The following is a 72,089-nucleotide window of genomic DNA, read 5'->3' on the forward strand; positions in this document are numbered from 1 at the left end:
CACATGGAGATAGTTTCAACTTGCAAAGGACTCATCATTTGGCTGCCCAAATACATTAGATGTGGCGCCTACAAAGAGCTTAAGCAAATAAGGAGCTTTCCTAGCTAGGAAGGAAAGCTTGTGATTGGCTCCTTTGTTGCAAGTGGTTTTAAGCTCCTTCATGAGTGAGCTAGAAGCTTGCTGCATCACTTGTTGCACGTCCCTCATACAACCTAAACTAAGCAAAACAATACTACAACTTGTTTACAACAAACGTTACAAGCAAACTGATTTTGGAGCTAAGTAATTAACTAATACAATTAGTGAAAGTAAAGCGTTTAGGACAAACTAACACTAATTAAACATAAGCACCTCAAGCACACACCTCACCAACACCCTTGGGCAGCTACTTGCTTCTTTACTTAGCTTCTCCTCCTTTGTGCTTAGCATGATCACATTAGCACTAATCTTTAAACCATGAGTTTCTCCTTTGTTGTAATTGAGATTAGTACTTTAACCAAACTTGTAACACTTGATCCTAAACCAAGATATAACCCATATCCAACGGATCTTCTTAGGTAGAATAGGTGATACTACATCTAGAATAAGAATGATCATGTTAGCCATCTTTAATAATCTTGATACTCTCCCATTTCGTTTCAAAAGCAAATGATGTGTCCGTGGATATCCATAACAAGTCTCAAAACACCTGAATCCGCTTGTACTTGGTGAAAGATTCGATCTTTATATGAATTAGGGCATAAAGATTGAATCTTTATATTGAATAGGCTTTGTTGTTAGCTCAGCAACTAGAGGATCTTTTAATTAGGATCCACAGAACCCTCAATTTGTAAATTCAATGCAATGCACTCGAATATTTAAATTAAAACACACACACCTGATTTGAGGGAATTAGACTCACAAACATAATGGGACCCCTATATCATTCAACAACTAAAAAAAGAATTATAAAGCAAATGATATTGTTCGTGGATAGTAAATCCATAACAAGTCTCAAAACACCCGAATCCCCTTGTACTTGTTGAAAGATTCGATCTTTATATGAAATAAGGGCATAAAGATTGAATCTTTATATTGAATTGTTGAAAGATTCAATCTTTATATGAAATAGGGCATAAAGATTGAATCTTTATATTGAATAGGCTTTGTTGTTAGCTCGAGAACTAGAGGATCTTTTATTAACCTCTATTAGGATCGCACAACCCTCAATTTGTAATTCAATGCAATGCACTCGAATTGTTAAATTAAAACACATACACACCTAATTTGAGGGAATTAGACTCACAAACATAATAGGAACCCTATATCATTCAACAACTAAAAAAAGAATTATAAAGCAAATGAAGTGTTCGTGGTTAGTAAGATCAATAACAAGTCTCAAAACACCCGAATCCCTTGTACTTGTTGAAAGATTCGATCTTTATATGAAATAGGGCATAAAGATTGAATCTTTATATTGAATTGTTGAAAAATTGATCTTTATTATGAAATGGGCATAAAGATTAATCTTTATATTGAATTGTTGAAAGATTCGATCTTTATATGAAATAGGGCATAAAGATTAATCTTTATATTGAATAGGCTTTGTTGTTAGCTAGAACTAGAGGATCTTTTCATTAACCTCTATTAGGATCCACACAACCCTCAATTTGTAAATTCAATGCAATGCACTCGAATTGTTGAATTAAAACACACACACCTGATTTGAGGGAATTAGACTCACAAACATAATGGCCCCTATATCATTCAACAACTAAAAAAGAATTATAAAGCAAATGATGTGTTCGTGGATAGTAAATCATAACAAGTCTCAAAACACCCGAATCCCCTTGTACTTGTTGAAAGATTCGATCTTTATATGAAATAGGGCATAAAGATGAATCTTTATATTGAATTGTTGAAAGATTCAATTTTATATGAAATAGGGCATAAAGATTGAATCTTTATATTGAATAGGCTTTGTTGTTAGCTCGAGAACTAGAGGATCTTTTATTAACCTCTATTGGATCGACACAACCCTCAATTTGTAAATTCAATGCAATGCTCTCGAATTGTTAAATTAAAACACATACACACCTAATTTGAGGGAATTAGACTCACAAACATAATAGGAACCCTATATCATTCAACAACTAAAAAAAGAATTATAAGCAAATGAAGTGTTCGTGGTTAGTAAGATCAATAACAAGTCTCAAAACACCCGAATCTCTTGTACTTGTTGAAAGATTCGATCTTTATATGAAATAGGGCATAAAGATTGAATCTTTATATTGAATTGATGAAAGATTCGATCTTTATATGAAATAGGGCATAAAGATTTAATCTATATTGAATTGTTGAAAGATTCGATCTTTATATGAAATAGGGCAAAAGATTGAATCTTTATATTGAATAGGCTTTGTTGTTAGCTCGATACTAGAGGATCTTTCATTAACCTCTATTAGGATCCACACAACCCTCAATTTGTAAATTCAATGCAATGCACTCGAACTGTTGAATTAAACACACACACCTGATTTGAGGGAATTAGACTCACAAACATAATAGGGCCCCTGATGGCGTGGCATCTACACTTATCATAGAGAAAGATTCCAAGCTCATTTGTTTTGTGGGCGAGCTCATTCATAGCACTATTCATCATCCGATTATTACTAGCATTGATTCATCACAAGAGTCCCTTGTTAGTATAGTTAATTAAGTTATTTCACTAAGCTTATGTACCTTAGTTTATTTCCAGTTTATTTAGCTTACTTAGCTGCTTAGTATGTGTATTTTTTTTGTGTGTTTATGTCCGAAATTATGAGTGCAAGTAGTGGCTATTCAACTTAAGAAGAACGTGAAGAAGAGAAGGTTGGACGTGTGCTTTGAACAAGTCCATCATGCATCCATAACTACCTCCCAAAGACGTGCAACAATCATGAAGATAGGCGCATGAATATAGGAGTTAGTTACTAGGAAACCCGGTTTTCCTAGGTGGTTGTATTAGCCAAGTAAAACGTGTGTTAGTGTGTTTATTTTCTTTATTTAGTTTTCTATTTTATTAAATGTAAGAAAACTTTCAGTTGTAATTGATACATTGCTATATAAATGATGTGATTATTGAACTTTTAAAGCTAATAATCAAAATATGAACTCCAATCACTCGAACCAAGATATGAATTTATCCAAGATCACTCCTGAAACTTGAATAAAGACTCTAAACACTCTTAAAAACACTCCTGAATTTAAGATGTTTAACACTAAGTATTCAACACTCCTGAAGAATAATTAATGGTTTCAATTGTAAGCAACTAAGCACACAATCAAGAAGAAAGAAATAACTCTAAAAATACTCTAAGTTTATTGAAAGATTTCGGCCCCTATATATAGGGTACAAGCTATTCTACTTCAACTAGGAAAACATAAAGAAGTTATCCTACTCCTACTCTATAGACTCCTAATTAGACTCCTAAAGATAACATGTACAAGTCACATGTTTATCTTTTTAACAACTTTACTACTTAATTATAAAACAATAAAGATAAACATAGCAATCCTATTTCTACTAGGATTCTATGTAGCAAGCAAGGAGTAATCCTAATTAGAGTAGGACTCCTCTTCACTTCCCTTCCACACGCCAATGCTAATCCTAATTAGATTAGGATTCTTCTTTCCTCCTTTCCACACGCCTATGCTAATCCTAATTAGATTAGGATTCCTCTTCTAGCTTCCATGTTAGCACAAAGCTAGACTTGGTTTTGTTCTTGATTGGAACCCTAAAGTCTCCATGGTCAAGTCAATAGGCTCATGGTTAACCAATGCCTTTGCATCCACATCATTCTCCCCCTCCACAAAAGAATTTGCCCTAAATTCTCATCATCATAGTAAGGAGATAGATCACCCACATTGAAAGTAGCACTTACACTTCCATATTCATCTGGTAAATCAATCTTGTAAGCACTATCTCCAATGACTCCAACCACCTCAAATGGTCCATCAGCTCGAGGCATAAGCTTGTTTTTCCTTTTGCTAGGAAACCTTTCTTTCCTTAAGTGTATCCATACAAGATCACCAACCTTGAAGCTAGGTTGTTTGCGCCCCTTGTTTGCTCTAGTCTTGTATTGGATGTTCATTTTTTCAATCCTTGTTTTAACTTGCTCACAAGTTTTGTTGAATGCTTCCAATCTCTTCTTTGCATCCATATGTATCTCATGTTTAGGTAATGCAACAAAATCAATAGGAAGTAAAGGATTAATACCATACACTACCTCAAATGGTGAATGAGAAGTAGTAGAAGAATGTGCCCTATTATAAGCAAATTCAGCATGAGCAAGCTTGATATCCCAATCCTTTTGAGTCTTACTCACCAACCCCCTTAGCAAAGTCCCCAAAGTTCGATTAGTTACCTCAGTTTGGCCATCTGTTTGAGGATGATGACTTGTACTAAAGAGTAACTTAGTCCCTAGCATGCGCCATAAGCACCTCCAAAATGACTTAGGAATTTAGAATCCCTATCAGAAACAATACTCCTTGGAATGCCATGCAGTTTGATGATCTCTCTAAAGTATAAATCAGCTACATGTGATGCATCATCAGTTTTATGCATAGGAACAAAGTGAGCCATCTTAGAGAAACGATCTACTACCACCATAATAGCATCTTTCCCTCTTTGAGTTCTAGGCAATCCCACTATAAAATCCATGCTCACACTATCCCATGGTTGATTAGGCACAGGTAAAAGGTGTATAGAGACCTTTATGGAATGTACTCTTAGACTTATGACAAGTAGCACAATGAGTAACTACTAAGTGAACATCTTTAACCATATGTGGCCAATAGAAGTTTTCTTGGAGTGTATCAAGGGTCTTTTGAACTCCAAAATGTCCAGCAACTTTGAACTTTGAAAGCTAATAATCAAAATATGAACTCCAATCACTCGAACCAAGATATGAATTTATCCAAGATCACTCCTGAAACTTGAATAAAGACTCTAAACACTCTTAAAAACACTCCTGAATTTAAGATGTTTAACACTAAGTATTCAACACTCCTGAAGAATAATTAATGGTTTCAATTGTAAGCAACTAAGCACACAATCAAGAAGAAAGAAATAACTCTAAAAATACTCTAAGTTTATTGAAAGATTTCGGCCCCTATATATAGGGTACAAGCTATTCTACTTCAACTAGGAAAACATAAAGAAGTTATCCTACTCCTACTCTTATTTAGACTCCTAATTAGACTCCTAAAGATAACATGTACAAGTCATATGTTTATCTTTTTAACAACTTTACTACTTAATTATAAAACAATAAAGATAAACATAGCAATCCTATTTCTACTAGGATTCTATGTAGCAAGCAAGGAGTAATCCTAATTAGAGTAGGACTCCTCTTCACTTCCCTTCCACACGCCAATGCTAATCCTAATTAGATTAGGATTCTTCTTTACCTCCTTTCCACACGCCTATGCTAATCCTAATTAGATTAGGATTCCTCTTCTAGCTTCCATGTTAGCACACAAGCCAAGACTTGGTTCTTGTTCTTGATTTGAAACCCTAAAGTCTCCATGGTCAAGTCAATAGGTTCATGGTTAACCAATGCCTTTGCATCCACATCAATAAAGCAATGAAGATGAATGAAAGAGGACATATTTTATGACTGAAAAACCGTGAACCTATACTTATGTTTTCTTTCGTTTCTTGGATTGGAAACTATTGAAATCTTCCTATGCTAGCTTAATTTGGCACATTAAGTGGTGATCTTAGGATCTTTAATTGATTCAAAGTGGCGTGACTTATCTTTGGATTGGTTAAAGTGCTCAAGTGTCGAATTGAACTTCATTGCAATTCGAGGCTTGTCTATGATTTTATGTGAATGAACATTGTATGCCTTGTTTGATAACCACGCATACAACATCTTGGTATCAGAGCTACAGCAATTCCGGACCTATATACTACCCATACACACCCCCCCAAACACTAACCAACCACCCTAACCATGACTACTTCCAATGAGGGCCCTGAGAATTGGCGTGAGTTCCTTCAAAGAGTGGAGGCTGAGAAGCGCGAGTCTACAGCGCGCATGGCACTATTACAAGACCAAGTGAGGCAACTCTCCTTGAGGTTGAGGCTCAATAGAGGAGATCAAGAAATGCCAGAAGACGAGAACGATCCCCACCCCTTTAACTTTGAGCAACCTGGCGCCTTCCAAAGAAGGAACCATAATCAAAACCACTCGAGTGATATTAAAGTGGATATCCCAGATTATGATGGGAGGCTTGATGCTGATGGTTTTATTGAGTGGCTACGAACAGTGGAGCGAGTTTTTGACTATAAGCAAGTACCTGAAGAGAAGAGAGTCAAGTTGGTGGCTTTGAAGTTGCGCAAGTATGCTTCTACTTGGTGGGCGAGTGTGTGCACTAAGAGAGAACGGATGGGTAAGGAGAAGGTGAGGACTTGGGAGAAGATGAGAAAGCTTCTCAAGCAGAAGTTCCTACCTACGTATTATGTTCAAGAAAACTTTGCTAAGTTTCACCATTTACACCAAGGGAGTAGTAGTGTGGAAGATTATGCTCGAGAGTTTGAATCATACTTAATGAAGTGTGATGTGCGAGAGGATGAGCCACAAACTTTGGTGCGGTTCCTTGGAGGCTTGGAGCCTCAAGTTGCTAATGTTGTGGAGCTTCATACCTACTCTACCCTAGAAGAATTAGTGTTGTTGGCTCACAAGGTGGAACGCCAACAAAAGACTAAAGGCAAAGGAAAATGGGAGCCCTCACGCTCTTTTACTAAACCTACACCCTACACTAAACCAAACTCTACTATTCAAAAGCCTACCCCACCTACTACATCTACCCCTAAGACTAATCAAAAAACCGACACCCCTTTATCCCTAAACAAAGCACCAAGAAGATGTTATAGATGTCAAGGGTTGGGTCATATAGCCAGCGAGTGTCCCAACAAGAAGGTTGTGAGTCTTGCGGAGTATGAAGCTTTGGAGGTTGAGTATGAAGAACAAGGAGATGAGGAGGAGTCTGGAGAGGAGTATGAAGAAGGAAGGATTGTTGGACCAGATGAAGGAGAGTGTTTGGTGGTTAGGCGAAGCCTTAGTAGTCTCCCCATCCATGAGGATCAACTACAACGAGAGGCTATATTCCATACACGCTGCACCATTGAAGGGAAGGTATGTTCTTTGATTATTGATGGTGGTAGTTGCACAAATGTTGCCTCTCAAACCCTTGTAACCAAACTGAACCTAACAACTAAACCTCACCCCTCACCCTACATTTTTCAATGGCTTAATCAAGGCAAAGGCCTACATGTAACCTCTCGTGTCCTTCTTTCCTTTAGCATTGGTCGAACTTATGAAGAGGAATTATGGTGTGATGTTATTCCCATGGATGCTTGCCATGTACTTCTAGGTAGACCATGGATGTTTGATAGAAGAGTGAGTCATGATGGCTACAAGAACACCTACTCCTTCACAAAGAATCACAAACGAATCACCCTCACCCCCCTCATTCCTAAATCATCCGACAACCTAAGTTCCCCAACCAAGAAAACACTATCTCTCACTACCTTGATGAAATCTGCTCATCAAGAATATGACTCTTTCAAGGAGTTGATATTGAGTGGCTTTGATGATCCACCAACACCACAAGAACCCAAACACCCTCTCCTCATTCCCCTACTTGACCAATATGCTCAAGTTTTCCCTTCACAAATACCTCCTGGCCTTCCACCAAAACGTGACATACAACATAAAATTGACCTCATCCCAGGTGCTAGTCTTCCTAACAAGCCAGCCTATAGAACTAATCCTAAAGAAACTGAGGAGATTAGGAGGCAAGTAGAAGAGTTGTTGTCTAAAGGGATGATCCGAGAATCCTTGAGTCCTTGTGCTGTTCCCACTTTACTTGTACCAAAGAAGAATGGAGAGTGGCGTATGTGTGTGGATAGTAGGGCTATCAACAAGATTACAATCAAATATCGTTTCCCTATACCTAGGTTAAATGATTTATTGGATGACCTACATGGTGCTAAGATCTTTTCGAAGATAGACCTAAGGAGTGGATACCATCAAATTCGTATACATGAAGGGGATGAATGGAAAACAGCCTTCAAGACAAAGGAGGGCTTATATGAATGGCTAGTCATGCCATTTGGACTATCAAATGCCCCTAGCACTTTCATGCGCCTAATGAATCAAACATTGAAGCCCTTCTTGGGGCGCTTTGTAGTTGTATACTTTGATGATATCTTGGTTTATAGCCACACTGAAATGGAGCATGTGGAGCATCTAAAACAAGTCTTCGAAGTATTGGAGGGAGAGAAACTTTATGGCAACCTGGAGAAGTGCCAATTCTTTTCTAACCAAGTAACTTTCCTTGGATTTGTAGTTTCTCATGCAGGTATTGAGGTAGATGAAAAGAAGGTGCAAGCAATACGAGATTAGGCAGTTCCTAGTTCCATCTATCAAGTGAGAAGCTTCCATGGTTTGGCTTCCTTTTATAGGAGGTTTGTTCGAGACTTTAGCTCACTCATTGCACCAATTACCGAGCTAACCAAGCTAAAACAATTTCAATGGAATGATCAAGCCCAAGAGGCCTTTGAGGAGGTCAAGAGAAGGCTCACTACGGCTCCTGTCTTAGCCCTTCCTAACTTTGAAGAAGTTTTTGAGATTGAATGTGATGCCTCCGGAGTAGGCATTGGGGCTGTGTTATCACAAAATGGGCGCCCTATAGCCTATTTTAGTGAGAAACTCAATGAAGCAAAGCGCAAATACTCTACCTATGACAAGGAATTCTATGCCCTTGTGAGATCTCTTGAACATTGGCGCCATTATCTAATAGCCAAAGAGTTTATCCTTCATTCTGACCATGAAGCTCTCAAGTACTTACAAAGCCAACAAAAGCTCCAGCCAAGGCACGCCAAGTGGGTTGAAACTATGCAAGCTTTCCACTTTGTAATCAAACATAAATCTGGAAAAATGAACAAAGGAGCTGACGCCCTATCAAGGAAGTATGCTTTGCTAGGCTCTCTAAAGGGACGTGTCATTGGCCTTGAAGTTTTGAAGGAAGGCTATAAAGATGATCCTGATTTTGGTGAGTTATGGGAGAAGTGTCAAGTCCATGCTCAAGGAGACTACCATATCTTTGATGAGTTCCTTTTCAAGAAGAACCGCTTGTGTGTGCCAAGACATAGTGTGCGTGAAACACTCATTAAGGAGTTTCATGAAGGAGGGTTAGCAGGCCATTTTGGTATTGAGAAGACCACAACATTGGTGAGTGACTATTTCTATTGGCCCAAGCTCATGCGTGATGTGGAGTATATTGTGAAGAGATGCCTCGTGTGTCAAAGGGCTAAGGGACACACTCTACCCCAAGGCCTTTATATGCCCCTACCAACACCTCAAGCCCCTTGGGAAGACATAAGCCTCGACTTCATTACGGGACTACCAAGAACTCAACATCACAAGGATGCCATCATAGTGGTAGACCGTTTTTCTAAGATGGCACATTTCATCCCTAGTCACACTACTCATGATGCGGTGCAAACGGCTCTATTGTACTTCAAAGAAGTGGTGCGCCTCCATGGAATCCCTCGAAGTATGGTGAGTGATAGGGACACAAAATTCTTGAGCCACTTTTGGTTAACATTGTGGAAGAAAATGGGAACTAAGCTCAAATTCAGCACCTCAAGCCACCCTCAAACAGACGGCCAAACCAAAGTAACCAACCGCACTTTAGGCACCTTACTTCGAGCATTAGCCACCAAGAGTCCTCGCCAATGGGAAGATATGTTGCCCCATGCTGAATTTGCCTATAATAGGGTCCCTCACAAAGTCACGGGTATGAGCCCTTTTGAAATTGTCTATGGCATAAATCCTTGTACCCCTCTTGATCTATCTCCTATACCTATCCACAATAAATTTAGTCAAGTAGCCCATGAACGCGCACAAGAGATTAAGAAGTTGCATGAAATGGTTCGAGCAAGGATCATTAAAGCTAATGAGACACTCAAGCTTCGAATGGATAAGAAGAAGAAAGATGTCCAGTTTAATCCAGGGGATTTGGTGTGGATTCATTTGCGCAAGGAACGCTTTCCTTCCAAGAGACGTTCTAAGATCAGCCCTAGAAGTGATGGTCCATTCAAGGTCCTTGAGAAGATCAATAATAATGCCTACAAGGTCGAGCTTCCAGGTGAATATGGTGTCTCCGCAACCTTTAATGTAAGTGATCTAAGTCCTTTCTACGAATATGAAGCATCTATTCCAAGTTTGAGGTCAAACTCTTTTCAAGAAGGGGAGGATGATGGCGTGGCTTCTACACTTATCATAGAGAAAGATTCCAAGCTCATTTGTTTAGTGGGCGAGCTCATTCATAGCACTATTCATCATCCGATTATTACTAGCATTGATTCATCACAAGAGTCCCTTGTTAGTATAGTTACTTAAGTTATTTCACTAAGCTTATGTACCTTAGTTTATTTCCAGTATATTTAGCTTACTTTGCTGCTTAGTATGTGTGTTTTCTTTTGTGTGTTTATGTCCGAAATTATGAGTGCAAGTAGTGGCTATTCAACTTAAGAAGAACGTGAAGAAGAGAAGGTTGGACGTGTGCTTTGAACAAGTCCATCACGCATCCATAACTACCTCCCAAAGACGTGCAACAATCATGAAGATAGGCGCCATGAATATAGGAGTTAGTTACTAGGAAACCCGGTTTTCCTAGGTGGTTGTATTAGCCAAGTAAAACGTGTGTTAGTGTGTTTATTTTCTTTATTTAGTTTTCTATTTTATTAAATGTAAGAAAACTTTCAGTTGTAATTGATACATTGCTATATAAAGCAATGAAGATGAATGAAAGAGGACAGATTTTATGACTGAAAAACCGTGAACCTAGACTTATGTTTTCTTTCGTTTCTTGGATTGGAAACTATTGAAATCTTCCTATGCTAGCTTAATTTGGCACATTAAGTGGTGATCTTAGGATCTTTAATTGATTCAAAGTGGTGTGACTTATCTTTGGATTGGTTAAAGTGCTCAATTGTCAAATTGAACTTCATTGCAATTCGAGGCTTGTCTATGATTTTATGTGAATGAACATTGTATGCCTTGTTTGATAACCACGCATACAACAGCCCCTATATCATTCAACAACTAAAAAAAGAATTATAAAGCAAATGATGTGTTCGTGGATAGTAAAATCAATAACAAGTCTCAAAACACCCGAATCCCCTTGTACTTGTTGAAAGATTCGATCTTTATATAAAATAGGGCATAAAGATTGAATCTTTATATTGAATTGTTGAAAGATTCAATTTTTATATGAAATAGGGCATAAAGATTGAATCTTTATATTGAATAGGCTTTGTTGTTAGCTCGACAACTAGAGGATCTCTTATTAACCTCTATTAGGATCGACACAACCCTCAATTTGTAAATTCAATACAATGCACTCGAATTGTTAAATTAAAACACATACACACCTAATTTGAGGGAATTAGACTCACAAACATAATAGGAACCCTATATAATTCAACAACTAAAAAAAGAATTATAAAGCAAATGAACTGTTCGTGGTTAGTAAGATCAATAACAAGTCTCAAAACACCCGAATCCCCTTGTACTTGTTGAAACATTCGATCTTTATATGAAATAGGGCATAAAGAGTGAATCTTTATATTGAATTGCTGAAAGATTCGATCTTTATATGAAATAGGGCATAAAGATCGAATCTTTATATTGAATTGTTGAAAAATTCGATCTTTATATGAAGTAGGGCATAAATATTTAATCTTTATATTGAATAGGCTTTGTTGTTAGCTCGAGAACTAGAGGATCTTTCATTAACCTCTATCAGGATCCACACAACCCTCAATTTGTAAATTCAATGCAATGCACTCGAATTGTTGAATTAAAACACACACACCTGATTTGAGGGAATTAGACTCACAAACATAATAGGACCTCTATATCATTCAACAACTAAAAAAAGAATTATAAAGCAAATGATGTGTTCGTGGTTAGTAAAATCAATAACAAGTCCCAAAACACCCGAATCCCCTTGTACTTGTTGAAAGATTCGATCTTTATATGAAATAAGGCATAAAGATTGAATCTTTATATTGAATTGTTGAAAGATTCAATCTTTATATGAAATAGGGCATAAAGATTGAATCTTTATATTGAATAGGCTTTGTTGTTAGCTCGAGAACTAGAGGATCTTTTATTAACCTCTATTAGGATCGTCACAACCCTCAATTTGTAAGTTCAATGCAATGCACTCGAATTGTTAAATTAAAACACATACACACCTAATTTGAGAGAATTAGACTCACAAACATAATAGGAACCCTATATCATTCAACAACTAAAAAAAGAATTATAAAGCAAATGAAGTGTTCGTGGTTAGTAAGATCAATAACAAGTCTCAAAACACCCGAATCCCCTTGTACTTGTTGAAAGATTCGATCTTTATATGAAATAGGGCATAAAGATTGAATCTTTATATTGAATTGCTGAAAGATTCGATCTTTATATGAAATAGGGCATAAAGATTGAATCTTATAATTGAATTGTTGAAAGATTCGATCTTTATATGAAATAGGGCATAAAGATTGAATCTTTATATGAATAGGCTTTGTTGTTAGCTCGAGAACTAGAGGATCTTTTATTAACCTCTATTAGGATCCACACAACCCGCAATTTGCAAATTCAACGCAATGCACTCGAATTGTTAAATTAAAACGCATACTCACTTAATTTGAGAGAATTAGACTCACAAACATAATAGGACCCCTATATCATTCAACAACTAAAAAAAGAATTATAAAGCAAATGATGTGTTCGTGGTTAGTAAAATCAATAACAAGTTTGAAAACACCTGAATCCCCTTGTACTTGTTGAAAGATTCGATCTTTATATGAAATAGGGCATAAAGATTGAATCTTTATATTGAATTGTTGAAAAATTAGATCTTTATTTGAGATAGGGCATAAAGATTAAATCTTTATATTGGATTGTTGAAAGATTCGATCTTTATATGAAATAGGGCATAAAGATTTAATCTATATATTGAATAGGCTTTGTTGTTAGCTCGAGAACTAGAGGATCTTTCATTAACCTCTATTAGGATCCACACAACCCTCAATTTGCAAATTCAATGCAATGCACTCGAATTGTTGAATTAAAACACACACACCTGATTTGAGGGAACTAGACTCACAAACATAATAGAGCCCCTATATCATTCAACAACCAAAAAAAGAATTATAAAGCAAATGATGTGTTCGTGGATAGTAAAATCCATAACAAGTCTCAAAACACCCGAATCCCGTTGTACTCGGTGAAAGATTCGATCTTTATATGAAATAGGGCATAATGATTGAATCTTTATATTGAATTGTTGAAAGATTCAATTTTTATATGAAATAGGGCATAAAGATTGAATCTTTATATTGAATAGGCTTTGTTGTTAGCTCGAGAACTAGAGGATCTTTTATTAACCTCTATTAGGATCGACACAACCCTCAATTTGTAAATTCAATGCAATGCTCTCGAATTGTTTAATTAAAACACATACACACCTAATTTGAGGGAATTAGACTAAAAAACATAATAGGAAACCTATATCATTCAACAACTAAAAAAAGAATTGTAAAGCAAATGAAGTGTTCGTGGTTAGTAAGATCAATAACAAGTCTCAAAACACCCGAATCCCCTTGTACTTGTTGAAAGATTCGATCTTTATATGAAATAGGGCATAAAGATTGAATCTTTATATTGAATTGATGAAAGATTCGATCTTTATATGAAATAGGGCATAAAGATTTAATCTTTATATTGAATTGTTGAAAGATTCGATCTTTATATGAAATAGGGCATAAAGATTGAATCTTTATATTGAATAGGCTTTGTTGTTAACTCGAGAACTAGAGGATCTTTCATTAACCTCTATTAGGATCCACACAACCCTCAATTTGTAAATTCAATGCAATGCTCTCGAATTGTTGAATTAAAACACACACACCTGATTTGAGGGAATTAGACTCACAAACATAATAGGGCCCCTATATCATTCAACAACTAAAAAAAGAATTATAAAGCAAATGATGTGTTCGTGGATAGTAAAATCAATAACAAGTCTCAAAACACCCGAATCCCCTTGTACTTGTTGAAAGATTCGATCTTTATATAAAATAGGGCATAAAGATTGAATCTTTATATTGAATTGTTGAAAGATTCAATTTTTATATGAAATAGGGCATAAAGATTGAATCTTTATATTGAATAGGCTTTGTTGTTAGCTCGACAACTAGAGGATCTTTTATTAACCTCTATTAGGATCGACACAACCCTCAATTTGTAAATTCAATGCAATGCACTCGAATTGTTAAATTAAAACACATACACACGTAATTTGAGGGAATTAGACTCACAAGCATAATAGGAACCCTATATCATTCAACAACTAAAAAAAGAATTATAAAGCAAATGAAGTGTTCCTGGTTAGTAAGATCAATAAAAAGTCTCAAAACACCCGAATCCCCTTGTACTTGTTGAAAGATTCGATCTTTATATGAAATAGGGCATAAAGTTTGAATTTTTATATTGAATTGCTGAAAGATTCGACCTTTATATGAAATAGGGCATAAAGATTGAATCTTTATATTGAATTGTTGAAAGATTCGATCTTTATATGAAATAGGGCATAAAGATTGAATCTTTATATTGAATAGGCTTTGTTGTTAGCTTGAGAACTAGAGGATCTTTTATTAACCTCTATTAGGATCCACACAACCCTCAATTTGTAAATTCAATGCAATGCACTCGAATTGTTAAATTAAAACGCATACTCACCTAATTTGAGGGAATTAGACTCACAAACATAATAGGACCCCTATATCATTCAACAACTAAAAAACGAAATATAAAGCAAATGATGTGTTCGTGGATAGTAAAATCCATAACAAGTCTCAAAACACCCGAATCCCCTTGTACATGTTGAAAGATTTGATTGTTATATGAAATAAGGCATAAAGATTGAATCTTTATATTGAATTGTTGAAAGATTCAATCTTTATATGAAATAGGGCATAAAGATTGAATCTTTATATTGAATAGGCTTTGTTGTTAGCTCGAGAACTAGAGGATCTTTTATTAACCTCTTTTAGGATCGACACAACCCTCAATTTGTAGATTCAATGCAATGCACTCGAATTGTTAAATTAAAACACATACACACCTAATTTGAGGGAATTAGACTCACAAACATAATAGGAATCCTATATCATTCAACAACTAAAAAAAGAATTATAAAGCAAATGAAGTGTTCGTGGTTAGTAAGATCAATAACAAGTCTCAAAACACCTGAATCCCATTGTACTTGTTGAAAGATTCGATCTTTATATGAAATATGGCATAAAGATTGTATCTTTATATTGAATTGTTGAAAGATTCGATCTTTATATGAAATAGGGCATAAAGATTGAATCTTTATATTGAATAGGCATTGTAGTTAGCTTGAGAACTAGAGGATCTTTTATTAACCTCTATTAGGATCCACACAACCCTCAATTTGCAAATTCAATGCAATGCACTCGAATTGTTAAATTAAAACGCATACTCACCTAATTTGAGGGGATTAGACTCACAAACATAATAGGACCCCTATATCATTCAACAACTAAAAAAAGAAATATAAAGCAAATGATGTGTTCGTGGATAGTAAAATCCATAACAAGTCTCAAAACACCCGAATCCCCTTGTACATGTTGAAAGATTTGATCGTTATATGAAATAAGGCATAAAGATTGAATCTTTATATTGAATTGTTGAAAGATTCAATCTTTATATGAAATAGGGCATAAAGATTGAATCTTTATATTGAATAGGCTTTGTTGTTAGCTCGAGAACTAGAGGATCTTTTATTAACCTCTATTAGGATCGACACAACCCTCAATTTGTAGATTCAATGCAATGCACTCGAATTGTTAAATTAAAACACATACACACCTAATTTGAGGGAATTAGACTCACAAACATAATAGGAATCCTATATCATTCAACAACTAAAAAAAGAATTATAAAGCAAATGAAGTGTTCGTGGTTAGTAAGATCAATAACAAGTCTCAAAACACCTGAATCCCATTGTACTTGTTGAAAGATTCGATCTTTATATGAAATATGGCATAAAGATATCTTTATATTGAATTGTTGAAAGATTCGATCTTTATATGAAATAGGGCATAAAGATTGAATCTTTATATTGAATTGTTGAAAGATTCATCTTTATATGAAATAGGGCATAAAGATTGAATCTTTATATTGAATAGGCTTTGTTGTTAGCTCGAGAACTAAAGGATCTTTTATTAACCTCTATTAGGATCCACACAACCCTCAATTTGTAAATTCAATGCAATGCACTCGAATGGTTGAATTAAAAAACACACACCTGATTTGAGGGAATTAGACTCACAAACATACTACGACCCCTATATCATTCAACAACTAAAAAAATAATTATAAAGCAAATGATGTGTTCGTCGATAGTAAAATCAATAACAAGTCTCGAAACACCCGAATCCCCTTGTACTTGTTGAAAGATTCAATGTTTATATGAAATAGGGCATAAAGATTGAATCTTTATATTGAATTGTTGAAAGATTCAATCTTTATATGAAAATAGGACATAAAGATTGAATCTTTATATTGAATAGGCTTTGTTGTTAGCTCGAGAACTAGAGGATCTTTTATTAACCTCTATTAGGATCGACACAACCCTCAATTTGTAAATTCAATGCAATGCTCTCGAATTGTTAAATTAAAACACATACACACCTAATTTGAGGGAATTAGACTCACAAACATAATAGGAACCCTATGTCATTCAACAACTAAAAAAAGAATTATAAAGCAAATGAAGTGTTCGTGGTTAGTAAGATCAATAACAAGTCTCAAAACACCCGAATCCCCTTGTACTTGTTGAAAGATTCGATCTTTATATGAAATAGGGCATAAAGATTGAATCTTTATATTGAATTGACGAAAGATTCGATCTTTATATGAAATAGGGCATAAAGATTTAATCTTTATATTGAATTGTTAAAAGATTCGATCTTTATATGAAATAGGGCATAAAGATTGAATCTTTATATTGAATAGGCTTAGTTGTTAGCTCGATAACTAGAGGATCTTTCATTAACCTCTATTAGGATCCACACAACCCTCAATTTGTAAATTCAATGCAATGCACTCGAATTGTTGAATTAAAACACACACACCTGATTTGAGGGAATTAGACTCACAAACATAATAGGGCCCCTATATCATTCAACAACTAAAAAAAGAATTATAAAGCAAATGATGTGTTCGTGGATAGTAAATGATACATATTGATTAAGATAACAAGAGCATTCAAAGAAAGAAACAAGAACAAAGAAAGAGAACATAAGACTTGTTAACAAACCGGTTCAATTGGATTGAACAACCACCACTTTCACTAACCAAATACCACCAATCTAAGATCAAGTTATAACAATAAGCTTCTAACTTGCATCTACTTTGAGTTTCATTCACTGAAGGAATTAAGCAAAGATTTGAGAATGGTCTAAACTGACCGGAAATACAATAAGCACACAGCTTAGTGTTTTGAGCATAAAACTCTCAATTTTCATTCAAATGATCTAATTCCAAAAGGATAGCAAAGCTAACATATTTGTTTACATTGTGTCCAAATTTCGGCTGATTTGGACTTCCCTAGCTATGCCAACTAAGCTAATAAAATACAAGATACAAATATTACAATCTTTCCAGCACACTTCCTACAAACAAGCTTAGTCACCCTATTGGAAGTACAAAACAGAAGAACTACCAATGGAATACTAAAGTAAACATATTAAACTATAAACCTTCAAAAGCTTGTACCATTTGCAGCACAAATCATTGCTGCCCAAAAGCTTCAAAGGGAAGCTATGCTGGACGCTGGAAAATGAGGCAGCAGCATACCCTTGCTTGAAGTCTCCTCCTTTCATTGGTTTTGCTTCCCTTGCCCATGTGGTCTTCATATGGGTTCATACACTTCCCCATGGCTTCAATTCAGTAGGAGGTGGCACCAAAAAGCAGCAAAAACAACTCCTAAAACTAGCTTATACAACCGGATTACATGAGCTTATACTAGCTTAACTCTTAAAGCATGATTAACATAACTTAAGCATGTACTTAGGCTACTAATCACTTACTAAACTTGATTACAAACATAATGATGTTTAAGGTGTCATTAAGTATTACTAATCTTGCTTAAGTAGAGATTAACATAGGATTAGATAAATCGAGCTAGTTAGGCTTAGAAATTGAACCTCCTTTACCATGTTCTCCTTTTGATCATGTAGAAGAAGACCTTGGTTGCTTAATAGATGCTCCTGCATCATTCTCCTCAGGTTCAAAAGGTCTTCTTGTAACTCTGAATCATCTGCAAGATATGGAGCTAAATCACCAACATTGAATGTAGCTGAGATGTTTCCCATTTCATCTGGCAATTCTATCTTGTATGCATTGTTGTTGATCTTTTCTAGCACTTTGAAAGGACCATCACTTCGTGGCATTAGCTTGTTCTTCCTCCTTGTAGGAAATCTTTCTTCCTTAGATGTAACCACACTAGATCACCTGGCTTGTTAAAGAACTTCCTTCCTGTGCTTGTTTGCTCGAACCTTGTATGCTTCATTCACCTTCTCTATTCTGGTTCGAATTTGCTGATGAAGTTGCTTCATTTCTTTTGCTTTCACTTCAGCTTCTTTGCTACTATGTGCTTCAATAGGAAATGGAAGTAAATCAATAGGACTTAAAGGATTAATCCCATAATTTACCTTAAATGGATAGTGTTTAGTAGCATAAGTTGGTGATCTATTGTAAGCAAACTCAGCATGAGCTAGCTTTAGATCCCAATCCCTTTGAGACTTGTTCACAAGTGTCCTTAGCAGCATAGTTAATGTCCTGTTGGTCACCTCAGTCTGGCCATCAGTTTGAGGATGAGCAGTAGTACTAAACAGCAACTTAGTACCTAAAAGCTTCCACAAGTTCTTCCAGAAATAGCTAAGAAACTTTACATCTTTATCAGAAACAATAGACTTAGGAACTCCATGAAGTCTAATTATTTCTTTAAAGAACAAATCAGCAACATGAATAGCATCATCAGTTTTATTACAAGGAATGAAATGAGCCATTTTAGAGAATCTATCTACCACCACCATGATTGCATCTTTCTGCCTTTGAGTTCTAGGTAGAGCAACAATGAAATCCATGCTCACATCTTCCCATGGTTGAACTGGAACAGGTAGAGTGGTGTAAAGCCTTGATGAAAGGAACTTTTAGCCTTCTGACATATAGAACATCGAGCTAGAATAGCATGAACATCTCCTGCAAGTTTCGGCCATAGAAGTGTTCCTGCAATACATCAACAGTTTTGTTAATGCCAAAGTGTCCTGCTAGTCCTCCTCCATGAACCTCCTTGATTAGCAAATCCCTTAATGAGCATTTAGGGATACAAAGCTTGTTGTTTCGAAAAAGAAAGCCATCTTGCAATGAATAAGCTCCATGAGATCCTTCTTTGCATGCTTCTAAAATAAAGAGAAATCTGGATCATCATAATACAAATCTTTAAGATGACTAAAGCCAAGTACACGAGCCTCCATAAGAGAAAGCATAGAATGCCTCCTTGATAAAGCATCTGCAACAATGTTAGAAACTCCAGTTTTATATTTTGAAACAAAATCAAAGGACTGAAGGAATTCCACCCATTTTGCATGTCTTGGACTGAGTTTATGTTGTCCATTTATGTACTTCAAAGCTTGATGGTCTGAATGTAACACAAATTGAGCTGGTCTGAGATAATGAGTCCAATGAGTCAAGGCACGAACAATAGCATAGAACTCCTTATCATAAGTGCTGTAGTTGAGTCTAGATTGATTGAGCTTCTCACTGAAATAGGCTATGGACGCCCTCCTTGTTGCAAAACAGCTCCAATGCCCACGCCACTTGCATCACACTCCACTTCAAACACTTTCTTGAAATCAGGTAAGGCTAGAACAGGAGCCTTACTAAGCATGTTCTTCAATTGATCAAATGCTTCTTGTGCTGCAGGAGTCCAAATAAAGGACCCTTTCTTGATACACTCAGTCAATGGCGCCAAGATGGTGCTAAAGTTCTTGATAAATCTCCTGTAAAAAGAAGCTAAACCATGGAAACTTCGAACCTCAGTGATAGATTTAGGAACTGGCCATGACTTGATTGCTTCCACCTTAGATTCATCCATAGAAATGCCATTAGATGACACTATGAATCCAAGAAATGTCACACTTGAAGTAAAGAACTCACACTTCTCCATCTTTGCATACAGCTTCTTTTCCCTTAGTTTAAGGAAAACCTTCTTGAGATGCATTAGATGTTCCTGTTCACTTTGACTATACACAAGAATATCATCAAAATAAACAACAACAAAGATACCAATGAAGGGCTGAGTACCTCATGCATAAGTCTCATGAAAGTACTAGGAGCATTTGTCAAACCAAATGGCATCACACGCCACTCATACAAACCACTCTTAGTTTTAAAAGCTGTTTTCCATTCATCACCCTCTTTGATTCTAATCTGATGATAACCACTTCAAATCAATCTTCGAAAATATAGTGGAACCATGTAACTCATCAAGCAAATCATCAAGTTAGGTATTGGATACCTATACTTCACTGTTATATGTTAATGCACGACAATCCACACACTCCTCATAGAACCATCCTTCTTAGGAACCAAAATGACAGGCACAGCACATGGACTAAGACTTTCTTGCACAAATCCTTTAGCTAACAACTCACTAACTTGTTTTTGTAACTCCTTAGCTTCTTCAGGATTACATCTATAAGCTGGTTTATTAGGTAAAGGGGCGCCAGGGATTAAGTCAATTTGGTGTTCAATTCCTCTACTAGGGGGTAATCCACATGGAAGATCAATAGGAAAAACATCACCAAACTCCTTCACTAAAGGTTTCACCATTTCGTGCACTTCATTAAGGTTTACATCATTTTCATCCAATAACAACAACAAATACATAACCTTCCCCTTTTCTACAGCTTTATCAAGTTGAGGTTTAGAAAGGATTAAGGTTTTTTTGTTTTGTGTTTTAGGTGAGGTTGTTTTTGGTTTAAGATGATTCGGCCATCTACTAGGACTAAGACAATTTTCTTCTTTTATGCATGAAAGTGTAAGTATTAGTCCTACCATTATGCAAGGTTTCTTTATCAGATTGCCAAGGTCTACCTAAGAGTACATGACATGCATCCATAGGTAATACATCACATAAAACTTCATTCTTATAAGAATCACCAAAAGAAAAGCTAATTAAAGCTTGTTTTGTTACCTCCACACAATTGCCATCATTAAGCCAATGAAGCTTATATGGTTTTGGATGTGAGAAAGTAGCATGATTGAGCTTGTCCACCATAGAAGATGAGCACATTGTGCAGCTCCTCCATCAATGATCATCGAACATATCTTCCCTCCAATCAAGCATTTGGTTTGAAAGATTTGATCCCTTTGAGAGGAACCAATTCAGCTTCTTTGGCATGAAGAACTCTTCTTAAAACAAGGCTTAAATGTCCTTGAGTCACCTCTCCAACCTCCAAAGCTTCATCACTTTCGGCCTCCTCTTCATGCTCCTCTTCTTGGTTTTCTTCCTGTTCAAGTGATTCTTCAATGTTTTTAATGTCAATTAAAGTCATTACTCTTTTATTAGGACATTGAGCTTGATAATGACCATAACCATGACACTTAAAGCACTTTACATCAGATTTTTTTGAGGTTTCATCCACTACTTTCTTCCCTTTATCAACTACTTCAACCGTCACTTTAGGGGTGTAAGGAGATGTGTATGGTGTTTTAACATTAGAAACTCCCTTAGAATAGGTAGTTCCCTTCACAAAAGGTTTCTTCTTCTTCTCCTTAATGTGTTTTTCAACTTTAAGAGCTAACTTAAAGAGTTCATCTAAGGTAGAATAAGATGTAACTCCACCTTCCTCCTAATGTCTTTTTCTAAGCCTCCTAGAAATCTAGACATTGTTTGCTCCTCTCTCTCTTGTACATCAATTTCATTAACAACTTTTCAAACTCATGGATGTAATGTTCTACCCCTTTATGGTCTTGAGTTAATTCGGCCAACTTGTTATACAAATCAAGGGTGTAAGTAGATGGTAAAAACTTCTCCCTCATTTTCTTTTTAGCTTACTCCAACTCTTGATTTTAGGCTTTTGTTTTCTATTCCTAGCTATACAACATTCTCCCACCAAAGGGATGCATACCCCTTTAGTTTAGCTACAGCAACTTGAAAGATTTTACATCATCATACTCCTTAAGTTCAAAGATCTCACACCTTGAAACCCACTCCAAAAAGCATCTGGATTAAGGTTTCCATCAAACTCAGGAACTCTAACTTAATGTCTCTAAAATCATCTTTCTTTTGTGGTTTTCTCTAGTTCTTGAAGATTCAGAAAGAACCTCCTCACTACTATCATAAGCTACACCTTCATCCTCCACATTTCTCTCCTTAAAGGTCCTCAAACCCTTCTCTAACAACAGTCATCAAATTAGCCATTTGTTCACTTAAAGTGGCTATTTGATTCTCCACTCCTACCAACCTTGCTTCACTCAAGTTCATCCCTTCTAAACTGATTTTCTTCACCTCCACTCATGATTGATTCAACCTCAACAAGAATAGGCTAGAAAGAAGAAAAGAAGTGTGTTTGGCTTAGAATTAGGTTCGGTTTTAGGGGGGGATTGTGTTTGGGTTTTTTTGTGTGTTTAATGTGTTTAGGGATGAATTAGAATGCTCTTAATCAACCTACAGCTCTGATACCAAATGATACATATTGATTAAGATTACAAGAGCATTCAAAGAAAGAAACAAGAACAAAGAAAGAGAACATAAGACTTGTTAACAAACCGGTTCAATTGATTGAACAACCACCACTTTCACTAACCAAATACCACCAATCTAAGATCAAGTTATAACAATAAGCTTCTAACTTGCATCTACTTTGAGTTTCATCCACTAATTCAACGTTTAAGTGAAGAAATTAAGCAAAGATTTGAGATGGTCTAAACTGACCGGAAATACAATAAGCACACAGCTTAGTTTTTGAGATAAACTCTCAATTTTATTCAAATGATCTAATTCCAAAAGGATAGAAAGCTAACATATTTGTTTACATTGTGTCCAAATTTCGGCTGATTTGGACTTCCCTAGCTATGCCAACTAAGCTAATAAAATACAAGATACAAATATTACAATCTTTCCAGCACACTTCCTACAAACTAGCTTAGTCACCCTATTGGAAGTACAAAACAGAAGAACTACCAATGGAATATGATGCAGGAGCATCTAATTCAAGCAACCAAGGTCTTCTTCTACATGATCAAGAGGAGAACATGGTAAAGGAGGTTCAATTTCTAAGCCTAACTAGCTCGGTTTATTCTAAAACCTTACTTAAGCAACTTGATTAGGGCTAATCCTATGTTAATCTCTACTTAAGCAAGATTAGTAATACTTAATGACACCTTAAACATCATTATGTATTGTTAATCAAGTTTAGTAAGTGATTAGTAGCCTAAGTACATGTTTAAGTTAGTTAATCATGCTTTAAAGTAAAGCTAGTAAAAGCTCATGTAATCCGATTTGTGTAAGCTAGTTTAGGAATGATTTTTGCTGCTTTTGGTTGCCACCACCTACTGAATTGAAGCCTTGGGAAGTGAAGGAAGCCATATGAAGATCACATGGGCAACCAAGGCCATATCCAATGAAAGAAGAAGACTTCAAGGCAAGGTATGCCTTCTGCCCAGCTCCAGCGTCCAGCCACCTCATCTTTGAAGCTTGTGGGCAATCATCATTTGAGCTGCAAATTGGACAAGCTTTTGAGGAGTAATAGTTTAATATATTTACTTTAGTATCCTATTGGTAGTTTTACTGTTTTGTAGCTTCCAATAGAAATCTAAGCTAGTTTGTAGGAAGTGTGCTGAGCAGATTGTAATTGTTGTTTCATTTTTTATTAGCTTAGTTGGCATAGCTAGGGAAGTCCAAATCAGCCGAAATTTGGACACAATGTAAACAAATATGTTAGCTTTGCTATCCTTTTGGAATTAAGTCATTTGAATCAAAATTGAGAAGTTACACTCAAAACATTAAGCTGTGTGCTTATTGTCTTTCGGTCAGTTTGGCCTTTATCAAATCTTTGCTTAATTCTTTCACTTAATCGTTGAATTGTGGATGAAACTCAAAGTAGATGCAAGTTAGAAGCTTATTGTTATAACTTGATCTTAGTTTGGTGGTATTGGGTTGTGAAAGTGGTGGTTGTTCAATCAAATTGAACCGGTTAGATACAATCGTTTGTTCTTTTTCTTTGTTCTTGTTTCTTTCTTTGAATGCTCTTGAATGCTTAATCAATATGTATCATTTGGTATCAGAGCTGTAGGTTGATTAAGAGCATTCTAATTCATCCCTTAAACACATTAAACACACAAACAAAACCCAAACACAATCCCCCCCAAAACCGAACCTATTCTAAGCCAAACACACTTCTTTTCTTTCTTTCTAGCCCAACTTTCATTGAGGTTGAATCAATCATGAGTGGAGGTGAAGAAAATCAGTTTAGAAGGGTATGAACTTGAGTGAAGCAAGGTTGGTAGGAGTGGAGAATCAAATAGCCACTTTAAGTGAACAAATGGCTAATTTGATGACTGTTGTTAGAGAGGGTTTAGAGGACCTTTAAGGAGAGAAAATGTGGAGGATGAAGGTGTAGCTTATGATAGTAGTGAGGAGGTTCTTTCTGAATCTTCAAGAACTAGAAGAAAACCACAAAAGAAAGATGATTTTAGAGACATTAAGTTAGAGGTTCCTGAGTTTGATGGAAACCTTAATCCAGATGCTTATTTGGAGTGGGTTTCAAGGTGTGATCGAATCTTTGAACTTAAGGAGTATGATGATGTAAAATCTTTCAAAGTTGCTGTAGCTAAACTAAAGGGGTATGCATCCCTTTGGTGGGAAAATGTTGTTTAGCTAGAACTAGAAAACAAAAGCCTAAAATCAAGAGTTGGAGTAAGCTAAAAAAGAAAATGAGGGAGAAGTTTTTACCATCACTTACACCCTTGATTTTATAACAATTGGCCAAATTCTCAAGACCATAAAGGGGTAGAACATTACATCCATGAGTTTGAAAAGTTGTTAATGAATTAGATGTACAAGAAAGAGAAGAGCAAACAATGTCTAGATTTCTAGGAGGCTTAGAAAAAGACATTAGGAGGAAGGTGGAGTTACATCCTTATTCTACCTTAGATGAACTCTTTAAGTTAGCTCTTAAAGTTGAAAAACACATTAAGGAGAAGAAGAAGAAACCTTTTGTGAAGGGAACTACCTATTCTAAGGGAGTTTCTAATGTTAAAACACCATACACATCTCCTTACACCCCAAGAGTGGCGGATTGAAAGTAGTTGATAAAGGGAAGGAATAGTGAATGAAACCTCAAAAAAATCAGATGTAAATGCTTTAAGTGTCATGGTTATGGTCATTATCAAGCTCAATGTCCTAATAAAAGAGTAATGACTTTAATTGACATTAAAAACATTGAAGAATCACTTGAACAGGAGAAATCAAGAAGAGGAACATGAAGAGGAGGCCGAAAGTGATGAAGCTTTGGAGGTTGGAGAGGTGACTCAAGGTGATCATTTAAGCCTTGTTTTAAGAAGAGTTCTTCATGCCAAAGAAGCTGAATTGGTTCCTTCTCAAAGGGATCAAATCTTTCAAACAAAATGCTTGATTGGAGGGAAGATATGTTCGATGATCATTGATGGAGGGAGCTGCACCAATGTTGCTTCATCTTCTATGGTGGACAAGCTCAATCATGCTACTTTCTCACATCCAAAACCATATAAGCTTCATTGGCTTAATGATGGCAATTGTGTGGAGGTAACAAAACAAGCTTTAATTAGCTTTTCTTTTGGTGATTCTTATAAAGATGAAGTTTTATGTGATGTATTACCTATGGATGCATGTCATGTACTCTTAGGTAGACCTTGGCAATCTGATAAAGAAACTTGCATAATGGTAGGACTAATACTTACACTTTCATGCATAACAAGAAGAAAATTGTACTTAGTCCTAGCCCATGGCCGAACCATCTTAAACCAAAACAACCTCACCTAAAACACAAAACAAAAAAACCTTAATCCTTTCTAAACCTCAACTTGATAAAGCTGTAGAAAAGGGGAAGGTTATGTATTTGTTGTTGTTATTGGATGAAAATGATGTAAACATTAATGAAGTGCACGAAATGGTTAAGACCTTTAGTGAAGGAGTTTGGTGATGTTTTTCCTATTGATCTTCCATGTGGTTACCCCCTAGTAGAGGAATTGAACACCAAATTGATTTAACCCTGGCGCCCCTTTACCTAATAAACCAGCTTATAGATGTAATCCTGAAGAAGCTAAGGAGTTACAAAAACAAGTTAATGAGTTGTTAGCTAAAGGATTTGTGCAAGAAAGTCTTAGTCCATGTACCTGTCATTTTGGTTCCTAAGAAGGATGGTTCTATGAGGATGTGTGTGGATTGTCGTGCTATTAACAACATAACAGTGAAGTATAGGTATCCAATACCTAGACTTGATGATTTGCTTGATGAGTTACATGGTTCCACTATATTTTCGAAGATTGATTTAAGAGTGGTTATCATCAGATTAGAATCAAAGAGGGTGATGAATGGAAAACAGCTTTTAAAACTAAGAGTGGTTTGTATGAGTGGCGTGTGATGCCATTTGGTTTGACAAATGCTCCTAGTACTTTCATGAGAGCTTATGCATGAGGTACTCAGACCCTTCATTGGTATCTTTGTTGTTGTTTATTTTGATGATATTCTGTGATAGTCAAAGTGAACAGGAACATCTAATGCATCTCAAGAAGGTTTTCCTTAAACTAAGGGAAAAGAAGCTGTATGCAAAGATGGAGAAGTGTGAGTTCTTTACTTCAAGTGTGACATTTCTTGGATTCATAGTGTCATCTAATGGCATTTCTATGGATGAATCTAAGGTGGAAGCAATCAAGTCATGGCCAGTTCCTAAATCTATCACTGAGGTTCGAAGTTTCCATGGTTTAGCTTCTTTTTACAGGAGATTTATCAAGAACTTTAGCACCATTTGGCGCCATTGACTGAGTGTATCAAGAAAGGGTCCTTTATTTGGACTCCTGCAGCACAAGAGCATTTGATCAATTGAAGAACATGCTTAGTAAGGCTCCTGTTCTAGCCTTACCTGATTTCAAGAAAGTGTTTGAAGTGGAGTGTGATGCAAGTGGTGTGCATTGGAGCTTTTTAAACAAGGAGGGCGCCCCATAGCCTATTTCAGTGAAAGCTTAATCAGTCCAGACTCAACTACAGCACTTATGATAAGGAGTTCTATGCTATTGTTCGTGCCTTGACTCATTGGACTCATTATCTCAGACCAGCTCAGTTTGTGTTACATTCAGACCATCAGGCTTTGAAGTACATAAATGGACAACATAAGCTCAGTCCAAGACATGCAAAATGGGTGGAATTCCTTCAGTCCTTTGATTTTGTTTCAAAATATAAAACTGGAGTTTCTAACATTGTTGCAGATGCTTTATCAAGGAGGCATTCTATGCTTTCTCTTATGGAGGCTCGTGTGCTTGGCTTTAGCCATCTTAAAGACTTGTATTATGATGATCCAGATTTCTCTTTATTGTTAGAAGCATGCAAAGAAGGATCTCATGGAGCTTATTCATTGCAAGATGGCTTTCTTTTTCGAAACAACAAGCTGTATCCCTAAATGCTCATTAAGGGATTTGCTAATCAAGGAGGTTCATGGAGGAGGACTAGCAGGACACTTTGGCATTAACAAAACTGTTGATGTATTGCAGGAACACTTCTACTGGCCGAAACTTGCAGGAGATGTTCATGCTATTCTAGCTCGATGTTCTATATGTCAGAAGGCTAAAAGCTCCTTTCATCAAGGGCTTTACACGCCTCTACCTGTTCCAGTTCAACCATGGGAAGATGTGAGCATGGATTTCATTGTTGCTCTACCTAGAACTCAAAGGCAGAAAGATGCAATCATGGTGGTAGTAGATAGATTCTCTAAAATGGCTCATTTCATTCCTTGTAATAAAACTGATGATGCTATTCATGTTGCTGATTTGTTCTTTAAAGAAATAATTAGACTTCATGGAGTTCCTAAGTCTATTGTTTCTGATAAAGATGTAAAGTTTCTTAGCTATTTCTGGAAGAACTTGTGGAAGCTTTTAGGTACTAAGTTGCTGTTTAGTACTACTGCTCATCCTCAAACTGATGGCCAGACTGAGGTGACCAACAGGACATTAACTATGCTGCTAAGGACACTTGTGAACAAGTCTCAGAAGGATTGGGATCTAAAGCTAGCTCATGCTGAGTTTGCTTACAATAGATCACCAACTTATGCTACTAAACATTCACCATTTGAGGTAAATTATGGGATTAATCCTTTAAGTCCTATTGATTTACTTCCATTTCCTATTGAAGCACATAGTAGCAAAGAAGCTGAAGTGAAAGCAAAGGAGATGAAGCAACTTCATCAGCAAATTCGAACCAGAATAGAGAAGGTGAATGAAGCATACAAGGTTCGAGCAAATAAGCACAGGAAAGAAGTTCTTTACAAGCCAGGTGATCTAGTGTGGTTACATCTAAGGAAAGAGAGGTTTCCTACAAGGAGGAAGAACAAGCTAATGCCACGAAGTGATGGTCCATTCAAAGTGCTAGAAAAGATCAACAACAATGCATACAAGATAGAATTGCCAGATGAAATGGGAAACATCTCAGCTACATTCAATGTTGGTGATTTAGCTCCATATCTTGCAGATGATTCAGAGTTACAAGAAGACCTTTTCGAACCTGAGGAGAATGATGCAGGAGCATCTAATTCAAGCAACCAAGGTCTTCTTCTACATGATCAAGGGAGAACATGGTAAAGGAGGTTCAATTTCTAAGCCTAACTAGCTCGGTTTATTCTAAAACCTTACTTAAGCAACTTGATTAGGGCTAATCCTATGTTAATCTCTACTTAAGCAAGATTAGTAATACTTAATGACACCTTAAACATCATTATGTATTGTTAATCAAGTTTAGTAAGTGATTAGTAGCCTAATACATGTTTAAGTTATGTTAATCATGCTTTAAGAGATAAGCTAGTAAAAGCTCATGTAATCCGATTTGTGTAAGCTAGTTTAGGAGATGTTTTTGCTGCTTTTGGTTGCCACCACCTACTGATTTGAAGCCTTGGGAAGTGAAGGAAGCCATATGAAGATCACATGGGCAACCAAGGCCATATCCAATGAAAGAAGAAGACTTCAAGGCAAGGTATGCCTTTGCCCAGCTCCAGCGTCCCAGCAGGCTTTCTTTGAAGCTTTTGGGCAACCATCATTTCTTCTGCAAATTGAGCAAGCTTTTGAGGAGTAATAGTTTAATATGTCTACTTTAGTATCCTATTGGTAGTTTTACTGTTTTGTAACTTCCAATAGAAATCTAAGCTAGTTTGTAGGAAGTGTGCTGGACAGATTGTAATTGTTGTTTCATGTATTTTATTAGCTTAGTTGGCATAGCTAGGGAAGTCCAAATCAGCCGAAATTTGGACACAATGTAAACAAATATGTTAGCTTTGCTATCCTTTTGGAATTAAGTCATTTTGAATCAAAATTAAGAGAGTTACACTCAAAACATTAAGCTGTGTGCTTATTGCTCTTCACGGTCAGTTTGGCCTTTTATCAAATCTTTGTTTAATTCTTTCACTTAATCATTGAATTGGTGGATGAAACTCAAAGTAGATGCAAGTTAGAAGCTTATTGTTATAACTTGATCTTAGTTTGGTGGTAATTGGGTTGTGAAATGGTGGTTGTTCAATCAAATTGAACCGGTTAGATACATCCGATTGTTCTTTGTTTCCTTTGTTCTTATTACTTACTTTGAATGCTCTTGAATGCTTAATCAATATGTATCATAGGGCATAAAGATTGAATCTTTATATTGAATAGGCTTTGTTGTTAGCTCGATAACTAGAGGATCTTTCATTAACCTCTATTAGGATCCACACAACCCTCAATTTGCAAATTCAACGCAATGCACTCGAATTGTTAAATTAAAACGCATACTCACCTAATTTGAGGGAATTAGACTCACAAACATAATAGGAACCCTATATCATTCAACAACTAAAAACAGAATTATAAAGCAAATGAAGTGTTCGTGGTTAGTAAAATCAATAACAAGTCTCAAAACACCCGAATCCCCTTGTACATGTTGAAAGATTCGATCTTTATATGAAATAGGGCATAAAGATTGAATTTTTATATTGAATTACTGAAAGATTCGATCTTTATATGAAATAGGGCATAAAGATTGAATCTTTATATTGAATTGTTGAAAGATTCGATCTTTATATAATAAGGGCATAAAGATTGAATCTTTATATTGAATAGGCTTTGTTGTTAGCTCGAGAACTAGAAGATCTTTTATTAACCTCTATTAGGATCCACACAACCCTCAATCTGCAAATTCATTGCAATGCACTCGAATTGTTAAATTAAAACGCATACTCACCTAATTTGAGGGAATTAGACTCACAAACATAATAGGACCCCTAAATCATTCAACAACTAAAAAAAGAAATATAAAGCAAATGATGTGTTCGTGGATAGTAAAATCCATAACAAGTCTCAAAACACCCGAATCCCCTTGTACATGTTGAAAGATTCGATCGTTATATGAAATAAGGCATCAAGATTGAATCTTTATATTGAATTGTTGAAAGATTCAATCTTTATATGAAATAGGGCATAAAGATTGAATCTTTATATATTGAATAGGCTTTGTTGTTAGCTCGAGAACTAGAGGATCTTTTATTAACCTCTATTAGGATCGACACAATCCTCAATTTGTAAATTCAATGCAATGCACTCGAATTGTTAAATTAAACCACATACACACCTAATTTGAGGGAATTAGACTCACAAACATAATAGGAATCCTATCTCATTCAACAACTAAAAAAAGAATTATAAAGCAAATGAAGTGTTCGTGGTTAGTAAGATCAATAACAAGTCTCAAAACACCTGAATCCCATTATACTTGTTGAAAGATTCGATCTTTATATGAAATAGGGCATAAAGATTGAATCTTTATATTGAATTGTTGAAAGATTCGATCTTTATATGAAATAGGGCATAAAGATTGAATCTTTATATTGAATTGTTGAAAGATTCGATCTTTATATGAAATAGGGCATAAAGATTGAATCTTTATATTGAATAGGCTTTGTTGTTAGCTCGAGAACTAAAGGATCTTTTATTAACCTCTATTAGGATCCACACAACCCTCAATTTGCAAATTCAATGCAATGCACTCGAATGGTTGAATTAAAAAACACACACCTGATTTGAGGGAATTAGACTCACAAACATACTACGACCCCTATATCATTCAACAACTAAAAAAATAATTATAAAGCAAATGATGTGTTCGTCGATAGTAAAATCAATAACAAGTCTTGAAACACCCGAATCCCCTAGTATTTGTTGAAAGATTCAATCTTTATATGAAATAAGGCATAAAGATTGAATCTTTATATTGAATTGTTGAAAGATTCAATCTTTATATGAATATAGGACATAAAGATTGAATCTTTATATTGAATAGGATTTGTTGTTAGCTCGAGAACTAGAGGATCTTTTATTAACCTCTATTAGGATCGACACAACCCTCAATTTGTAAATTCAATGCAATGCACACGAATTGTTAAATTAAAACGCATACACACCTAATTTGAGGGAATTAGACTCACAAACATAATAGGACCCCTATATCATTCACAAACTAAAAAAAGAATTATAAAGCAAATGATGTGTTCGTGGTTAGTAAAATCAATAACAAGTCTCAAAACACCTGAATCCCCTTGTACTTGTTGAAAGATTCGATCTTTATATGAAATAGGGCATAAAGATTGAATCTTTATATTGAATTGTTGAAAAATTCGATCTTTATTTGAAATAGGGCATAAAGATTAAATCTTTATATTGAATTGTTGAAAGATTCGATCTTTATATGAAATAGGGCATAAAGATTTAATCTTTAAATTGAATAGGCTTTGTTGTTAGCTCGAGAACTAGAGGATCTTTTATTAACCTCTATTATGATCGACAGAACCCTCAATTTGTAAATTCAATGCAATGCACTCGAATTGTTAAATTAAAACGCATACACACCTAATTTGAGGGAATTAGACTCACAAACATAATAGGACCCTTATATCATTCAACAATTAAAAAAAGAATTATAAAGCAAATGATGTGTTCGTGGTTAGTAAAATCAATAACAAGTCTCAAAACACCCGAATCCCCTTGTACTTGTTGAATGATTCGATCTTTATATGAAAGGAAAAATTGTCAGGAATAAGTTAACCTTTGCGTTGACGGCTTTTAACAAGTCAATCTTCATTTATTCCAGTAGCAAGTCAGACTTGTACATGCATTAACTTTTAACAAGTTTTTTTAAATGGTAACCTGCAATAGTAGGTTCCAACAGGTAAGTAAAGATCCGTTAGGTTTTTTTTAATTAATCTTAAAAATTTTCCCACCTATTATAAAACCCACCCAACCAACTGCTTCTTCCTCCCTCTTTCATACTCTGCCTCTTCTTCTTTTCTTCCTACTTTTCGTTTTTTTCCCTCCCTCTTCAACATGTCATCGCGAAGACAAAGCTCGTGTGGGTCTGGGAATTCTTCGAATTCAGCTAGGGTTCTGTACCCAAAAGTGAAGTGCAAGTGTGGAAATGATGCCGTGGTCAGAACCGTTAAGAAGGGATCCAACCCCGGTGCTTAATTTTATGGATGCCCACTTTGGCCCGTAAGTTAATTAGATTCTTTAAATATTTTTTACTTTGCTAAACAAGGAAAACTAATTTTTTTCAATTTCGATTTGTAGAACACTAAGTGTGACATGTTTAAGTTGGTGGATGATGTTGAAGATTTGCAATTTCGGTTGTTGGAGAAGGATACTACAATAGTAGAAATGGAGATGTTGCAAAAGTTGAGTGAAGATAAGATAAAGGAATTGAACAAGAAGATTGGGAAACTACAAGCAGAGGTGAAGCAATTGAAGAAAGAGGGTTTAGAGTTAAAAATGTGTGCCATGAAGTATATTTTGACAGTATTGATGGTTGCCCTATTTTTTGCACTTTTCATTTTTTTGGTGTTTTTGATTCTTAAGTAAAAGTAGTATTTAGTTGAATGTATTTAGGTTATTAAGTTATGTATTAATTGGCTAGGTTATGAACATGTATGGTTTGAACTTTGATGAATGAAATCTGATATCATTTTGATCACTTTCAACTTTGGTATATACATGTTCAATAGAATTTGGCTAATAGTGGCTTCATTTTCCACAAGTGGCTTCAAATGTACAACTATAACGATAAGTACATCAAATTTTCACCAAAATATACTAGCTTCATTGATAATCATCGAAATATCCGTACTTTCCAAAAGGTAAGCACAAATGTTTTAACATGGGAATATCCATACTAGATTATCTATTACAAATTTTGTTGTTTTGTAAAGGAAAACTTGCTAGTAAACCAACTTAAATAATTGTAGTAATGCAGCATCCTCCTACTGTGTAGGGTTTAAAAAAGTTGAAGCTTGGCTTGATTGAGTGTCTATGTAAACCCCAACACCAACTGGTACCTACACAAACACCAACACAAAAGAGTTTTCAGTTGAATAAGTTATGCAAGTGTAAAAAATAACAAAAAACCAACTGTTAATTATGCTTAGACCTGATTTCCTCTTCTGCCCCTGCCTCTTGTATTCCCTCTGCCACCAGCTTCTCACTCCTCCCTCTGCCACCAGCATGTCCATTCCTCCCTCTGCCTCTTGCATTGGAGCCTCCTCTTGCACCTACTCCACCCAAAATCATTCTGCCTCCCCTTCCAAGTTGGGTTGGCTGAGCAGTAGTAGAGTGATGATTGGCAGAAGGTTGTGATTGTGCAACTGGTTCAGTACTTGCTGCTTGTTTCTTTGGCCTCCCTCTTGGCTTTTTGGTTGGAGGTTGTTGTTGCACAGCAGAATCTTTCCTAGGACAACCCCTCTTGTTATGACCCTTCTCATTACAGTTGGTGCAAGTCATTTGCATACCATGCCTAGTTAGAACACCAGGCTTCTTTGGATCTTCATATGGATCTCTTATTCTGTTTTTTCTTGGCCTCCCTGGACCAACTTTTATTTTTGGTGGATCTAGATCACACTCCACTCTTGGCCAGAACCTTTCACCCTCACAAGGTGGTATAGAGCCCCCATAAGCTGTCAAATATGCTTCTCTCCTATAAGCTTCATCTACATAATCCTCTGCATCTTTATGCAAAAAGAATAAACATGCAACTGCATGACAACAAGGCACTCCAAGCAGATCCCATTTTCTACATGTACAGGTCCTAGAATGTAAGTCTACAATGAGCTGATCAAGATAATATCTGACATTGAAAATGTGCTCTATGGAGGGCATCACATCACAATTAGCTGCCTTATCCTTCTCTTTATCAAGCATAGCTTGGATCCTAGGACATATCTTGCCACTTGACTTCTCCATTGACTGCCTCTTATTACATAATCTTTGCATAAGTGCCACCCTAATATCCTCCATCATGTAAATCAAATGCTTGGTTCTAGCATTGATTATAAAACCATTAAAGGTTTCAGCCATGTTATTAGTGATGGATCAGATTTAATCCTAGGACTCATAAATGCTCTACAAAAAACAGGTGGTTATAGCTCTAAAAGCAGCAAGCAATTGCATTTTCTTTTTCTAATTCACTCAAAGCATCTTCAAAATCAGCCATGTTGTATGCCTTAGCAATCTTCCAGAATAGTAGTTTCATATCATCACCTTTATATGTTTTGTGCCAATCAGCATAGACATGTCGAGCACAATGTCTATGCTCTGCCTTAGGTAGTACCTTAGCAACAGCACTCAAAATGGCCTAACAAATAGTAGTAAAGTTAATTAGAACTTTATGTTTAGTGGATATGCAAACTAAGTTAACTGATATTAACCTAACTAACTCAGTGATATGCTAATTAAAAGTAGATTAGATTATGTAAGTTAACTGATATTAACCTAACTAACTCAGTGATATGCAAACTTTAGGTTAGTTTAGATGAGTTAAAAGTAGAAATTAAACTAACTAATGTACTTAGTTTGCTAGGTTATTTATGATATGCTAGTTAGTAACATTTAGGTTAGCTAATTTAGTTGAGCAATTACAATAAAAGCTAATTAAATAGGAAATAATAAGTTTAGGAAGAAGAAATATTACCATATGCTCATCTGATACAATTGCATATCCATCTCCATCACCAAGCTCCAAGCATGATTGTAGATGTGTGAAAAACCATTCCCATGATAGTAAATTCTCTCCCTCCACCACTGCCCATGCAATGGGATACATCTGTTCATTAGCATCCCTACCAACAGCTGATATTATCTGACCCCCTAAAAAAGTCTTCAAGAAAGCTGCATCAACACATATTATTCTTCTACATCCTTGTTTCCAACCTTCCCTTAGTCCATCAAAACAATTAAATAACCTCTGGAATGTGGGAGGGTTTGTTCCTGGACTGCCATCCACAACTAACTCAGTGATAGTTTGAGGACTTTCCTTTTTCAAAGCTGCAATATATCTTCCCAGCTTCTTGTAATGATCTTGCATAGAGCCATGTAACATCTGATGTGCATGGTACTTCACCTTATAAGCAAAATCCTTATGCACAATAACCTTATAAGCCCTCCTCACTGTTTCAATAATCTCTTTGGCTGGCCAATGTGGCCTAGCCTTAAACACTTCCAACATCTCAGCTGCAACCCATTTGCTTTTCAATTGTTTGTTCTTCTTCATATTTCTCTGACACCTATGCTCATTCACCACTTTCTTCACAATGAAACTGGCTTTGTTTGAGTGCCAAGAGGAATACAGATAAAAGGGACACCCTGAGGAACACTTTACTCCACACTCTTGCCTTCTGTTTTTGTTACTTAAAACCACACTCACATTCCTACCTTGGAAAATGGCATACCTAGCCACTGCCTGTTTAAAGCTCTCCTTGTTTGGAAATCTCTGTCCTACTTTCCAAACAAAGGTGGAGAAGTCGGTATTTTTTCCTACCAACAAAGCTCTCCTCCCTTTTCTTTCATGTTCACCCTCATCACCACTCACTGGTGGTGTATCAATATCTTCATCACTGTCATAATACTTAGATTCATTCTCATTTTCTTGTTGGTCTGATTCTGTAGCTGGTTGTGAATTCAATTTCCCTTCAGCAGCCTCCCTCTGTAATTGCTTAGCAATTGCTTGGATCCTAGAAGAGCAGCTTCTAACTCTCTCCCTAGCATCAACATACTCCTCATCACTATTATCTGATTCATCTAAAATTGGTTCACTTTCAAGTTCCTCATCCTCACTCCCATCATTAGAATGACCCTCCTCATCTGTTATGAAATCCAAATTATCTAACCCACTATCTTCAGCCTCTCCCCCAATGTTTTCAGGCTCATAATTTTTATCATCACTAGACTCACCACTTAATTCTCTCAATGTTAGTGGACTATCTATTGTTTTTGAAGATATGCCAGAAGATGGTTGTGTAGGTGCTTCAATAGATCTGGGAGGAGAAGGAGTTTTTTCAGTGGATAATGGAAGAACTGGTGAATTGTTTGGAGTTGGAGGCTGTTGTTGTTCTGTGGGAGAAAGTGGTTCTGAAGTAGGGTTGCATTCTGCTGCAAAGGTTGCATAGTCCACTATTATAACCTCATCTATTTCCTTTAACCTAGATCTAGTTCTTGGGGAGATATTTGTAACAGGTGGTGGGGCCCTTTTTGGTGTAAGCTTTTGGGGCTTGGTTGCTTTTTGATTTTTTAATTGTGTTTCAGGTGGTTGAGAAGGAGTTACTGTCTTACTAGGAGATTTAGAGGGAGATTTATGTGGGAAAGTGGGGTAAGCCTGCTGATGCAACACATACAAGTCCACACTTTTCTGTTTCTTTGCTATATCACAAAGTGCAATAACGCTCTTGTCATCTTCTACCTTTACCAACCCATCTTTCAAACCCATCCCAGGAAGTAAATAGAAAACTGCCTCAACTATGCTATAATCCCCACACTTCTTAGCCATATCCATAGTCTCCCAAAAACATAACTCATCAGGAACAACACCAATTGTCTTCCCTTGCCCCCCTGCATATATTAACTCCCCTGTACTAGCTTCTTTAAATCTACCACCATGCCAATACCTTAAGGTAACAGTATCCCAAACACTACTAGCCATTGCCACCTAAAAAATTCAATATATTTCTCAATATAAGTTCCAACCCAGTTTAAATACATTTAACACAAACATACCAAACACATAACAAAAAAAAGGATGGAAACCCTAAACTAAGTAATTGATTCATCATCAACAACCATAATTCAACCCAAAATTGCAACCCTAATTGTTTACAGTCAACATCAAACCATTTTAAAGCAAGTAATTAACTATTACGCAAAAAACAATCAAACACCACACACATGCATTCAGCCAAGATTTTCGACTAAGAAAATTGAAAAATTCCAGAAAATTCTGCTGCGCAAAACGAAATAAAAGGAATTACGAACTTACCTCTGATGCAAAGATTCGAACTTTGATTTGCTTGAGCTTCAATGCCTGACTTGGAGAAGAAGAACAGGAGAGAGAGAGAGGGGTAAACCAACAGTTAGGGGAAACGAAATGTGGAGGGAATTTTTTTTGACAGAGTCAATAAGTCAAAGGGAATTAATGAAAAGTTTACATGTTGTTCAAGTCACAAGTTAAAAAACTTGTTAAAAGTTAATGCATGTACAAGTCTGACTTGCTACTGGAATAAATGAAGGTTGACTTGTTAAAAGCGGTCAACGCAAAGGTTAACTTATTCCTGACAATTTTTCCTATATGAAATAGGGCATAAAGATCGAATCTTTATATTGAATTGTTGAAAAATTCGATCTTTATATGAAATAGGGCATAAAGATTAAATCTTTATATTGAATTGTTGAAATATTCGATCTTTATATGAAATAGGGCATAAAGATTGAATCATTATATTGAATAGGCTTTGTTGTTAGCTCGAGAACTAGAGGATCTTTCATTAACCTCTATTAGGATCCACACAACCCTCAATTTGTAAATTCAATGCAATGCACTCGAATTGTTGAATTAAAACACACACACCTGATTTGAGGGAATTAGACTCACAAACATAATAGGACCCCTATATCATTCAACAACTAAAAAAAGAATTATAAAGCAAATGATGTGTTCGTGGATAGTAAAATCCATAACAAGTCTGAAAACACCCGAATCCCCTTGTACTTGTTGAAAGATTCGATCTTTATATGAAATAACGCATAAAGATTGAATCTTTATATTGAATTGTTGAAAGATTCAATCTTTATATGAAATAGGGCATAAAGATTGAATCTTTATATTGAATAGGCTTTGTTGTTAGCTCGAGAACTAGAGGATCTTTTATTAACCTCTATTAGGATCGACACAACCCTCAATTTGTAAATTCAATGCAATGCACTCGAATTGTTAAATTAAAACACATACACACCTAATTTGAGGAAATTAGACTCACAAACATAATAGGAACCCTATATCATTCAACAACTAATAGAAGAATTATAAAGCAAATGAAGTGTTCGTGGTTAGTAAGATCAATAACAAGTCTCAAAACACCTGAATCCCCTTGTACTTATTGAAAGATTCGATCTTTATATGAAATAGGGCATAAAGATTGAATCTTTATATTAAATTGCTGAAAGATTCGATCTTTATATGAAATAGGGCATAAAGATTGAATCTTTATATTGAATTGTTGAAAGATTCGATCTTTATATGAAATAGGCATAAAGATTGAATCTTTATATTGAATAGGCTTTGTTGTTAGCTCGAGAACTAGAGGATCTTTTATTAACCTCTATTAGGATCCACACAACCCTCAATTTGCAAATTCAATGCAATACACCCGAATTGTTAACTTAAAACGCATACTCACCTAATTTGAGGGAATTAGACTCACAAACATAATAGGACCCCTATATCATTCAACAACTAAAAAAAGAATTATAAAGCAAATGATGTGTTCGTGGATAGTAAAATCCATTACAAGTCTCAAAACTCCCGAATCCCCTTGTACTTGTTGAAAGATTCGATCTTTATATGAAATAAGGCATAAAGATTGAATCTTTATATTGAATTGTTGAAAGATTCAATCTTTATATGAAATAGGGCATAAAGATTGAATCTTTATATTGAATAGGCTTTGTTATTAGCTCGAGAACTAGAGGATCTTTTATTAACCTCTATTAGGATCCACACAACCCTCAATTTGTAAATTCAATGCAATGCACTCGAATTGTTAAATTAAAACACATACACACCTAATTTGATGGAATTAGACTCAAACATAATAGGAACCCTATATCATTCAACAACTAAAAAAAGAATTATAAAGCAAATGAAGTGTTTGTGGTTAGTAAGATCAATAACAAGTCTCAAAACACCTGAATCCCCTTGTACTTTGTTGTATAATTGGAGTAACACTCGAAGTATACAAGTTTAAAGGTTTCGACTAGCAGTGGCACTGAGTGTGGCACTGAGCATGGCACTGAGCCAGGACGGAATATGATAGAATTAGACAATCAATGACTTGAATCCACAAGTTTGATTGAATAGCAACTTTTAAACTACTTGGATAAGTCACACCACCAAGCAATCTAAAAGGTCCTAAGAACACAAACTAACTTGCTAAGGTTAGTTAAGCATAGGCACTAAACACTTGATTCCAATCCAAGAATGCAAAGTATTAAGCAAAATAAAAACTCACGTTTTAAGTCATAAAAGTCATGTCCTTTCCATTCACTTTGTCCAAATATAAATAGGACTTGTTACAACTTAATTTTCTGATTTTCTAAACAAAAGAAAATAACAAATAACTATCCACTATTACATGTACGAATCATGGCTTTGACAAAAGAAGAGTGGTCCAACTAATCAAATAACCACCAAGCCACAACGGCTAGTTATCAACGTGCAAGGAAACAACCTTCTCCTATTTTATTGCTGCCATTCACGCACTTCCTCATCCACTCTTGCACGCCTTGAAGATAGGGCAGTTTGTTGTACTTTGAACGTGTGATCAAGGAGTGTAACCAACTCCTATAATTCAGCCATCATCACGTGTAACTTGGACGTGCTTCCTTAGCTTCTTCATTCTTGCTTCATTACAACTTAAGCTAATAATTCGTACAAGGACTCTATGGATTTAAATCGAATACAAAATTCGAATACAACTCGAAACAACTACATAAAATAATGAAAGTACTCAAAGAAAACACACGACATTCCTATGGATTTAAGGACTCAACTATACTATTGCTAACTTATTTAAACAAAAGAACAACAATGAAAATGAGGACTTAATGAATCAAATTAAAGACTTCCATGAAAGAAGCATTTAACTCATCAAGTTTAAGAAGGAAGATACAATCACCAACTAAATGAATTAGCTTAGTATCCTTGGCAACCTTTAATGGTGGCGCAGCCTCGTCACCATCTACAACATCCTCCCCTTGTTGAGAAAAGTTTGACCTCAAACTTGGAAGATCACCTTCATCTTCATAAAATGGACTAAGATCCGAAATGTTAAAAGAAGAAGAAACACCATAGTCACCTGGTAATTCAATCTTGTAAGCATTGGGATTGATCTTCTCAAGAACTTTGAAGGGACCATCTGTTCTAGGACTTAACTTGGAACGCCTTTTAGAAGGAAAACGTTCCTTCCTTAGGTGAATCCATACCCAATCTCCGGGAGAAAATTGAATATCATGCTTCTTTTTATCAATTCTTTCTTTGATCTTTTCATTGGCACGCATGATTCTTGTCCTCACAAGTTCATGAAGCTTCTTTATCTCTTTAGCACGCTCATCAGCTTCTTTACTAAATTTCTCTCGAATGGGAAGGGGAGCTAAATCAAGAGGAGTACATGGATTGATCCCATACACAATTTCAAAAGGACTCATTCCAGTGGTCTTATGTGGTACCCTATTGTATGCAAATTCCGCATGGGGTAGCATGTCTTCCCATTGTCTCGGACTTTTAGTGGCTAGGGCTCGTAGTAATGTTCCCAAGGTTCGATTAGTTACCTCGGTTTGTCCATCAGTTTGTGGGTGAGATGATGTGCTAAACTTCAACTTGGTTCCCATCTTTTTCCACAATGTAAGCCAAAAATGACTTAGGAACTTAGTATCACGATCACTAACCATGCTCCTTGGCACTCCATGCAAACGAACCACTTCTTTGAAGTACAAAAGAGCTGTTTGAACCGCATCATGAGTAGTATGGCTAGGGATAAAATGAGCCATCTTTGAAAATCTATCAACTACTACCATCACAGCATCTTTGTTGTGTTTTGTTCTAGGAAGTCCCGTGATAAAATCAAGGCTAATGTCTTCCCATGGGGCTTGTGGGGTAGGAAGGGGTAGATGTTGACCTTGAGGAAGAGAGTGACCTTTGGCGTGTTGACAAGCTACACACCTTTTAACAATGTACTCGACATCCTTCACCATTCTAGGCCAAAAGAAGTAATCACTCACCAAGGTATAGGTCTTCTCAATACCAAAGTGTCCAGCTAGGCCACCTTCATGAAATTCTCGGATTAGAGATTCTCTTACACTATGTTTAGGCACGCATAGTCTCTTGTTTTTGAATAGAAAACCTTCATAGATATGATAGTCTCCATGAGCATGATCTTGACACTTTGCAAATATTTCACCAAAATCTGGATCATCACTATAGCCTTCCTTTAATACTTCCAATCCAATGACTCGATTTCTAAGGGAAGTAAGTAGTAAATACCTTCGGGACAAAGCATCAGCACCCTTGTTCATCTTTCCGGATTTATGCTTGATGACAAAATGATAGGCTTGCAAGAATTCTACCCACTTGGCATGGCGTGGCTGAAGTTTTTGTTGGCTTTGTAGGTATTTGAGAGCCTCATGATCAGAATGTAAGATGAACTCTTTTGCAATCAAATAATGTCGCCAATGGTCAAGAGACCTCACAAGAGCATAGAACTCTTTGTCATAGGTAGAATACTTCCTCTTTGCTTCATTTAATTTCTCACTAAAGTAGGCTATGGGGCGTCCACTTTGAGAAAGGACCGCACCAATACCAACTCCAGAAGCATCACATTCTACTTCAAAAATGTCTTCGAAGCTAGGCAAGGCCAAGATAGGGGCTGTGGTGAGTCGAAGCTTAACCTCTTCAAATGCCTTTTGTGCTTGATGACTCCACTCAAATTGCTTAAGTTTAGTAATCTCAGTGATAGGGGCCATGAGAGTACTAAAATCTCGAACAAACCTCCTGTAAAAGGAAGCTAAGCCATGGAAACTTCTTACTTGTTGGATGGAACTTGGAACTGGCCATTCTCTAATGGCTTGCACCTTCTTTTCATCTACTTCAATGCCATCATGTGAAACAAGGAAGCCAAGAAAGGCAACCTGATTTGAGAAGAAATGACACTTCTCAAGGTTTCCATAGATTGTTCCTTCTCCAAAACTTCGCACACTTGGTGTAAATGATCAACATGCTCCAATTCATTCTTGCTATACACCAAAATGTCATCGAAATACACCACTACAAATCGACCAAGAAAAGGTTTTAAAGTTTGGTTCATTAACCTCATGAATGTGCTTGGTGCATTTGACAATCCAAATGGCATGACTAGCCATTCATACAATCCTTCTTTTGTTTTAAAGGCCGTCTTCCACTCATCCCCTTCATGGATTCGAATCTGGTGATAACCACTCCTTAGGTCTATCTTTGAAAAGACTTTCGAACCATGTAAATCATCTAGAAGATCATTCAATCTTGGAATAGGAAACCGATACTTTATAGTGATTTTGTTGATGGCCCTACTATCAACACACATACGCCATTCACCATTCTTCTTAGGTACTAGTAATGTAGGGACAGCACAAGGACTAAGTGACTCCCTAATCAAGCCTTTCACCTTTAATTCCTCCACTTGCCTCCTTATCTCTTCGGTTTCTTTAGGATTTGTCCTATAAGCAGGTTTATTAGGTAGGCTAACTCCGGGAATAAGGTCAATCTTGTTGTGATGTCTCGTTTAGGGGGTAGGCCAGGGGGTATTTCTTGTGGAAAAACATGTTTGAATTGATTGAGCAAAGGGGTCAGAAAGGGTGTTGTGGTTCGGATTTTGGATGAGGGTTTGATCTAAACCACTCAAAATGAGCTCTTGGAATGACTCATATTCATGGTAAGATGATTTGATGAGGGTGGTGAGGGATACTGGATTTTTGGTTGTATTGTTGGTATGTTCTTTGTGCCGTGGATATAAAGGGGTTAGGACAATCTTCTTTTGATTCTTCACAAAAGCATAAGTATTCTTGTAACCATCATGTATTACCTTTCTATCAAACATCCAAGGTCTTCCCAATAGAACATGGCACGCATCCATGGGGATAACATCACACCACAATTCTTCCTTATACTCCTTTCCAATGGTGAAAGCTAATAATACACGTGAAGAAACATGTATTCCTTTTCCTTGATTCAACCATTGTATGACATATGGGTTAGGGTGAGGATTAGTTTGTAGGTTTAACTTAGTAACCAAGGTTTGTGAGGCTACGTTGGTGCAACTGCCTCCATCTATGATTAAGGAACAAACTTTGCCTCCTATGGTGCACCTCGTGTGAAAGATAGCCTCTCTTTGCAATTGTTCCTCATTAGTAGGTATACCACTAAGAGCTCTTCGAACCACTAAACATTCACCATCATCAGGTCCAATGTAACGTCCCTCTTCTTCCTCTCCATATTCTCCTCCTCTTCCTCCTCTTCGTATCCTTCTTCTATGGCTTCATACTCCGCAAGAGTTATGACCTTTTTGTTAGGACATTCAGAGGCAATGTGCCCTAATCCTTGACATCTATAGCACCGTCGGGGTGTATTTGGCACAGTAGGTTTGACTTCATTCTTTTGGGGTGGCTTAGAAGAGTAGGGAGTGTTTGGTTTAGAAAGGGTGGTGTTTGGTTTAGAATAGGGGGTAGGTTTAGTAAAGGTACGAGAAGAGTCCCATTTACCTTTGGATTTGTTTTTGTTTTGACGTTCCACTTTGTGAGCCAACAGAACTAGCTCTTCTAAGGTTGAGTAAGATGCAACTCAACCACATTTGCAATAGAAGGGTCTAAACCTCCTAAGAATCGCACTAGTGTTTGAGGTTCATCCTCCAAGACATCACATTTCATGATGTAAGCCTCGAACTCCCTTGCATATTCTTCAACTGTTTTACTTCCTTGATTAGATGATGGAATTTTGAGAAATTTTCTTGCACATAGTAAGTTGGCAAGAATTTTTGTTTGAGAAGTTTCTTCATCTTCTCCCAACTCCTTACTTTCTCCTTTCCCATTCTTTCTCTTTTGGCACATATGCTCGCCCACCAAGTGGATGCATATTTCCTTAATTTCAAGGCTACAAGTTTCACTCTTTTATCCTCCGGAACTTGCTTGTAATCAAACACTCTCTCAATAGTTCTAATCCATTCAACAAACTCATCAGGATCAAGCTTGCCATCATAGTCAGGTATGTCAACCTTAATATCATTAGAAGGTCGAGGATTGAACCTTCTAGGGCGCAAAGTTACTTCACTTGCATCATCCGAATCTTCACCTCCTTCACGTTGGTGTTGAAGTCGAATTGAGAGTTGTCTTACTTGGTCTTGTAGCAATGCCATTCTAGCATCACTCTCCCTCCTTTCTTCTTCAATTAATCTCAAAGTTTCACGCCAGTTTGGTGGTGGGTTTGCATCATCTTCCATAGTTAGGATAATTTTTGAAGTGGATTGTTTGTGTTTGGGATTGTTGGGGAATGTGTTTGGGGCTTAATGATGATTGAAATGGGTAGGATTTAAGCTTAGCTCTGATACCAAGATGTTGTATAATTGGAGTAACACTCGAAGTATACAAGTTTAAAGGTTTCGACTAGCAGTGGCACTGAGTGTGGCACTGAGCATGGCACTGAGCCAGGACGGAATATGATAGAATTAGACAATCAATGACTTGAATCCACAAGTTTGATTGAATAGCAACTTTTAAACTACTTGGATAAGTCACACCACCAAGCAATCTAAAAGGTCCTAAGAACACAAACTAACTTGCTAAGGTTAGTTAAGCATAGGCACTAAACACTTGATTCCAATCCAAGAATGCAAAGTATTAAGCAAAATAAAAACTCACGTTTTAAGTCATAAAAGTCATGTCCTTTCCATTCACTTTGTCCAAATATAAATAGGACTTGTTACAACTTAATTTTCTGATTTTCTAAACAAAAGAAAATAACAAATAACTATCCACTATTACATGTACGAATCATGGCTTTGACAAAAGAAGAGTGGTCCAACTAATCAAATAACCAAGCCACAACGGCTAATTATCAACGTGCAAGGAAACAACCTTCTCCTATTTTATTGCTGCCATTCACGCACTTCCTCATCCACTCTCGCACGCCTTGAAGATAGGGCAGTTTGTTGTACTTTGAACGTGTGATCAAGGAGTGTAACCAACTCCTATAATTCAGCCATCATCACGTGTAACTTGGACGTGCTTCCTTAGCTTCTTCATTCTTGCTTCATTACAACTTAAGCTAATAATTCGTACAAGGACTCTATGGATTTAAATCGAATACAAAATTCGAATACAACTCGAAACAACTACATAAAATAATGAAAGTACTCAAAGAAAACACGACATTCCTATGGATTTAAGGACTCAACTATACTATTGCTAACTTATTTAAACAAAAGAACAACAATGAAAATGAGGACTTAATGAATCAAATTAAAGACTTCCATGAAAGAAGCATTTAACTCATCAAGTTTAAGAAGGAAGATACAATCACCAACTAAATGAATTAGCTTAGTATCCTTGGCAACCTTTAATGGTGGCGCAGCCTCGTCACCATCTACAACATACTTGTTGAAAGATTCGATCTTTATATGAAATAGGGCATAAAGATTGAATCTTTATATTGAATTGCTGAAAGATTCGATCTTTATATGAAATAGGGCATAAAGATTGAATCTTTATATTGAATTGTTGAAAGATTCGATCTTTATATGAAATAGGGCATAAAGATTGAATCTTTATATTGAATAGGCTTTGTTGTTCGCTCGAGAACTAAAGGATCTTTATTAACCTCTATTAGGATCCACACAACCCTCAATTTGCAAATTCAACGCAATGCACTCGAATGGTTGAATTAAAACACACACACATGATTTGAGGGAATTAGACGCATAAACATAATAGGATCCCTATATCATTCAACAACTAAAAAAATAATTATAAAGCAAATGAAGTGTTCGTGGTTAGTAAGATCAATAACAAGTCTCAAAACACCTGAATCCCCTTGTACTTGTTGAAAGATTCGATCTTTATATGAAATAGGGCATAAAGATTGAATCTTTATATTGAATTGCTGAAAGATTCGATCTTTATATGAAATAGGGCATAAAGATTGAATCTTTATATTGAATTGTTTAAAGATTCGATCTTTAAATGAAATAGGGCATAAAGATTGAATCTTTATATTGAATGGGCTTTGTTGTTAGCTCGAGAACTAAAGGATCTTTTATTAACCTCTATTAGGATCCACACAACCCTCAATTTGCAAATTCAATGCAATGCACTCGAATGGTTGAATTAAAACACACACACCTGATTTGAGGGAATTAGACTCACAAACATAATAGGACCCCTATATCATTCAACAACTAAAAAAATAATTATAAAGCAAATGATGTGTTCGTCGATAGTAAAATCAATAACAAGTCTCGAAACACCCGAATCCCCTTGTACTTGTTGAAAGATTCAATCTTTATATGAAATAGGGCATAAAGATTGAATCTTTATATTGAATTGTTGAAAGATTCCATCTTTATATGAAATAGGGCATAAAAATTGAATCTTTATATTGAATAGGCTTTGTTGTTAGCTCGAGAACTAGAGGATCTTTAATTAACCTCTATTAGGATCCACACAACCCTCAATTTGTAAATTCAATGCAATGCACTCAAATTGTTAAATTAAAACACATACACACCTAATTTGAGGGATTTAGACTCACAAACATAATAGGACCCCTTTATCATTCAACAACTAAAAAAAGAATTTTAAAGCAACTGATGTGGTCGTGGTTAGTAAAATCAATAACAAGTCTCAAAACACACGAATCCCCTTGTACTTGTTGAAAGATTCGATCTTTATATGAAATAGGGCATAAAGATTGAATCTTTATATTAAATTGTTGAAAGATTCGATCTTTATATGAAATAAGGCATAAAGATTTAATCTTTATATTGAATTGTTGAAAGATTCGATCTTTATATGAAATAGGGCATATAGATTTAATCTTTATATTGAATAGGCTTTGTTGTTAGCTCGAGAACTCGAGGATCTTTCATTTACCTCTATTAGGATCCACACAACCCTCAATTTGTAAATTCAATGCAATGCACTCGAATTGTTGAATTAAAACACACACACCTGATTTGAGGGAATTAGACTCACAAACATAATAGGGCCCCTATATCATTCAACAACTAAAAAAATAATTATAAAGCAAATGATGTGTTCGTAGATAGTAAAATCAATAACAAGTCTCAAAACACCCGAATCCCCTTGTACTTGTTGAAAGATTCGATCTTTATATGAAATAGGGCATAAAGATTGAATCTTTATATTAAATTGTTGAAAGATTCGATCTTTATATGAAATAGGGCATAAAGATTTAATCTTTATATTGAATAGGCTTTGTTGTTAGCTCGAGAACTAGAGGATCTTTTATTAACCTCTATTAGGATCCACACAACCCTCAATTTGCAAATTCAATGCAATGCACCCGAATTGTTAACTTAAAACGCATACTCACCTAATTTGAGGGAATTAGACTCACAAACATAATAGGACCCCTATATCTTTCAACAACTAAAAAAAGAATTATAAAGCAAGTGAAGTGTTCGTGGTTAGTAAAATCAATAACAAGTCTCAAAACACCCGAGTCCCCTTGTACTTGTTGAAAGATTCGATCTTTATATGAAATAGGGCATAAAGATTGAATTTTTATATTGAATCGCTGAAAGATTCGATCTTTATATGAAATAGGGCATAAAGATTCAATCTTTATATTGAATTGTTGAAAGATTCGATCTTTATATGAAATAGGCCATAAAGATTGAATCTTTATATTGAATAGGCTTTGTAGTTAGCTCGAGAACTAGAGGATCTATTATTAACCTCTATTAGGATCCACACAACCCTCAATTTGCAAATTAATTACAATGCACTCGAATTGTTGAATTAAAACACACACACCTGATTTGAGGGAATTAGACTCACAAACATAATAGGACCCCTATATCATTCAACAACTAAAAAAATAATTATAAAGCAAATGATGTGTTCGTCGATAGTAAAATCAATAACAAGTCTCAAAACACCCGAATCCCCTTGTACTTGTTGAAAGATTCAATCGTTATATGAAATAGGGCATAAAGATTGAATCTTTCTATTGAATTGTTGAAAGATTCAATCTTTATATGAAATAGGCTTTGTTGTTAGCTCGAGAACTAGAGGATCTTTTATTAACCTCTATTAGGATCGACACAACCCTCAATTTATAAATTCAATGCAATGCACTCGAATTGTTAAATTAAAACGCATACACACCAAATTTGAGGGAATTAGACTCACAAACATAATAGGACCCCTATATCATTCAACAACTAAAAAAAGAATTATAAAGCAAATGATGTGTTCGTGGTTAGTAAAATCAATAACAAGTCTCAAAACACCTGAATTCCCTTGTACTTGTTGAATGATTCGATCTTTATATGAAATTGGGCATAAAGATTGAATCTTTATATTGAATTGTTGAAAAATTAGATCTTTATTTGAAATAGGGCATAAAGATTAAATCTTTATATTGAATTGTTGAAAGATTCGATCTTTATATGAAATAGGGCATAAAGATTTAATCTTTATATTGAATAGGCTTTGTTGTTAGCTCGAGAACTAGAGGATCTTTCATTAACCTCTATTAGGATCCACACAACCCTCAATTCGTAAATTCAATGCAATGCACTCGAATTGTTGAATTAAAACACACACACCTGATTTGAGGGAATTAGACTCACAAACATAATAGGGCCCCTATATCATTCAACAACTAAAAAAAGAATTATAAAGCAAATGATGTGTTCGTGGATAGTAAAATCAATAACAAGTCTCAAAACACCCGAATCCCCTTGTAGTTGTTGAAAGATTCGATCTTTATATGAAATAGGGCATAAAGACTGAATCTTTATTTTGAATTGTTGAAAGATTCAATTTTTATATGAAATAGGGCATAAAGATTGAATCTTGATATTGAATAGGCTTTGTTGTTAGCTCAAGAACTAGAGGATCTTTTATTAACCTCTATTAGGATCGACACAACCCTCAATTTGTAAATTCATTGCAATGCACTCGAATTGTTAAATTAAAACGCATACACACCTAATTTGAGGGAATTAGACTCACAAACATAATAGGACCCCTATATCATTAAACAACTAAAAAAAGAATTATGAAGCAAATGATGTGTTTGTGGTTAGTAAAATCAATAACAAGTCTCAAAACACCCGAATCCCCTTGTACTTGTTGAAAGTTTCGATTTTTATATGAATTAGAGCATAAAGATTGAATATTTATATTGAATTGTTGAAAAATTCGATCTTTATATGAAATAGGGCATAAAGATTAAATCTTTATATTGAATTGTTGAAAGATTCGATCTTTATATGAAATAGGGCATAAAGATTTAATCTTTATATTGAATAGGCTTTGTTGTTAGCTCGAGAACTAGAGGATCTTTCATTAACCTCTATTAGGATCCACACAACCCTCAATTTGTAAATTCAATGCAATGCACTCGAATTGTTGAATTAAAACACACACCAGATTTGAGGGAATTAGACTCACAAACATAATAGGGCCCCTATATCATTCAACAACTAAAAAAAGAATTATAAAGCAAATGATGTATTCATGGATAGGAAAATCCATAACAAGTCTCAAAACACCCGAATCCCCTTGTACTTGTTGAAAGATTCGATCTTTATATGAAATAAGGCATAAAGATTGAATCTTTATATTGAATTGTTGAAAGATTCAATCTTTATATGAAATAGGGCATAAAGATTGAATCTTTATATTGAATAGGCTTTGTTGTTAGCTCCAGAACTAGATGATCTTTTATTAACCTCTATTAGGATCGACACAACCCTCAATTTGTAAATTTAATGCAATGCACTCGAATTGTAAAATTAAAACGCATACACACCTAGTTTGAGGGAATTACACTCACAAACTGATATGGAAATAGTAATAATTATATGGAATTCTAGTTCTGTTAGGATTCTATGCAAATTAGGGTTTTTAATTTCAGTTTATTTTAATTAAGTGTGTAAATGATAAAGGAATCCTATTATATTTAGGAGTTTAATTCCTTATCATTTGAGTCAAAGTAGGAGTTTTAATTATCCTAATTATAGTTTGATTAGGCGTGTGAAATAATTAGTTAAAGATAGGATAATTATTTATCTTGATCCTTAAGATAAAGATAAATAAGTTTATTTGTTTTACTAGTTCTAGTAGGTTTAGAAAACTTGTACTATATATATGGGTTTTCGGCCATCAATAAGAGAAAGAGATTGAGTTTGAGTTATTTCGAGTTTCAGGAGAGAATCCAAAACCCTTGTTTTACAAATGAATCTAAAACCCTAGTTGAACTGTGAGCTGAAATACACCTGAGTTCATCATATCTTGTGACTAAATAAATAAAAACTACAAATAAATACAAACTTGCATAAACCAAATCCACTAAACTACATCAAAGAGCCTAAACTAGTGAATTCTTCAATAAGATTCACATCAATTGGTGTGCCTGCTAATCAAAACCCCCGACATATTGATCCGGTTCTGCTACCAGTTCGGTAAATCTGTTCGTGTGGCTCCGTTACACGTCGGAATTTCGATTTTCTTGGTTCGTTGGAAAGCTAACAAAGAGATCTATCTCGTGTTAAAGTTTGAGCCTCGTTTTACTAGTTCTAGTAGGTTTAGGAAACTTGTACTATATATATGGGTTTTCGGCCATCAATAAGAGAAAGAGATTGAGTTTGAGTTATTTCGAGTTTCAGGAGAGAATCCAAAACCTTTGTTTTACAAGTGAATCTAAAACCCTAGTTGAACTGTGAGTTGAAATACACCTGAGTTCATCATATCTTGTGACTAAATAAATAAAAACTACAAAAAAATACAAACTTGCATAAACCAAATCCACTAAACTACATCAAAGAGCCTAAACTAGTGAATTCTTCAATAAGATTCACATCACAAACATAATAGGACGCCTATATCATTCAACAACTAAAAAAAGAATTATAAAGCAAATGAAGTGTTCGTGGTTAGTAAAATCAATAACAAGTCTCAAAACACCCGAATCCCCTTGTACTTGTTGAAAGATTCGATCTTTCTATGAAATAGGGCATAAAGATTGAATCTTTATATTGAATTGTTGAAAAATTCAATCTTTATATGAAATAGGGCATAAAGATTAAATCTTTATATTGAATTGTTGAAAGATTCGATCTTTATATGAAATAGGGCATAAAGATTTAATCTTTATATTGAATAGGCTTTGTTGTTAGCTCAAGAACTAGAGGATCTTTCATTAACCTCTATTAGGATCCACACAACCCTCAATTTGTAAATTCAATGCAATGCACTCGAATTGTTGAAGTAAAGCACACACACCTGATTTGAGGGAATTAGACTCACAAACATAATAGGACCCCTATATCATTCAACAACTAAAAAAAGAATTAAAAAGCAAATGATGTGTTCGTGGATAGTAAAATCCATAACAAGTCTCAAAACACCCGAATCCCCTTGTACTTGTTGAAAGATTCGATCTTTATATGCAATAGGGCATAAAGATTGAATCTTTATATTGAATTGTTGAAAGATTCAATCTTTATATGAAATAGAGCATAAAGATTGAATCTTTATATTGAATAGGCTTTGTTGTTAGCTTGAGAACTAGAGGATCTTTTATTAACCTCTATTAGGATCCACACAACCCTCAATTTGTAAATTCAATGCAATGCACTCGAATTGTTAAATTAAAACGCATACACACCTAATTTGAGGGAATTAGACTCACAAACATAATAGGACCCCTATATCATTCAACAACTAAAAAAAGAATTATAAAGCAAATGATGTGTTCATTGATAGTAAAATCAATAACAAGTCTCAAAACACCCGAATCCCCTTGTACTTGTTGAAAGATTCGATCTTTATATGAAATAGGGCATAAAGATTGAATCTTTATATTGAATTGTTGATAATTTCGATCTTTATATGAAGTAGGGCATAAATATTAAATCTTTATATTGAATTGTTGAAAGATTCGATCTTTATATGAAATAGGGCATAAAGATTTAATCTTTATATTGAACAAGCTTTGTTGTTAGCTCGAGAACTAGAGGATCTTTCATTAACCTCTATTAGGATCCACACAACCCTCAATTTGTAAATTCAATGCAATGTACTCGAATTGTTGAATTAAAACACACACACCTGATTTGAGGGAATTAGACTCACAAATATAATAGGGCCCCTATATCATTCAACAACTAAAAAAGAATTATAAAGCAAATGATGTGTTCGTGGATAGTAAAATCCATAACAAGTCTCAATACACCCGAATCCCCTTGTACTTGTTGAAAGATTCGATCTTTATATGAAATAGGGCATAAAGATTGAATCTTTATATTGAATTGTTGAAAGATTCAATCTTTATTAATAGGGCATAAAGATTGAATCTTTATATTGAATAGGCTTTGTTGTTAGCTCGAGAACTAGAGGATATTTTATTAACCTCTATTAGGATCCACACAACCCTCAATTTGTAAATTCAATGCAATGCACTCGAATTGTTCAATTAAAACGCATACACACCTATTTTGAGGGAATTAGACTCACAAACATAATAGGACCCCTATATCATTCAACAACTAAAAAAAGAATTATAAAGCAAATGATCTGTTCGTGGTTAGTAAAATCAATAACAAGTCTCAAAACACCCGAATCCCTTGTACTTGTTGAAAGATTCGATCTTTATATGAAATAGGGCATAAAGATTGAATATTTATATTGAATTGCTGAAAGATTCGATCTTTATATGAAATAAGGCATAAAGATTGAATCTTTATATTGATTTGTTGAAAGATTCAATCTTTATATGAAATAGGGCATAAAGATTGAATCTTTATATTGAATAGGCTTTGTTGTTAGCTCCAGAACTAGAGGATCTTTTATTAACCTCTATTAGAATCGACACAACCCTCAATTTGTAAATTTAATGCAATGCACTCGAATTGTAAATTAAAACACATACACACCTAGTTTGAGGGAATTACACTCACAAACATAATAGGACCCCTATATCATTCAACAACTAAAAAAAGAATTATAAAGCAAATGAAGTGTTCGTGGTTAGTAAAATCAATAACAAGTCTCAAAACACCCGAATCCCCTTGTACTTGTTGAAAGATTCGATCTTTCTATGAAATAGGGCATAAAGATTGAATCTTTATATTGAATTGTTGAAAAATTCAATCTTTATATGAAATAGGGCATAAAGATTAAATCTTTATATTGAATTGTTGAAAGATTCGATCTTTATATGAAATAGGGCATAAAGATTTAATCTTTATATTGAATAGGCTTTGTTGTTAGCTCGAGAACTAGAGGATCTTTCATTAACTCTATTAGGATCCACACAAACCTCAATTTGTAAATTCAATGCAATGCACTCAAATTGTTGAAGTAAAGCACACACACCAGATTTGAGGGAATTAGACTCACAAACATAATAGGGCCCCTATATCATTCAACAACTAAAAAAAGAATTATAAAGCAAATGATGTGTTCGTGGATAGTAAAATCCATAACAAGTCTCAAAACACCCGAATCCCTTGTACTTGTTGAAAGATTCAATCTTTATATGAAATAAGGCATAAAGATTGAATCTTTATATTGAATTGTTGAAAGATTCAATCTTTATATGAAATAGAGCATAAAGATTGAATCTTTATATTGAATAGGCTTTGTTGTTAGCTTGAGAACTAGAGGATCTTTTATTAACCTCTATTAGGATCCACACAACCCTCAATTTGTAAATTCAATGCAATGCACTCGAATTGTTAAATTAAAACGCATACACACCTAATTTGAGGGAATTAGACTCACAAACATAATAGGACCCCTATATCATTCAACAACTAAAAAAAGAATTATAAAGCAAATGATGTGTTTGTGGTTAGTAAAATCAATAACAAGTCTCAAAACACCCTAATCCCCTTGTACTTGTTGAAATATTCGATCTTTATATGAAATAGGGCATAAAGATTGAATATTTATATTGAATTGTTGAAAAATTCGCTCTTTATATGAAATAGGGCATAGAGATTTAATCTTTATATTGAATAGGCTTTGTTGTTAGCTCGAGAACTAGAGGATCTTTCATTAACCTCTATTAGGATCCACACAACCCTCAATTTGTAAATTCAATGCAATGCACTCGAATTGTTAAATTAAAACACATACACACCAAGTTTGAGGGAATTACACTCACAAACCTAATAGGAACCCTATATCATTCAACAACTAAAAAAAGAATTATAAAGCAAATGAAGTGTTCGTGGTTAGTAAAATCAATAACAAGTCTCAAAACACCCGAATCCCCTTGTACTTGTTGAAAGATTCGATCTTTATATGAAATAGGGCATAAAGATTGAATCTTTATATTGAATTGTTGATAATTTCGATCTTTATATGAAGTAGGGCATAAATATTAAATCTTTTATTGAATTGTTGAAAGATTCGATCTTTATATGAAATAGGGCATAAAGATTTAATCTTTATATTGAACAAGCTTTGTTGTTAGCTCGAGAACTAGAGGATCTTTCATTAACTCTATTAGGATCCACACAACCTCAATTTGTAAATTCAATGCAATGTACTCGAATTGTTAAATTAAAACACACACCTGATTTGAGGGAATTAGACTCACAAATATAATAGGGCCCCTATATCATTCAACAACTAAAAAAAGAATTATAAAGCAAATGATGTGTTCGTGGATAGTAAAATCCATAACAAGTCTCAATACACCCGAATCCCCTTGTACTTGTTGAAAGATTCGATCTTTATATGAAATAGGGCATAAAGATTGAATCTTTATATTGAATTGTTGAAAGATTCAATCTTTATTAATAGGGCATAAAGATTGAATCTTTATATTGAATAGGCTTTGTTGTTAGCTCGAGAACTAGAGGATATTTTATTAACCTCTATTAGGATCGACACAACCCTCAATTTGTAAATTCAATGCAATGCAATCGAATTGTTCAATTAAAACGCATACACACCTATTTTGAGGGAATTAGACTCACAAACATAATAGGACCCCTATATCATTCAACAACTAAAAAAAGAATTATAAAGCAAATGATCTGTTCGTGGTTAGTAAAATCAATAACAAGTCTCAAAACACCCGAATCCCCTTGTACTTGTTGAAAGATTCGATCTTTATATGAAATAGGGCATAAAGATTGAATATTTATATTGAATTGTTGAAAGATTCGATCTTTATATGAAATAAGGCATAAAGATTGAATCTTTATATTATTGTTGAAAGATTCAATCTTTATATGAAATAGGGCATAAAGATTGAATCTTTATATTGAATAGGCTTTGTTGTTAGCTCCAGAACTAGAGGATCTTTTATTAACCTCTATTAGGATCGACACAACCCTCAATTTGTAAATTTAATGCAATGCACTCGAATTGTAAAATTAAAACACATACACACCTAGTTTGAGGGAATTACACTCACAAACATAATAGGACCCCTATATCATTCAACAACTAAAAAAAGAATTATAAAGCAAATGAAGTGTTCGTGGTTAGTAAAATCAATAACAAGTCTCAAAACACCCGAATCCCCTTGTACTTGTTGAAAGATTCGATCTTTATATGAAATAGGGCATAAAGATTGAATCTTTATATTGAATTGTTGAAAAATTCGATCTTTATATGAAATAGGGCATAAAGATTAAATCTTATATTGAATTGTTGAAAGATTCAATCTTTATATGAAATAGGGCATAAAGATTTAATCTTTATATTGAACAGGCTTTGTTGTTAGCTCGAGAACTAGAGGATCTTTTATTAACCTATATTAGGAACCACACAACCCTCAATTTGTAAATTCAATACAATGTACTCGAATTGTTGAATTAAAACACACACACCTGATTTGAGGGAATTAGACTCACAAACATAATGGGGCCCCTATATCATTCAACAACTAAAAAAAGAATTATAAAGCAAATGATGTATCCATGGATAGGAAAATCCATAACAAGTCTCAAAACACCCGAATCCCCTTGTACTTGTTGAAAGATTCGATCTTTATATGAAATAGGGCATAAAGATTGAATCTTTATATTGAATTGTTGAAAGATTCAATCTTTATATGAAATAGGGCATAAAGATTAAATCTTTATATTGAATAGGCTTTGTTGTTAGCTCGAGAACTAGAGGATATTTTATTAACCTCTATTAGGATCGACACAACCCTCAATTTGTAAATTCAATGCAATGCACTCGAATTGTTCAATTAAAACGCATACACACCTAATTTTGAGGGAATTAGACTCACAAACATAATAGGACCCCTATATCATTCAACAACTAAAAAAAGAATTATAAAGCAAATGATGTGTTCGTGGTTAGTAAAATCAATAACAAGTCTCAAAACACCCGAATCCCCTTGTACTTGTTGAAAGATTCGATCTTTATATGAAATAGGGCATAAAGATTGAATATTTATATTGAATTGCTGAAAAATTCGATCTTTATATGAAATAGGGCATAAAGATTAAATCTTTATATAGAATTGTTGAAAGATTCGATCTTTATATGAAATAGGGCATAAAGATTGAATCTTTATATTGAATAGGCTTTGTTGTTAGCTCGAGAACTAGAAGATCTTTCATTAACCTCTATTAGGATCCACACAACCCTCAATTTGTAAATTCAATGCAATGCACTCGAATTGTTAAATTAAAACACACACACCTGATTTGAGGGAATTAGACTCACAAACATAATAGGGCCCCTATATCATTCAACAACCAAAAAAAGAATTATAAAGCAAATGATGTATTCATGGATAGGAAAATCCATAACAAGTCTCAAAACACCCGAATCCCTTGTACTTGTTGAAAGATTCGATCTTTATATGAAATAAGGCATAAAGATTGAATCTTTATACTTGTTGAAAGATTCAATCTTTATATGAAATAGGGCATAAGGATTGAATCTTTATATTGAATAGGCTTTGTTGTTAGCTCCAGAACTAGAGGATCTTTTATTAACCTCTATTAGGATCGACACAACCCTCAATTTGTAAATTTAATGCAATGCACTCGAATTGTAAAATTAAAACACATACACACCTAGTTTGAGGGAATTACACTCACAAACATAATAGGACCCCTATATCATTCAACAACTAAAAAAAAATTATAAAGCAAATGAAGTGTTCGTGGTTAGTAAAATCAATAACAAGTCTCAAAACACCCGAATCCCCTTGTACTTGTTGAAAGATTCGATCTTTATATGAAATAGGGCATAAAGATTGAATCTTTATATTGAATTGTTGAAAAATTCGATCTTTATATGAAATAGGGCATAAAGATTAAATTTTATATTGAATTGTTGAAAGATTCAATCTTTATATGAAATAGGGCATAAAGATTTAATCTTTATATTGAACAGGCTTTGTTGTTAGCTCGAGAACTAGAGGATCTTTCATTAACCTCTATTAGGATCCACACAACCCTCAATTTGTAAATTCAATGCAATGCACTCGAATTGTTGAATTAAAACACACACACCTGATTTGAGGGAATTAGACTCACAAACATAATAGGGCCCCTATATCATTCAACAACTAAAAAAAGAATTATAAAGCAAATGATGTATTCATGGATAGAAAATCAATAACAAGTCTCAAAACACCCGAATCCCCTTGTACTTGTTGAAAGATTCGATCTTTATATGAAATAAGGCATAAAAGATTGAAACTTTATATTGAATTGTTCAAAGATTCAATCTTTATATGAAATAGGCATAAAGATTGAATCTTTATATTGAATAGGCTTTGTTGTTAGCTCAAGAACTAGAGGATATTTTATTAACCTCTATTAGGATCCACAAAACCCTGAATTTGTAAGTTTAATGCAATGCACTCGAATTGTAAATTAAAACACATACACACCTAGTTTGAGGGAATTACACTCACAAACATAATAGGACCCTATATCATTCAAAAACTAAAAAAAGAATTATAAAGCAAATAAGTGTTCGTGGTTACAAAATCAATAACAAGTCTCAAAACACCCGAATCCCCTTGTACGTGTTGAAAGATTCGATCTTTATATGAAATAGGGCATAAAGATTGAATCTTTATATTGAATTGTTGAAAATTCGATCTTTATATGAAATAGGGCATAAAGATTAAATCTTTATATTGAATTGTTGAAAGATTCAATCTTTATATGAAATAGGGCATAAAGATTTAATCTTTATATTGAAAAGGCTTTGTTGTTAGCTCGAGAACTAGGGATCTTTCATTAACCTCTATTAGGACCCACACAACCCTCAATTTGTAAATTCAATGCAATGACTCGAATTGTTGAATTAAAACACACAACCTGATTTGAGGAATTAGACTCACAAACATAATAGGGCCCCTATATCATTCAACAACTAAAAAAAGAATTATAAAGCAAATGATGTGTTCGTGGATAGTAAAATCCATAACAAGTCTCAAAACACCCGAATCCCCTTATACTTGTTGAAAGATTCGATCTTTATATGAAATAGGGCATAAAGATTGAATCTTTATATTGAATTGATGAAAGATTCAATCTTATATGAAATAGGGCATAAAGATTAATCTTTATATTGAATAGGCTTTGTTGTTAGCTCGAGAACTAGAGGATCTTTTATTAACCTCTATATGGATCGACACAACCCTCAATTTGAAAATTCCATGCAATGCACTCGAATTATTAAATTAAAACACATACACACGTGATTTGAGGAATTAGACTCACAAACATAATACGACCCCATATCATTCAACAACTAAAAAAAGAATTATAAAGCAAATGATGAGTTCGTGGTTAGTAAAATCAATAACAAGTCTCAAAACACCCGAATCCCCTTGTACTTGTTGAAAGATTCGATCTTTATATGAAATAGGGCATAAAGATTGAATATTTATATTGAATTGCTGAAAAATTCGATCTTTATATGAAATAGGCAATAAAGATTAAATCTTTATATGAATTGTTGAAAGATTCGATCTTTATATGAAATAGGGCATAAAGATTTAATCTTTATATTGAATAGGCTTTGTTGTTAGCTCGAGAACTAAGGATCTTTCATTAACCTCTATTAGGATCCACAAACCCTCAATTTGTAAATTCAATGCAATGCACTCGAATTGTTGAATTAAAACACACACACCTGATTTGAGGGAATTAGACTCACAAACATAATAGGCCCCTATATCATTCAACAACCAAAAAAAGAATTATAAAGCAAATGATGTATTCATGGATAGGAAAATCCATAACAAGTCTCAAAACACCCGAATCCCCTTGTACTTGTTGAAAGATTCGATCTTTATATGAAATAAGGCATAAAGATTGAATCTTTATATTGATTTGTTGAAAGATTCAATCTTTATATGAAATAGGGCATAAAGATTGAATCTTTATATTGAATAGGCTTTGTTGTTAGCTCCAGAACTAGAGGATCTTTTATTAACCTCTATTAGGATCCACACAACCCTCAATTTGTAAATTAATGCAATGCACTCGAATTGTAAAATTAAAACACATACAACCTAGTTTGAGGGAATTACACTCACAAACATAATAGGACCCCTATATCATTCAACAACTAAAAAAAGAATTATAAAGCAAATGAAGTGTTCGTGGTTAGTAAAATCAATAACAAGTCTCAAAACACCCGAATCCCTTGTACTTGTTGAAAGATTCGATCTTATAAGAAATAGGCATAAAGATTGAATCTTTATATGAATTGTTGAAAAATTCGATCTTTATATGAAATAGGGCATAAAGATTAATATTTATATTGAATTGTTGAAAGATTCAATCTTTATATGAAATAGGGCATAAAGATTTAATCTTTATATTGAACAGGCTTTGTTGTTAGCTCGAGAACTAGAGGATCTTTCATTAACCTCTATTAGGATCCACACAACCCTCAATTTGTAAATTCAATGCAATACTCGAATTGTTGAATTAAAACACACACACCTGATTTGAGGGAATTAGACTCACAAACATAATAGGGCCCCTATATCATTCAACAACTAAAAAAAGAATTATAAAGCAAATGATGTGTTGTTGGATAGTAAAATCAATAACAAGTCTCAAAACACCCGAATCCCCTTGTACTTGTTAAAGATTCGATCTTTATATGAAATAGGGCATAAAGATTGAATCTTTATATTGAATTGTTGAAAGATTAATCTTTATATGAAATAGGGCATAAAGATTGAATCTTATATTGAATAGGCTTTGTTGTTAGCTCGAGAACTAGAGGATCTTTTATTAACCTCTATTAGGATCGACACAACCCTCAATTTTTAAATTCAATGCAATGCACTCGAATTGTTAAATTAAAACGCATACACACCTAATTTGAGGGAATTAGACTCACAAACATAATAGGACCCCTACATCATTCAACAACTAAAAAAAGAATTATAAAGCAAATGATGTGTTCGTGGATAGTAAAATCAATAACAAGTCTCAAAACACCCGAATCCCTTGTACTTGTTGAAAGATTCGATCTTTATATGAAATAGGGCATAAAGATTGAATATTTATATTGAATTGCTGAAAAATTCGATCTTTATATGAAATAGGGCATAAAGATTAATCTTTAATTGACTTGTTGAAAGATTCGATCTTTATAGAAATAGGGCATAAAGATTGAATCTTTATATTGAACAGGCTTTGTTGTTAGCTCGAGAACTAGAGGATCTTTCATTAACCTCTATTAGGATCCACACAACCCTCAATTTGTAAATTCAATGCAATGCACTCGAATTGTTGAATTAAAACACACACACCTGATTTGAGGGAATTAGACTCACAAACATAATAGGGCCCCTATATCATTCAACAACTAAAAAAAGAATTATAAAGCAAATGATGTATTCATGGATAGAAAATCCATAACAAGTCTCAAAACACCCGAATCCCCTTGTACTTGATGAAAGATTCGATCTTTATATGAAATAAGGCATAAAGATTGAATCTTTATATGAAATAGGGCATAAAGATTGAATCTTTATATTGAATAGGCTTTGTTGTTAGCTCCAGAACTAGAGGATCTTTTATTAACCTCTATTAGGATCCACACAACCCTCAATTTGTAAATTAATGCAATGCACTCGAATTGTAAATTAAAAACATACACACCTAGTTTGAGGGAATTACACTCACAAACATAATAGGACCCCTATATCATTCAACAACTAAAAAAAGAATTATAAAGCAAATGAAGTGTTCGTGGTTAGTAAAATCAATAACAAGTCTCAAAACACCCGAATCCCCTTGTACGTTGTTGAAAGATTCGATCTTTATATGAAATAGGGCATAAAGATTGAATCTTTATATTGAATTGTTGAAAAATTCGATCTTTATATGAAATAGGGCATAAAGATTAAATCTTTATATTGAATTGTTGAAAGATTCAATCTTTATATGAAATAGGGCATAAAGATTTAATCTTTATATTGAACAGGCTTTGTTGTTAGCTCGAGAACTAGAGGATCTTTCATTAACCTCTATTAGGACCACACAAACCTCAATTTGTAAATTCAATGCAATGCATTGAATTGTTGAATTAAAACACACACACCTGATTTGAGGGAATTAGACTCACAAACATAATAGGCCCCTATATCATTCAACAACTAAAAAAAGAATTATAAAGCAAATGATGGTTCGTGGATAGTAAAATCCATAACAAGTCTCAAAACACCCGAATCCCCTTATACTTGTTGAAAGATTCGATCTTTATATGAAATAGGGCATAAAGATTGAATCTTTATATTGAATTGATGAAAGATTCAATCGTTATATGAAATAGGGCATAAAGATTAAATCTTTATATTGAATAGGCTTTGTTGTTAGCTCGAGAACTAGAGGATCTTTTATTAACCTCTACTAGGATCGACACAACCCTCAATTTGTAAATTCAATGCAATGCACTCGAATTGTTAAATTAAAACGCATACACACCTAATTTGAGGGAATTAGACTCACAAACATAATACGACCCCATATCATTCAACAACTAAAAAAGAATTATAAAGCAAATGATGAGTTTGTGGATAGTAAAATCATAACAAGTCTCAAAACAGCCGAACGTCCCTTGTACTTGTTGAAAGATTCGATCTTTATATGAAATAGGGCATAAAGATTGAATATTTATATTAAATTGCTGAAAATTCGATCTTTATATGAAATAGGGCATAAAGATTAAATTTTATATTGAATTGTTGAAAGATTCGATCTTTATGAAATAGGGCATAAAGATTAATCTTTATATTGAAACAGGCTTTGTTGTTAGCTCGAGAACTAGAGGATGTTTATTAACCTCTATTAGGATCCACACAACCCTCAATTTGTAAATTCAATGCAATGCACTCGAATTGTTGAATTAAAACAACACACCTGATTGAGGGAATTAGACTCACAAACATAATAGGACCCTATATCATTCAACAACAAAAAAAGAATTATAAAGCAAATGATGTTTCTGGATAGAAAATCCATAACAAGTCTCAAAACACCCGAATCCCCTTGTACTTGTTGAAAGATTCGATCTTTATATGAAATAAGGCATAAAGATTGAATCTTTATATTGAATTTGTTGAAAGATTCAATCTTTATATGAAATAGGCATAAAGATTGAATCTTTATATTGAATAGGCTTTGTTGTTAGCTCGAACTAGAGGATCTTTTATTAACCTCTATTAGGATCCACAACCCTCAATTTGTAAATTCAATGCAATGCACTCGAATTGTTAAATTAAAACACATACACACCATATTTGAGGGAATTAGACTCACAAACATAATAGGACCCCTATATCATTCAACAAAAAAAAGAATTATAAAGCAAATGAAGTGTTCGTGGATAGTAAAATCAATAACAAGTCTCAAAACACCGAATCCCCTTGTACTTGTTGAAAGATTCGATCTTTATATGAAATAGGGCATAAAGATTGAATCTTTATATTGAATTGTTGAAAATTCGATCTTTATATGAAATAGGGCATAAAGATTGAATCTTTATATTGAATAGGCTTTGTTGTTAGCTCGAGAACTAGAGGATCTTTTATTAACCTCTATTAGGATCACACAACCCTCAATTTGTAAATTCAATGCAATGCACTCGAATTGTTAAATTAAAACACATACACACCTATTTGAGGGAATTAGACTCACAATCATAATAGGACCCTATACATTCAACAACTAAAAAAAGAATTATAAAGCAAATGAGTGTTCGTGGTTAGTAAAATCAATAACAAGTCTCAAAACACCCGAATCCCCTTGTACTTGTTGAAAGATTCGATCTTTATATGAAATAGGGCATAAAGATTGAATCTTTATATTGAATTGTTGAAAATTCGATCTTTATATGAAATAGGGCATAAAGATTAATCTTTATATTGAAAAGGCTTTGTTGTTAGCTCGAGAACTAGAGGATCTTTTTAACCTCTATTAGGATCCAACAACCCTCAATTTGTAAATTCAATGCAATGCACTCGAATTGTTGAATTAAAACACACACACCTGATTTGAGGGAATTAGACTCACAAACATAATAGGCCCCTATATCATTCAACAACAAAAAAGAATTATAAAGCAAATGATGTTTCTGGATAGTAAAATCCATAACAAGTCTCAAAACACCCGAATCCCCTTGTACTTGTTGAAAGATTCGATCTTTATATGAAATAGGCATAAAGATTGAATCTTTATATTGATTTGTTGAAAGATTCAATCTTTATATGAAATAGGGCAAATAAGATTGAATCTTTATATTGAATAGGCTTTGTTGTTAGCTCAGAACTAGAGGATCTTTTATTAACCTCTATTAGGATCGACACAACCCTCAATTTGTAAATTTAATGCAATGCACTCGAATTGTTAAATTAAAACACATACACACCTATTTGAGGGAATTAACTCACAAACATAATAGGACCCCTATATCATTCAACAACTAAAAAAAGAATTATAAAGCAAATGAAGTGTTTGTGGTTAGTAAAATCAATAACAAGTCTCAAAACACCCGAATCCCCTTGTACTTGTTGAAAGATTCGATCTTTATATGAAATAGGGCATAAAGATTGAATCTTTATATTGAATTGTTGAAAATTCGATCTTTATATGAAATAGGGCATAAAGATTAAATCTTTATATTGAATTGTTGAAAGATTCAATCTTTATATGAAATAGGGCATAAAGATTTAATCTTTATATTGAACAGGCTTTGTTGTTAGCTCGAGAACTAGAGGATCTTTCATTAACCTCTATTAGGACCACACAACCCAATTTGTAAATTCAATGCAATGTACTCGAATTGTTGAATTAAAACACACACACCTGATTTGAGGGAATTAGACTCACAAACATAATAGGGCCCCTATATCATTCAACAACTAAAAAAAGAATTATAAAGCAAATGATGTGTTCGTGGATAGTAAAATCCATAACAAGTCTCAAAACACCCGAATCCCCTTATACTTGTTGAAAGATTCGATCTTTATATGAAATAGGGCATAAAGATTGAATCTTTATATTGAATTGATGAAAGATTCAATCGTTTATATGAAATAGGGCATAAAGATTAAATCTTTATATTGAATAGGCTTTGTTGTTAGCTCGAGAACTAGAGGATCTTTTATTAACCTCTACTAGGATCGACACAACCCTCAATTTGTAAATTCAATGCAATGCACTCGAATTGTTAAATTAAAACGCATACACACCTAATTTGAGGGAATTAGCTCACAAACATAATACGACCCCATATCATTCAACAACTAAAAAAAGAATTATAAAGCAAATGATGAGTTCGTGGATAGTAAATCAATAACAAGTCTCAAAACACCCGAATCCCCTTGTACTTGTTGAAAGATTCGATCTTTATATGAAATAGGGCATAAAGATTGAATATTATATTGAATTGCTGAAAAATTCGATCTTTATATGAAATAGGGCATAAAGATTAAATCTTTATATTGAATTGTTGAAAGATTCGATCTTTATAGAAATAGGGCATAAAGATTTAATCTTTATATTGAACAGGCTTTGTTGTTAGCTCGAGAACTAGAGGATCTTTCATTAACCTCTATTAGGATCCACAAACCCTCAATTTGTAAATTCAATGCAATGCACTCGAATTGTTGAATTAAAACACACACACTGATTTGAGGGAATTAGACTCACAAACATAATAGGGCCCCTATATCATTCAACAACCAAAAAAAGAATTATAAAGCAAATGATGTATTCATGGATAGGAAAATCCATAACAAGTCTCAAAACACCCGAATCCCCTTGTACTTGTTGAAAGATTCGATCTTTATATGAAATAAGGCATAAAGATTGAATCTTTATATTATTTGTTGAAAGATTCAATCTTTATATGAAATAGGGCATAAGGATTGAATCTTTATATTGAATAGGCTTTGTTGTTAGCTCCAGAACTAGAGGATCTTTTATTAACCTCTATTAGGATCGACACAACCCTCAATTTGTAAATTTAATGCAATGCACTCGAATTGTAAAATTAAAACACATACACACCTAGTTTGAGGGAATTACACTCACAAACATAATAGGACCCTATATCATTCAACAACTAAAAAAGAATTATAAAGCAAATGAAGTGTTCGTGGTTAGTAAAATTCAATAACAAGTTCTCAAAACACCCGAATCCCCTTGTAGTGTTGAAAGATTCGATTCTTTATATGAAATAGGCATAAAGATTGAATCTTTATATTGAATTGTTGAAAATTCGATCTTTATATGAAATAGGGCATAAAGATTTAAATCTTTATATTGAATTGTTGAAAGATTCAATCTTATATGAAATAGGGCATAAAGATTGAATCTTTATATTGCACAGGCTTTGTTGTTAGCTCAAGAAACTAGAGGATCTTTCATTAACCTCTATTAGGACCACACAACCCTCAATTTGTAAATTCAATGCAATGACTCGAATTGTTGAATTAAAACACACAACCTGATTTGAGGAATTAGACTCACAAACATAATAGGGCCCTATATCATTCAACAACTAAAAAAAGAATTATAAAGCAAAAGATGTGTTTGTGGATAGTAAAATCAATAATAAGTCTTAAAAACACCCGAATGTCCCTTATACTTGTTGAAAGATTCGATCTTTATATGAAATAGGGCATAAAGATTGAATCTTTATATTGAGTTTAAAAGATTCAATCTTTATATGAAATAGGGCATAAAGATTGAATCTTTATATTGAATAGGCTTTGTTGTTAGCTCGAGAACTAGAGGATCTTTTATTAACCTCTATAGGATCGACACAACCCTCAATTTGAAAATTCCATGCAATGCACTCGAATTATTAAATTAAAACGCATACCACCTAATTTGAGGGAATTAGCTCACAAACATAATAGGACCCCATATCATTCAACAACTAAAAAAAGAATTATAAAGCAAATGATGAGTCGTTGGTTAGTAAAATCAATAACAAGTCTCAAAACACCCGAATCCCCTTGTACTTGTTGAAAGATTCGATCTTTATATGAAATAGGGCATAAAGATTGAATATTTATATTGAATTTGAAAAATTCGATCTTTATATGAAATAGGGCATAAAGATTAAATCTTTATATTGAATTGTTGAAAGATTCGATCTTTATAGAAATAGGGCATAAAGATTGAATCTTTATTTTGCACAGGCTTTGTTGTTAGCTCGAGAACTAGAGGATCTTTCATTAACCTCTATTAGGATCCACACAACCCTCAATTTGTAAATTCAATGCAATGCACTCGAATTGTTGAATTAAAACACACACACCTGATTTGAGGGAATTAGTAGCACAAACATAATAGGGCCCCTATATCATTCAACAACCAAAAAAAGAATTATAAAGCAAATGATGTATTCATGGATAGGAAAATCCATAACAAGTCTCAAAACACCCGAATCCCCTTGTACTTGTTGAAAGATTCGATCTTTATATGAAATAAGGCATAAAGATTGAATCTTTATATTGATTTGTTGAAAGATTCAATCTTTATATGAAATAGGGCATAAGGATTGAATCTTTATATTGAATAGGCTTTGTTGTTAGCTCCAGAACTAGAGGATCTTTTATTAACCTCTATTAGGATCGACACAACCCTCAATTTGTAAATTTAATGCAATGCACTCGAATTGTAAAATTAAAACACATACACACCTAGTTTGAGGGAATTACACTCACAAACATAATAGGACCCCTATATCATTCAACAACTAAAAAAGAATTATAAAGCAAATGAAGTGTTCGTGGTTAGTAAAATCAATAACAAGTCTCAAAACACCCGAATCCCCTTGTACGTGTTGAAAGATTCGATCTTTATATGAAATAGGGCATAAAGATTGAATCTTTATATTGAATTGTTGAAAATTCGATCTTTATATGAAATAGGGCATAAAGATTAAATCTTTATATTGAATTGTTGAAAGATTCAATCTTTATATGAAATAGGGCATAAAGATTTAATCTTTATATTGAACAGGCTTTGTTGTTAGCTCGAGAACTAGAGGATCTTTCATTAACCTCTATTAGGACCCACACAACCCTCAATTTGTAAATTCAATGCAATGTACTCGAATTGTTGAATTAAAAACACACACCTGATTTGAGGGAATTAGACTCACAAACATAATAGGGCCCCTATATCATTCAACAACTAAAAAAAGAATTATAAAGCAAATGATGTGTTCGTGGATAGTAAAATCCATAACAAGTCTCAAAACACCCGAATCCCCTTATACTTGTTGAAAGATTCGATCTTTATATGAAATAGGGCATAAAGATTGAATCTTTATATTGAATTGATGAAAGATTCAATCGTTATATGAAATAGGGCATAAAGATTAAATCTTTATATTGAATAGGCTTTGTTGTTAGCTCGAGAACTAGAGGATCTTTTATTAACCTCTACTAGGATCGACACAACCCTCAATTTGTAAATTCAATGCAATGCACTCGAATTGTTAAATTAAAACGCATACACACCTAATTTGAGGGAATTAGACTCACAAACATAATACGACCCCCATATCATTCAACAACTAAAAAAAGAATTATAAAGCAAATGATGAGTTCGTGGTTAGTAAAATCAATAACAAGTCTCAAAACACCCGAATCCCCTTGTACTTGTTGAAAGATTCGATCTTTATATGAAATAGGGCATAAAGATTGAATATTTATATTGAATTGCTGAAAAATTCGATCTTTATATGAAATAGGGCTAAAGATTAAATCTTTATATTGAATTGTTGAAAGATTCGATCTTTATAAGAAATAGGGCATAAAGATTTAATCTTTATATTGAACAGGCTTTGTTGTTAGCTCGAGAACTAGAGGATCTTTCATTAACCTCTATTAGGATCCACACAACCCTCAATTTGTAAATTCAATGCAATGCACTCGAATTGTTGAATTAAAACACACACACCTGATTTGAGGGAATTAGACTCACAAACATAATAGGGCCCCTATATCATTCAACAACAAAAAAAGAATTATAAAGCAAATGATGTATTCATGGATTGGAAAATCCATAACAAGTCTCAAAACACCCGAATCCCCTTGTACTTGTTGAAAGATTCGATCTTTATATGAAATAAGGCATAAAGATTGAATCTTTATATTGATTTGTTGAAAGATTCAATCTTTATATGAAATAGGGCATAAGGATTGAATCTTTATATTGAATAGGCTTTGTTGTTAGCTCCAGAACTAGAGGATCTTTTATTAACCTCTATTAGGATCGACACAACCCTAATTTGTAAATTTAATGCAATGCACTCGAATTGTAAAATTAAAACACATACACACCTAGTTTGAGGGAATTACACTCACAAACATAATAGGACCCCTATATCATTCAACAACTAAAAAAAGAATTATAAAGCAAATGAATTGTTCGTGGTTAGTAAAATCAATAACAAGTCTCAAAACACCCGAATCCCCTTGTACTTGTTGAAGATTCGATCTTTATATGAAATAGGGCATAAAGATTGAATCTTTATATTGAATTGTTGAAAAATTCGATCTTTATATGAAATAGGGCATAAAGATTAAATCTTTATATTGAATTGTTGAAAGATTCAATCTTTATATGAAATAGGGCATAAAGATTTAATCTTTATATTGAACAGGCTTTGTTGTTAGCTCGAGAACTAGAGGATCTTTCATTAACCTCTATTAGGATCCACACAACCCTCAATTTGTAAATTCAATGCAATGTACTCGAATTGTTGAATTAAAACACACACACCTGATTTGAGGGAATTAGACTCACATATAATAGGGCCCCTATATCATTCAACAACTAAAAAAAGAATTATAAAGCAAATGATGTGTTTATGGATAGTAAAATCCATAACAAGTCTCAAAACACCCGAATCCCCTTGTACTTGTTAAAGATTCGATCTTTATATGAAATAGGGCATAAAGATTGAATCTTTATATTGAATTGTTGAAAGATTCAATCTTTATATGAAATAGGGCATAAAGATTGAATCTCTATATTGAATAGGCTTTGTTGTTAGCTCGAGAACTAGAGGATCTTTTATTAACCTCTATTAGGATCGACACAACCCTCAATTTATAAATTCAATGCAATGCACTCGAATTGTTCAATTAAAACGCATACACACCTAATTTGAGGGAATTAGACTCACAAACATAATAGGACCCCTACATCATTCAACAACTAAAAAAAGAATTATAAAGCAAATGATGTGTTCGTGGTTAGTAAAATCAATAACAAGTCTCAAAACACCCGAATCCCCTTGTACTTGTTGAAAGATTCGATCTTTATATGAAATAGGGCATAAAGATTGAATATTTATATTGAATTGCTGAAAAATTCGATCTTTATATGAAATAGGGCATAAAGATTAAATCTTTATATTGAATTGTTGAAAGATTCGATCTTTATAAGAAATAGGGCATAAAGATTTAATCTTTATATTGAACATGCTTTGTTGTTAGCTCGAGAACTAGAGGATCTTTCATTAACCTATATTAGGATCCACACAACCCTCAATTTGTAAATTCAATGCAATGCACTCGAATTGTTGAATTAAAACACACACACCTGATTTGAGGGAATTAGACTCACAAACATAATAGGGCCCCTATATCATTCAACAACTAAAAAAAGAATTATAAAGCAAATGATGTATTCATGGATAGGAAAATCCATAACAAGTCTCAAAACACCCGAATCCCCTTGTAGTTGTGAAAGATTCGATCTTTATATGAAATAAGGCATAAAGATTGAATCTTTTTATTGATTTGTTCAAAGATTCAATCTTTATATGAAATAGGGCATAAAGATTGAATCTTTATATTGAATAGGCTTTGTTGTTAGCTCCAGAACTAGAGGATCTTTTATTAACCTCTATTAGGATCGACACAACCCTCAATTTGTAAATTTAATGCAATGCACTCGAATTGTAAAATTAAAACACATACACACCTAGTTTGAGGGAATTACACTCACAAACATAATAGGACCCCTATATCATTCAACAACTAAAAAAAGAATTATAAAGCAAATGAAGTGTTCGTGGTTAGTAAAATCAATAACAAGTCTCAAAACACCCGAATCCCTTGTACGTGTTGAAAATTCGATCTTTATATGAAATAGGGCATAAAGATTGAATCTTTATATTGAATTGTTGAAAAATTCGATCTTTATATAAATAGGGCATAAAGATTAAATCTTTATATTGAATTGTTGAAAGATTCAATCTTTATATGAAATAGGGCATAAAGATTTAATCTTTATATTGAACAGGCTTTGTTGTTAGCTCGAGAACTAGAGGATCTTTCATTAACCTCTATTAGGACCCACACAACCCTCAATTTGTAAATTCAATGCAATGTACTCGAATTGTTGAATTAAAACACACACACCTGATTTGAGGGAATTAGACTCACAAACATAATAGGGCCCCTATATCATTCAACAACTAAAAAAAGAATTATAAAGCAAATGATGTGTTCGTGGATAGTAAAATCCATAACAAGTCTCAAAACACCCGAATCCCCTTATACTTGTTGAAAGATTCGATCTTTATATGAAATAGGGCATAAAGATTGAATCTTTATATTGAATTGATGAAAGATTCAATCTTATATGAAATAGGGCATAAAGATTAAATCTTTATATTGAATAGGCTTTGTTGTTAGCTCGAGAACTAGAGGATCTTTTATTAACCTCTACTAGGATCGACACAACCCTCAATTTGTAAATTCAATGCAATGCACTCGAATTGTTAAATTAAAACGCATACACACCTAATTTGAGG

General features: G+C 34.2%; 1 protein-coding gene and 1 pseudogene across 1 annotated transcript; one reads left to right on the top strand and one right to left on the bottom strand.

The window, feature by feature from the left end:
* Positions 1 to 5,978: 5,978 nt before the first annotated feature.
* Positions 5,979 to 10,436, top strand: LOC130590265 (uncharacterized; annotated as a pseudogene).
* A 23,329-nt stretch (positions 10,437 to 33,765) lies between these two features.
* LOC130590266 (uncharacterized) lies at positions 33,766 to 34,808 on the bottom strand. The gene is made up of 2 exons (XM_057392330.1): positions 33,886 to 34,808; positions 33,766 to 33,793 (listed from the first exon to the last, which is right to left on the bottom strand). The coding sequence occupies exons 1-2, from the start codon at positions 34,806 to 34,808 to the stop codon at positions 33,766 to 33,768; spliced, it is 951 nt and encodes a 316-aa protein (XP_057248313.1).
* Positions 34,809 to 72,089: the final 37,281 nt, after the last annotated feature.

Source organism: Beta vulgaris, unplaced genomic scaffold (genome assembly GCF_026745355.1).
Source record: "Beta vulgaris subsp. vulgaris cultivar EL10 unplaced genomic scaffold, EL10.2 EL10_2_Chr_UnSca1, whole genome shotgun sequence".
Lineage (NCBI taxonomy): Eukaryota > Viridiplantae > Streptophyta > Magnoliopsida > Caryophyllales > Amaranthaceae > Beta > Beta vulgaris.

Bases quoted from the DNA above. Each gene is read 5' to 3' on its own strand.
- LOC130590266 (XM_057392330.1), bottom strand. From the start codon at position 34,808: ATGGCTGAAACCTTTAATGGTTTTATAATCAATGCTAGAACCAAGCAT. The intron at 33,794-33,885 runs GTCTAAGCATAA...GTGTTTGTGTAG, and splicing joins GGGGCAGAAGAGGAAATCAG to GTACCAGTTGGTGTTGGGGT.